This window comes from Vigna unguiculata, chromosome 5 (genome assembly GCF_037176805.1).
Source record: "Vigna unguiculata cultivar grain cowpea cultivar isolate G323 ecotype 2 chromosome 5, ASM3717680v1, whole genome shotgun sequence".
Lineage (NCBI taxonomy): Eukaryota > Viridiplantae > Streptophyta > Magnoliopsida > Fabales > Fabaceae > Vigna > Vigna unguiculata.
In genome coordinates this window covers 11,024,238-11,096,326 of record NC_140796.1, presented here as the reverse complement: position 1 = coordinate 11,096,326, position 72,089 = coordinate 11,024,238, and the positions used below count along the sequence as shown (strand labels likewise).

General features: G+C 30.0%; 8 protein-coding genes across 9 annotated transcripts; 1 reads left to right on the top strand and 7 right to left on the bottom strand.

Moving 5' to 3' along the window:
* Positions 1-1,624: 1,624 nt before the first annotated feature.
* LOC114185959 (3'-5' exonuclease-like) lies at positions 1,625-2,695 on the bottom strand. The gene has a single exon (XM_028073949.2). The coding sequence runs from the start codon at positions 2,603-2,605 to the stop codon at positions 1,916-1,918; it is 690 nt and encodes a 229-aa protein (XP_027929750.2). The 5' UTR covers positions 2,606-2,695; the 3' UTR covers positions 1,625-1,915.
* LOC146886067 (uncharacterized) lies at positions 2,618-7,498 on the top strand. Its single transcript, XM_085673286.1, has 7 exons — positions 2,618-2,661; positions 4,484-4,582; positions 4,863-5,121; positions 5,199-5,411; positions 5,492-5,584; positions 5,665-5,766; positions 7,055-7,498. The coding sequence occupies exons 1-7, from the start codon at positions 2,618-2,620 to the stop codon at positions 7,415-7,417; spliced, it is 1,173 nt and encodes a 390-aa protein (XP_085529412.1). The 3' UTR covers positions 7,418-7,498.
* A 5,568-nt stretch (positions 7,499-13,066) lies between these two features.
* LOC114186070 (uncharacterized) lies at positions 13,067-15,094 on the bottom strand. Of its 2 annotated transcripts, XM_028074084.2 has the most exons (4): positions 14,859-15,094; positions 14,337-14,399; positions 13,505-14,257; positions 13,067-13,434 (listed from the first exon to the last, which is right to left on the bottom strand). In XM_028074084.2, the coding sequence occupies exons 1-4, from the start codon at positions 14,979-14,981 to the stop codon at positions 13,285-13,287; spliced, it is 1,089 nt and encodes a 362-aa protein (XP_027929885.2). In that variant the 5' UTR covers positions 14,982-15,094; the 3' UTR covers positions 13,067-13,284. The 2 variants fall into 2 exon arrangements, with proteins under 2 accessions (XP_027929885.2, XP_027929884.2); XM_028074083.2 differs by having other exon boundaries at positions 14,337-15,084.
* A 3,841-nt stretch (positions 15,095-18,935) lies between these two features.
* LOC114185880 (uncharacterized) lies at positions 18,936-20,920 on the bottom strand. Its single transcript, XM_028073820.2, has 3 exons — positions 20,164-20,920; positions 19,329-20,084; positions 18,936-19,258 (listed from the first exon to the last, which is right to left on the bottom strand). Exons 1-3 carry the CDS (start codon positions 20,806-20,808, stop codon positions 19,166-19,168), a joined length of 1,494 nt encoding a protein of 497 aa, XP_027929621.2. The 5' UTR covers positions 20,809-20,920; the 3' UTR covers positions 18,936-19,165.
* A 4,632-nt stretch (positions 20,921-25,552) lies between these two features.
* Positions 25,553-26,522, bottom strand: LOC114184347 (3'-5' exonuclease-like). Its single transcript, XM_028071657.2, has one exon. It carries the CDS (start codon positions 26,450-26,452, stop codon positions 25,757-25,759), a length of 696 nt encoding a protein of 231 aa, XP_027927458.2. The 5' UTR covers positions 26,453-26,522; the 3' UTR covers positions 25,553-25,756.
* Positions 26,523-34,818: 8,296 nt separating this feature from the next.
* On the bottom strand, positions 34,819-35,501 carry LOC114184346 (3'-5' exonuclease-like). Its single transcript, XM_028071656.2, has one exon. The coding sequence runs from the start codon at positions 35,499-35,501 to the stop codon at positions 34,875-34,877; it is 627 nt and encodes a 208-aa protein (XP_027927457.2). The 3' UTR covers positions 34,819-34,874.
* Positions 35,502-41,892: 6,391 nt separating this feature from the next.
* Positions 41,893-55,991, bottom strand: LOC114182929 (cuscuta receptor 1-like). The gene is made up of 12 exons (XM_085673530.1): positions 55,632-55,991; positions 55,385-55,531; positions 55,064-55,225; positions 54,848-54,997; positions 54,376-54,531; positions 51,981-52,136; positions 50,412-50,567; positions 50,121-50,276; positions 45,006-45,080; positions 44,611-44,763; positions 44,215-44,364; positions 41,893-44,063 (listed from the first exon to the last, which is right to left on the bottom strand). The coding sequence occupies exons 1-12, from the start codon at positions 55,969-55,971 to the stop codon at positions 41,986-41,988; spliced, it is 3,879 nt and encodes a 1,292-aa protein (XP_085529656.1). The 5' UTR covers positions 55,972-55,991; the 3' UTR covers positions 41,893-41,985.
* Positions 55,992-62,441: 6,450 nt separating this feature from the next.
* Positions 62,442-69,760, bottom strand: LOC146886066 (cuscuta receptor 1-like). Its single transcript, XM_085673108.1, has 8 exons — positions 69,387-69,760; positions 69,136-69,279; positions 68,836-68,988; positions 68,526-68,681; positions 65,380-65,454; positions 65,119-65,271; positions 64,883-65,032; positions 62,442-64,734 (listed from the first exon to the last, which is right to left on the bottom strand). The coding sequence occupies exons 1-8, from the start codon at positions 69,730-69,732 to the stop codon at positions 62,579-62,581; spliced, it is 3,333 nt and encodes a 1,110-aa protein (XP_085529234.1). The 5' UTR covers positions 69,733-69,760; the 3' UTR covers positions 62,442-62,578.
* Between the last annotated feature and the right edge of the window lie 2,329 nt (positions 69,761-72,089).

Below are 72,089 nucleotides of genomic sequence, written 5' to 3'. Positions count from 1 at the left end.
ATTCAACAACAAAATACATTAAAAAATTACCTTGTTATGAATTGTAAGGAAACTCGAACACGTTGGGGACAACGATTTTTGTTTAAGTTATTATTGCATTTTTCAACAAAAATGATTATAAAAAAATACATATTAAAATGTATAACGGTATAATACTTTGTTTTGTTTTTAATATTTGTTTTTAAATATTACAACACACTTTCAATACAACACATAGTGCATATACTTAATTATTCTCTTTCTATTCTATCTATATAATAAAAAAAAAAGTCACGTACAATACAAAATAATAAATAATTATCTTTTCACTTTCTATAGTGTAACATTATATTAAATAAGGATATTACAATAAAGACTAACGCCCGCTTTGGCTAGGTAAATTGTAATAGATATTAAATCTGTTAAATATTTCCCATCAACTAACTGAGCTGAACTAAATGGAATATTTACAGCAATAAGTAATTAGAAGTTAAAAACCAGTCACTAACTGTATTAGTCATTAATGGTGCAACAAATTTAGAGCACACACAGCTTGACAAAAACATGTGGTTTTGTAAGAGGGAGAATGTTTCATCTCCATTACTTAATTATAACACATAAATCTCTTAAAATAAAAAGTAACGTTTTATATTAGTATTCGGTAAAGGAAAAGAAAATAACAATAATTCATAAAGAAAACTATTATTTGACAACCACCTTTTTGCCAAAATATCATAATTCTATTTAAATTTTATGTTGAATTCTGATATACAAAACAAAACATCTTTACTTGAATTCTTTAAAAGTTATATACGATTATGATTGCTTGTTAGTAAGACTTTTACATAAAAAATAGATTTCTTTAACTTTAATCAATCCAATTACTTTAATAAAATTTAAAATTTCAATTTAAAATTATTTTATCTAAGTAACATATTTTATTATAAAATATTTTAAATTCTCTAAAAAGGAATAATGCAATGTCAAAATTTAAGATGCAAACAAACTATTAATACAAATATAATTGCTTTTCAAATCAAATATTAAATCTCGTATACCAAACATCTTTACTTTGAATTCTATAACAACTATAAACGATTGCTTTACTTTGAATTCTATAACAACTATAAACGATTGCGTTGTTAGTAAAATTTTTAGATATAGAATTTAAAACTTATTAATTGTAATAAATTTTGATCAATCCAATCATTTGGATAAAACTTTAATTTTTTTAAACTTTTCATCTAAACGACAAATTTATCATAAAATATTTTAAATACTCTACAAAAATTAATTGTAAAAATTTAAGATGCAAACAAACTACTAAAACAAATATAACTGCTTTCGAGTTAAAATACTAACTCTCATATACCAAACATATTTACTTTGAATTCCATAACACCCATAACAGAAATAGCGTTGTTATTAAATTCATTGTAATGATTTTGGATTCGTTTACACGGGTACAAAAACTAAAATTTTATTAATCCATAGTTTTGTGGTTAAAAAACGAATAATCATAAAAAAAATTAACATCTGCATAAATTTTCCATGAACACAATTAAACCCAGGGTCAACAACATTAATGACACTAAAATCGTAGGTAATATAACCAACAACCGCATGCAAATCAACAATAGTAAACTGACAAAAGCGTAATAAATCCATGATCATAGCAAACAGCAGAATTACAGATATCTGTAATTGCAGGTCTCAATTCAGAAACATAAAAACAGGCGTTCGGAAAGCTAACGTAACACGCAAAGAAACAGTAAGAAATGACAGAAACTGCAGAGGCTAATTACTAAGCAAACGTAACAGTGAGAAATGACAGCAACGGCAGAAGTAGCAAAGATAATAGTGAGAAATGACAGAAACAGCATAAGCTACTACTCACCTAGCGAAGGTAGCAGCGAGAAACTATAGGAGAAGAGAACTACCAAATCTCGCTTTCAATCAACCGGCGTCCAATCTCATAGGAGAGAAAGGCATCAATGGCAGCATACTTGACCTGTTCGGCGGTGAGGCAGCGATTATCCCATAAACTCCTGCTGATACTCTGCGGCTTCTCAACCTCCGCTCCGAGAACATGGAGGCACAGTGTCTTCAGCCCAGCCTGCCTCAGATGAGGGTAACGCCAAAGCTTAACCTCAGCCAGAGAGCGAAGGTCACACACGTTCGCCACGTGGAGGCCATAGTCTCGAAGAAGCTTCTCGGCGTCAGCGCGTATCCCAACGCCCAAGAAAGTGACGTTAAGATCTTGGAGGAAGGAACCGAGAGAGTGGGAGAAATAAGGAGCGTGAATAATCTGGAAGACGAGGCAGGCGTTACCCACGCAGAGTTGGAGGGTGGCTACAGGATTTTGCGTGTTGGGTTGAGTTATGGGCCTCCACTCAATGTCCAGGCCCACCATGAGGCCCTGGCGACGGCCGGCGTTGTTGGAGAGCCACCTATCGACTTCGGAGGGGTGGTGGGTGACGAGGGTATGGATGTTGTGGGATTCGAAAGTGACGTCGTATAGGTTGTAGGTGTTGTTGCGGATGTTGTAGTCCACCACGGTTGTAGTCGCCACCACGGGGTTGGACTGGTTGCGCATCCAAATCGGCACGCCGTTTTCGTCTACCATCTCTGTACTAAAATGCAGAGAATCACAGAGGGAGAGAGGGTTTTGATTTTGGAGTGGTATGTTATGCGTGACAAAGGAGAAGAGGAACCATCTTTCTATTTCTATGAGGCCACATCTGAACTTTAACAGTACGGTTTTATACAGTTTTTTGTTTTTTGTTTTACGGTTGTATAACTTTTCCTTCTCGTTTTTTCAACATTGGGACGTTAAAAACACACTTTTCGTAAATTACAGTGGTAATTTTCATATTTTATTAATATTCTTTTAGAAAACAAGTCTTTTAAGAATTTGTTTGTATAAATATGGACGGATAAAAAACTAAAATTTAGACAGAGATATCCAATAAATAAGGAGAATTGTATTATTTGAATTGATCGTTTAATATAACTTATTTTTAATTGTTGATATCTATTATATGAAACATATTAAATATTATAAATATGATATATAATTAGTTATTTAATTTTCTTAACTAAATAATGGTTATATATATAATATTTAATTATTCTATTAGTATGATAAAAAGATATATATTATTTCAGACGCTGAAATTTTTAAAATTAAGAAAATATGAGTTATTATTAAATATTATGAAAATATATTTTAATTTATTTTTTACATGTATTTTAAATTTTGAAATATTAAGATCGTAACTAAATATTAATATTATGCGTGCACGTAAACAAATGATAATATAATAATTATAGTTGATTAATAATTAAATGAAGACAACACACATATTATATAAATAAATTTTAGCTTATAGTTGATTAATAATTAAATGAAGACAACACATATGATATAAATAAATTTTAGCTCATTAATTAGGCTAATCTAGCACATAGCTCTTTCTTCGGTGACCTTTCTTTTTCTACTACTCAACTTGTCAAGGTCTACTAAAATAAGAGATTAAGGAATAATAAAAATAATCTCGATATCAATGTAATAAAAAAAAAAGCAAAGACTTAAGAACATGAATATGATGAAAGATTTTAAAAATTTTAAGAAAATTGAAATATGACATTTCAATTACCACTACAAAAAATCATGTATATAATGATGATTTTAATATGACGGTTAATTAAAACTGTCGCTTTTCGCAGTATAATACGTCAGTTTGGTAACAGCCGTAATGTAAATGTATAATATGGCGTTTCTAACCACCATCTTTTACATTGTCATATTATTATTTCAAATTGTGTCATTTTGAAATGTTACTTTATATAAAATATTATTTTTATAATTTTATGAAATTATTTTCTATCTCACTTTTTTCTCGATGCCTCCTTTTTTTTTGGTAAAATTTTGTTCCCTCTCTTTTTTATTTCATTTTCCCACTCAACAAATATTTTCTTTTTTTTTTTGGGTAAAATTTTGTTCTCTCGCTGACACCCAACAAATCACTTCACTCTCACTCTCTCTGCGTTCATCACTAAGCTCTCGTCTCTCTGCGTCAAACCAAACTCGCATCCTTCTCTGCGTCTCATTCGCATCTCTCCTTTCTCCTTTCTCCTTCAGGTCGCCCTAAATCACTCACCTCTCCGTCACTCACCTCTCCGTCACTCACCTCTCCATCACTCACCTCTCCATTTCGCCTCTTTCTCCATTTCGCTTGTTTCTCCTTTCTCCTTTCTCCTTCATTTCACCTCTTCGTTTCAGCTCGTTCTCTTTTCTCCTTCCTTCTCGATCAGTCCACGATTGCCTCCGTTCTTATTTGCTCATTGGGTTCTTCAACCTCGTTCTGAAGGAGAAAGGTTTGATTGCTCGCATTTGCGCCTCAGTCCACTCATTTTCTGTTTCTGGTATGATATTCATCAAATTTGTGTTGCCTTTTTGAATTGAATCTTGCCAATTTTTGATTTGAGTGGCCAATTGTAGGATTAGGGTTCGCGCGGTGGACAACGGCAGTTCGACATCGAAGGGCGAGGAACTCGCACTTGTTGTCTCCACCACACTGAAGCTCGAATTTCAGTTCCGGTTTGGCCTCTGAATTTCACTTCCAGTATTGTTTTTCTTTTTTTTTTTGGGTGCTGGTTTTCTGCTTGATTTATGGTATTGCAGCTAACGTTTTGTGCTTGGTTTTTTGGGAATAACTTAATATGCTATTGCAGCTATACTGATACTCGTTTGTTTGATTTTGTCTTCAATCAATGTTGACACATGGCTTACCAAATGTTCCATTTCTAAATTTAATCATTGCATGAAAGGGTTTATCTGCAATGTTAATTGGTGGCATTCTGTAATTATCATCAATCAGTTTTGACTTGTGTGGCTTCTATTACTATATTATTCCTTTTATCTTTAAGGTCAAGGTTAAGGATGCTCACAACTTGCCAAATGGATTACGTGTGGTTGTGAATTATGATGATAAATATCAACCAATTGGAGAAGCATCTGGTCTTCTTGCTGGAGTGTGTGGGCAGCTAGCAACAAATTGTATATTGTTCCCTATAAGTTTTGAAAGGTGGTCATCTGTGCCAGATACTTACAAGGACAAAGTGTGGGAAAGTCTAAAGGTAATTAAACTCTCTATTGTTATTTCTTCTATTAAATATAAATTATAAATATTGACTAACATTTGAATTCTTTGAAGCCTCGATTTTGTTTCAAGATAAATGAGGACTTGGCAAAAAGAGATGTTATGTCTAGAATTGGAAAACTATGGAGGGAGTACAGATGGAAGCTGTGGAATGAGTTTTATGACCCCCTTCTTAGTAGAAATGATCTCATCAAGAATGTTCCCGATGAGATTACCATGGATCAATGGGCTCTTTTTGTTGATTATCGTCTCAAGCCTTCAACAATGGTAAACAAATTGTAATTACTATATTTACATACATTTTCAATTTAAATTTCCACAAAACTGATTTCCTTTTCATTTGGTAGGAAATGGGTAATAGAAATAGAGATATCAGGAAAAGACAAACTATTCCTCACACGGGTGGTGCTATGTCTTTGTCAAGAAGAAGGGAAAATTTGGTATTTTTTTTTTTTGATATTTTGTTCTCAATTTAGTAATATTCTGATGTTTGACTTAAATTATTTCCTTTGAATATTAGAAATTGGAGCTTGGTAAGAATATTGGGAGAGCTGAAATGTGGAAGGTGACTCATAAGAGAAAAAATGGCACCTATGTGAATGACGAGGCTATGGAGATTGGGGTAACTTTACTCATATCATTAAGTTGTTAAAATATGGATTATTAGATGACTGAATTTGGATGCTTTTCTGTTAATTAAGTTATGACAGCATGCTTTTCTTGAATCCATGAATTGATTTTGGGTTGTGCTGGATACATCTGAAATATTTCTGATTTTGGGTTGTGCTGTGGATACATCTGAAATATTCTACAGATGTTCAAGATTTGATTTTGTGTTGTGCTGGATTAATCCATGTATTGATTTCATAATGGCACATCTGCAGCATTCAGGACCATCTTTGCATTGTGATTTTTCTGTTGTAAAACTCTGCATTTTTCTGCTGTAAAACTCTGCATCAGTTTTTGTCTGTAGTAACCGCATCTGCCTGAGTTCTTTCAACATATTCTTTTCCTATCCTCATTGCATGATGCATTTACATTACATCTGAAATATCTCTGCTTTGGTGGGAAGAGGAATGAACTGAAATTCAAAGAGATGAACAAATAAAAGCAAAAACTAAGTCTAGACCAAGCAAAAACGAATTTTCAAGTTTCCTCAGGCCATCTTTTGGATCTGCAAAAGGAAAATCAGTACATAAATATGTTAAAAGTCATGAATTGAATTATGTTTGATGTTACTGAATTGCATTGTTTTTCTACTATCACAGATTGGTTTTATTGGCACCATTTAGGTTTCATGCAAGTTCTGCTTTTAAACTCATTTTGCATTTAGTTTTAGCATGCTCATTACTGTCTCTTGGACAACTCATTAGAGAAGTTCAAAGGCACAATGTCTCTTAGGACATTTGCCCCATCACATTTTGAGAATGGGTTATGGAAACAGGGTGGGAACTGCGTTAGAACTAGGCCATTTAGGAGCAATGAGACACAATTAGAGGGTCTTGATTTGGAGTGTTATATGATTCAGTTGTAGTTTAGCATGCTCATGGTCTCTAATATTCATATTGCATTGAGAATATTAATTAGTGTAGATTGATACTCTAATTGAGAAGTAAGCAACGTGTCTGATTTGGTACTGTAAACCCACTACAAAGCATACTTAATTAAAGACATTATTCCTTTAATAAATTTGTTACACACTTTTATCTTTTTCTTAATCAAACATCAAACATCTCGACAAATTAAGTATTTATATCTCACTTCATCATTTTCTTCAATCTTCATGAAATACTAGGATCTGTAGTTCATGTTTTATCCCATTTTGAGTTAATGTTGTGTTGGAGATAGAATAAATTGGAAACTGAAAATTGATGAATTAAAGTTGAATTATTATTCCTATTTTTATGCAGGAAAAAATTGATGAATTGATGTTGAAAAATCTGGAAACTGCATCTGAAATATCTCCAAATGATCCTATTGGTGTCATATTTGGAAAGGAGCATCCAGGTCGGGTTAGAGGACTTTCGTATGGCGCGTGTCCTACTCTTACTTTTCAGCAATCATCTACAAGAATAAGAGGAATCAACTTTGCTTCACCTGATGCAGCTTCACCACATGACAAAGATAAGTTTGTGAAGATTGAAAATGAACTTGCAACTGTCAAGAACCAAGTGCAAGCACTGCTTGCCTATATTGCTTCTAAAGAAGATGTTCCAGAACATGTTGCTGCAATGGTTGCTGGTTTGGTATGTCCATCTATTAATGAGTTATAATTTACATTAGTAAATTACTTAAACTTATTGTGTGGATCTCATAATTTATTTCAGTTTCCCTTACTCATATATACTATATTATTTCTTCATTGCATGCATCAGATATTGAAAGTGGTGTGCCATCTCCGCATGAAATACTAGGATCAAGTGGTGGAAGCAAAACACCTTAGACTTAGGACTTTTAATGTAGTCTTTTTTTCTTAGATGCTTGAATATTTTGGTACTCTTAATGTTGTCTTTTTATTTTTCCAAATGCTTGAATTGGTACTTTGATGTAGTTATGTTATATTGACAATGAATCAATTTAGTTTATCAATTTCTAATTGATAGTGTTATAATTTTTTATATATTTTAAATTATCATGAAAAAATAATTTTATCGAATTCTGAAAGTATAAGAAATATTAAAAAAGAATAAATAATTAAATATTAAAATTACGTCATTTGATACATTTGATAATGACGTAATTAATCTCAGAATAAATTGTAATTAATTAAACTGGTGACATTTAAAAATGTCATAATATAATGATAATAGTGTCAGTTTAAAGCGTCGTTTTTCACATTATATTTGTCATCCAGTAAAAATATTACGTCAGCTTTAACTGACGCTTTTTGCGTCTTTAAACCGCCACTTAATACGTTATATAAAATGACGGTTGTTGCGGCGGTTCATCTATAACCGCCGTATTATACTTTGTGACGGCAAGAATTACGACATTTCAGCAAACCGTCACTCAAGTAAATAACGACAGTTAAAAATGACGTAAATTACCAAAATAAATGTCGGTATTTACATGTTTTTTTGTAGTGTACTTATAAATTGAATTTTTTTATTTTCTAAATAATTTATAAAGATGAATTTAATAAAATATTAGATTTTATTTATTTTTAGATAAGGTCGATTAATTTCTCTCTTAAGGTAAATTTTTATTTAAAAATATTGCAATGACTCGATTTTGGCCTTTTGTATAAATTGACTTAAAACAATCTTCTTTCTTGAACAACTTGTCTTCAATTTGTCTCGACCTTTAAAATGAATCATCTTAATTTTTGGCATGTATCGACTTGTTCCTAGTTCTTAAATTGAAGTTGCTTATTTTGTGATATCTTTGTTAGACATTTTGTTTCAAGTTATGAATTTTTTGATTTGGTTAAAATATTTTTTTGGTCCCAATTTTCGTGAAGTTTTTTCAAATAAGTCCTAATTTTGGTTTTGTGTTCAAATAGGTCCCAATTTTCGTCAATTGTGTTCAATGGGGTCCTTTTTTGCTAACACCGTTTAAATCATTAACGGCCATGAACAATAACTGTCACGTGTCATTTCGTGGTTTTTTTAAATTTTTTATTTTTATTTTTAAATTTATTTTTAAATTTTTTTAAATTTTTGTTTAAATGTACACGTGTCAACCCAAGAGTGTGCCACGTGTCACTTTGTGGTTTTTTTGAATTCTTTTTTTATTTTTTTGAATTCTTTTTAAATTTTTTTGAATTATTTTTTAAATGTCCACGTGTCAATCTAGTAGTGTGCCACGTGTCAAAGTCAATATTCTATATTCAATTTGGTCCCTATATTTGTTATTTTTGTTCAATTAGGTCCTAATTTTTGTTAAGATTAACCAATTTGGTCCCTATAGAAGATGTGACCAAATTTAATTTTTATATCAAAGTTATAATGATGTGAATTTTAATATATTATATAAAGATATTTAATAAAAAATATGAATTTTAATATAAAAATTAAATTTGGTTTTAATTTGGAGAGGGACCAAATTGGTTAATGTTAACAAAAATTGGGACCTAATTGAACAAAAATAACAAATATAAGGACCAAATTGAATTTAGAATATTCACTTTGACACGTGGCACGATATTGGGTTGATACGTGGACGTTTTAAAAAAATTAATATAAAAATTAATTTTTTTTTTAAAAATTCAAAAAAAATTCAAAAAAACCACGAATTGACATACTGCTAGGTTGACACGTGTACATTTTAAAAAAATTAAAAAAAATTAAAAAAAATAAAAATTAAAAAAAAAAACCACGAAGTGACACGTGGCAGTCACTGTTCATGGCTGTAACATCCCTGGCGTACCACGCCCAGAGCATGGCGCACCCCTCCTCGGGCCCCAGAGGCTGTCAGATTACTACAGCCCAATGCACCCCAACCCCTCACCCTTCTCCGTGGTCACGGGTAGGTGAGCCAGTAGATGTTACAAAAAAGTGCACTTTTTTGTAACATCCCTGGCGCACCCCTCCTCGGGCCCCAGAGGCTGTCAGATTACTACAGCCCAATGCACCCCAACCCCTCACCCTTCTCCGTCCATTCATACTGGGTGGGTTGTTGCCAGTGGGAATCGAACCCCCAACCTGACCTTTAACACCTCTGGCACACCAGCAGATGCTACCAGTTGTGCTAGGGGTGCGCCAGGGATGTTACAATGGCCGTTGATGATTTAAACGGTGTTAGCAAAAAAGACCCAATTGAACAAAATTGACGAAAATGAGGACCTATTTGAACACAAAATCAAAATTAAAACTTATTTAAAAAAACTTGACAAAAATTGGGAGAAAAAAGTATTTTAACCTTTTGATTTCTAGAGTTGCATATATTGTCATGTCAGGTTGTTATAGTTACTTTTGGAGGCTTCGTAGCTACTTTTTGGATGATTGTGATGATCTACTCTAGTTCTTGAATATTAATTATGTAAGGCTTTGTTTCAATAATAATATTATATTAAAATAAGATGTTACAATAATATATATATATATATATATATATATATATATATATATATATATATATATATAATTATGTATAAATGTTCACATTTTTAAAATTAAGAAAATATGTTATTATTAAATGTTATAAAATTTATTTTTTATATTTAGATATATTATGATTGGATTTATAATGAGAAGTACAAAAGGTAAAGAAAAATTGTAATGTAATAATTCTTTTAAAATTGATAAAGTGATACATCTATAAAATAGTTAAATTACTTTTTATTATTATAAATTAAAATTGATTAAATGTTAAATTTTAATTTTACTAATATTTTATCATTAATTTTGATATTATTATTATTATTAATGAATTAAATATATTTCCAGTTCTTATACTTAAACATGAAATTAAGATTCGATATTATTTCAAACTTTAATATTTTACTTTTTAAATTCTAAAAATAAATAGATAAATAAATGAACATAATTCCGGCAAATATATTTTTTGTCATTATTTTACTTATTTTATGACCACTGATTCAAATTTTATAACCTGCCAAAAAAATATCAGATTTTATAAAATGATAGGTGCAAATAGCCTTATATTTAAGAAACACTTGTAAATTTAAGGTATTTAAGGTTTAATTATTCGGATGATACATGTTCCTGTAGAGAATAAATAAGATGAGTTAAGCACAAGTGTCGCCTTACCATGTAGTCCGCTATTTTCTCAGTTGGTCTCTCCCTAGTTGATACATGTCAGCTTGAACCCAGAAGGGGTTACCTGCAGAAGAGTCTCTGAAGCTCAAGTAAGTCAAAGCTCTCAGAAAGTCAAATCAGTTATTAATGAATGCGTACCTTTAATTACTAGGGTCCATGCGTATTTATAGAGCATTAATGATGTTTGGTTATCCAATGGGTCGGACCTTGGCTTGGGCCCTAGCCTGGGCTATGAGTGGGTCTGGGTCCTAATCTAAGCCCTTAAGGCCTATTGAACGCGGGGGCTTCCATTTTACCAAGTCTTCAAGAGCGGTCTAATTCGTTTACTTCTTGACTTGTCAGATGTCATCCTTGGCCGCATACTATCCGTGTTGGCCACTTTGTTGTTACTTTAGCCTTTATTCAGTTAAGTTCGAGACCATGGCGGCCCAGGTCGTGTACTTGGGTTGTCTCTGGCATGTTTGTGAGGGTTATTTATTTATATGGTTAAATTGACCAGGTCCGGTACAAGTTAGACTGACTCGGCCTAGGTTGAATACTTGGCTACCTTGATGCATTGTTTACTTATTTGATTGAGTTTGGTTAGGTGTGATACAATACATATCTTAATAAAGGTGTGTTAATCTCGTATCCACTTTTATAAAAGTGTCAATTATATCACAATTTTTGAATAAGTATTTCAATTAGGTCTCTTCCAGGCAAAATTTACAATGCTATTAAAGACATACCACATGTCAATATATGGTTTTTCTAATTTATTTTTACAAAAAAATAAATAAAAAATGCAACGTGTTAGGTTCTAGTGTGACATGTGACATGATCAGTGACACGTGACAGTATTAATGTCACCATCAAATGTCATTGTTTTGATTTCAATTTAGTTTTCATATATGTCTCAATGATTCAATTTAGTATCTACTTATGTGTCTTTGGTTCATTTTTTACCCAATTTTTTTACTAATTAAAATTATTTTAATCCATTTTTTATAAGATTAAAAATAATTAAGTATAAATAATTTTACAAAAATTAAATATTGATATTTATATTAAAATTTAGTGGTAAAATTCATTTTATTAAGTCATTTTTAATAAAAACAATTAGTACAACATTCATACAAATAAAAAATTTGGTTTAAAATTAGTGAGAGACAATATTGTTCTATTTTGAAAAAGAAAAGTAATAATTAACAAAACATGAGTTAATAATATACAATAATGTAATAGGTTAAAAATTCATTTTCAATAAAAAATATTAGTGTAACATTTGTACAAATAATAAATTTGGTACGATATTGAAGAGAAACAATATAAATATCAATACTTAATTTTTTTAAAATATTTATACTTAATTAGTTTTAATATTTATAAAAAAATGGATTAAAAAATATTTTAATTGTTAAAAAAAGTTAGGACAAAATTAAATTAGAGATACATAGCTAGGGACTAAGTTGAATCAAGACTACATATATGAGAACTAACTTGAAATCAACCCAATGACATTTGATAGTGACACTAATACATGACATTGCATCATTGCCATGTGACACTGACAATGTCACGTGTCACACCATGGACCTGACACATGACACTTTTTTTGCAAAAAAAACACAAATTGACATGTGGCACGTCATTAACAACGTTAGTATTCTTCTATTTGGAAATGACCTAATTGAAACACTTTTTCAAAAGTTGAGATACAATTGACACGTTTTTAAGAGCAAATACTAGATTGACACACCTTTACCAAAGTGTGTATCATTTGAGTAATTAATTCTATATTAAATTGCTATTTTAAATTTTTCATAAAATATGTAGAAGTAAATAAGGGTTATATTTGTCTTATGATATAAGATGATAAAATGTTAACTTTCAAATTCTGTGATATAACAAATAATCTATAATCTAAGACTGACACTTTAATTTGTGTTACGTATTTATATTTGGCACATGTCCGTATCTTATATTTTAAGATACTTTATCAATAATTATTAATGAAATATTTAATATATAAATTAATAATACCTTCATGATTACAATAAATTATAAATTTTTATGTTGAAAATGTTTAATACATTTTATGTTATTTTGGATTGACACAATAACATTAACACGTATCAAATGCGTATTGCCAATTGTATCCGATACATGTATGATCTATCTTATCTCCATTATAGTTTAAAACTCAATGAAACTTTTGTTACTCAGACAAATATACCTTGCTGCCACAAGGAAAAATGATAAATGTAAAGTGATTTTATGATGTTGGATATTCCATCAGAAAATGTACATCGCAAGTTGTATCAAGGAAAATGAAGCCAAAGGTGAGCGGTAAATTCGTGGTAATGTTCGTTTACACAACAAACAGAACTTTTGGCTGCACCACAGAGTGCCACCAATGTAATATAGGCTTCAAAATAACATCATAACTGGTAACTACATATTTTGTAGCACCTACAAGATGGAAATAATTTGTCAAATCTCCACCTTAATGATTTTATTTTAGTGAATTGTTGGAGACCTTGTGTCAAAGCAGATGTCGAGGTCAAGGAAGCTTTTAGTATGGCCAATCCCTGCACCATGAAATCAACAGACATGAATATACTATTGTTATTTCATTCAGTACGAGAGAACGTGTCTTACCTCCTTCACACCAACGCTAATCACCCTTTCCTCCAAGTCAGAGAGAGGAATTTTTAACCTATTTAAATAAGAAATAGTAGAAATGGATGACATTGGAGTCACAACTAAGTCATCTGTCACCATAAACGTTGATGGTCCTTTCACAAATCCTTTACAACTGCGTGAATCTCCAATACAGGACTTTGGATTCATGATCTCCAATCGAGCATTCTCGTCATACCCATAAGAACGAGGCCTGGCTGAAGTACTAAGAGAAAAACGATACTCTCTGCCATCAAAGAAAGTATTGCAATAATAAACAGGCAAGGATACCTCGCCAATTGGTAATATCTGATCACTGACGCTGAATAGAGAGGCACATTTAGGATTAGCTAGTTCCACTTTCACTCTATGTGACCTTAAATATCTATCAGGACTTAGTTCAGAAATGCTCTTGGATAATTTATCTATGCTGCTCAAAGAAGAACTTCCTTCCAACATATGCAACACTCTACCCAAAGGTAAAGTCAGAAAACTAAAAAGAAAATCTGCAAAATCTTCCTCACCATCAACAAGCACAATCTTTGCATTTGATTTTCTTACCAATGCCCTCACAACTATCTTTCTACCTTTACTTTCATCAGATGATTCATCTCCTCTGTCAAGCCAGGATTGATTTATTGGGTTAAAATCGTCAACACGTGGTTCCTTCTTGAAGACAAAATCTGTCAAAGGGTTCTTTGATATAAACGACAACTTGAGAAGATCAACAACCTATACAAAACACAAAGAACGAATCAGAGAGAGAAAGTAGTAAAACTAACAACAATAAACGAATAGCAATATAGCATACCTCTCTCTTGCTGATATCCAAAGTTTGTTCCTCAATAGCATCCATGTCTCTGATTCCAAGCTTCTGAAGTAGATTCACATTTGTTACAAGAACATTAGGCAATACAGAAAGATCGTCACAAATTATAAAAGAAGCAGTTTCCTTAACAAAACCATTTTCTAGAGTAATATTTTCTGGGGACACTATTCTGTTCATTAGTTTTCCACAACTGCATCTTTGATTGCTGAAAATGCTTAAAAGGCTCCCATTTGTCTTCCTACTACACCCCAAGTCCTCACACAGGAAATACTCTGTGGGGTGAGTGTCGTCGATGTTGAGTTTCAGGGGTTGGCAATAAGATTCCATAGAGGTCCTTGGGTGCAGAAGCATTTCTTTGCATTTCTGTGTCCATAGATGCTCTTCTTCAAGATGGGACACACCCTCATACAATGAACTCAAGCTACCAATTTTCAGTGGTGGAATATTTGACTCTTTACCAACGAGTCGTGTAATAGTACCTAAAGGCAATGCTAAGAAACTCACCAGAACATCCACGAAATCCTTTTTTGCCTCAGCAAACAGAACTTTGTTTTCATTTCTGTCCACCAAAACTTTGAGGGGAACTTTGTAAACCTCCTCATTTGATGGAGCTTCTGTTGCAGCCATGGTTGCAATTGTAGAACAACACCTAAGCCAAAATGCACGTTTTTTGTTTCTCTTCCTTGCGTTTTCAGCTCTGCCAGTTTGTTTATTTTCAAAGTGAATCTGAATATTTTTTAAATGTTTTTTAGGGTTATGAGATTATTTTCCTTTAAAATGCTCAGGTTAACTACGTAATTTCAAATTTTCTGAGGAACCGTCCTCAAGTTATACTAGTGAATATTTTGTTTAACATTATGTCGAATTAAGATTATTTAATTCTTTCTATAATTGAAACTATTTCAAATGTGATTAAAAGACTTCAAAGGCACTCATAATTAAAAAAAGAAAAAAAAAAGAGATGGAGTAAATGCATTTACTAAGCTCTAATAACCAAAGAAAGGTGAGCTACCGTGACACGAGGACAATTCTATTCTAGAAGTATTCTTTGGGCAAAGAATAACAATTTCATTTTACCTTTTATTAATTAATTATAAATGATATAAACTAATATACCAAGTAATAAAGAAATAGTTATATACTGGCAATCTTAACAAATAATTTCACAACATTAAAATATTATTCTTAAAATTTATATATTTAATTATTCTTATAATACAATAAATTATTAATACAATAAAATACATAGTTTAATATTAAGTTTTTTTTAAATGATAGTTTTAAAATTGTATTTAATATAAGACCTTATTTAAATGATTTATTCTAATTTTATCTTTTTGACTCATTGAATATTTCAATATTTGAGAATGTTTTTCTAGTTCCCTTTCTAAAGAATTAATATGAAATCGCACCTACTATCCTTTCAATCTTAATAAGGAACTCATTTAATTGAACAATTGGATCATTAGTATAAATATATATGCTTCAAAATAGATGAAAAAGTTGAATTTGTGTTATTTTTATTTTCACGTTCAGCTTCCCTTTTATCACTTTAAAAAAAATTATTTTTCTATTCTTCATCAATATATCTATTTAAACAAAGTTCAAAATTTAAAAAATAAACTATTAGGGCTAAAAACGGGTTATGAAAAAATACACAATAATTACTTCGTATGTTCATATAAAAATTTACTATACAAAAGGCGCTTGAAATAAGAAAGAAATAGTGTACTATGAAAGTCATATTTCATTATCAAGTAGTACAAAGAGAGATTTATCTTTTTCTATAAGAATGGAACAAAACAAGTGAGAAATGATAGTAGAATAATGAGTTTACGTATAACTTTCTTTTTCTTCTTCAAACAAAAGAGAACATATGATAGAGTGGGAGACAAACACACATGGTAAGTAGCTCATAAAACAAGAGAAGAGAAAATAAAAAAATCTTAATAATTTTAATAGGATCTACACAAGGAAAAGCACTTGTCATTCATTGATTATTGGGGGCATCCCAAAAAGTGTCTGGGTCAAAATATGGCTTTTAAATTAAGTTTTGAATTAGTGGATGCTGCCAAAGGTAATGACGATATCATACGCAAAAAGGAAGAGACTCGTAGAATGGTAGAGGCAAATTTAGCTTTTGCACATTTTCGATAGTCCATGAACATGATCTATATGGACATGTAGACCCATGAATCCATACATCTCAATCGAAAAAGAACCAAAATTGATGAATATATCTCTCAAAACTAACAAAAAGGAAACGAAAAACAAAACATAAAAACCTCACATAGTATAACAACATTATTACTTAGTGATCAATATGCACATTCTCAAATTAAAAGTCCTACTAATGAAGATAAGACGTAATTCAATGCTCATATAGGATGAAACACCCCATGTAACATGCATGTTTTAGACATTGATCTTTCGATTTGAGAACAAATGATAATATGAGAAAGAGATTTTTGTCAAGTACTTCGAGTTAATAAAAGAAGTACAAAGATACAAATGATTTATGCTTGTATCATTAAATTGTTAACAATTTGGTTCATATATATATATATATATATATATATATATATATATATATATATATATGTATGTATAATTAAATGTGTTAGGATCATTATATTTTATTAGTCAATTTAATAAATTGATCTAGTTAATTATATATATGGCCAAGATTGTATCATTACATCATGAAAAATATTAACTATGTAGATACCCATAATATTCTAGTTTGATGACGGAGACAAATTAGGAATATTGCTTTTAGAAAAGTAACCGTCAAAGGTTAGATAAAGGGGTTATGGTCCCTATCTGAGAGCACGTGATTATCATTCCGTTCTTCTCTCTTTCTCCCCATCAGAAGAGAAAATCAAGAGGAAACTAAGGGTGCTCTACAAGTGAAAGACCATAAACCTAAATTTATCTACTGTTTCCAGGTACGCTTTCGCTTTCAATCTTTTGGGATATCAGGAACTATATTTTATTTGTGGGTTCATTGTATTTATGTTTTCATAAACTAACATAAATCTCCTTTAAGGATTAACACTAACATCCTATGTTAACATGACACCATTATAAGATCGTAATTTTGCATAATCTCTCATTAGCATTGAAAATATTGAAACTAAAAATGTTGATTAATTATATGGTGAAAATGTTCCATGAGCATACAATACTTGAAAAAGAGAAAGTTCAATACAAAAACTTTTTGAATTATAATTCTATACATGTTCAAAATGTTCAAAAATTTAATGTCATGTTTATCAATAATTTCTGAAGGACAACAATATAATTTATTAACATTGATGAAGCTTAAAGAGACATAAATAACTTATATCAATATCATTGCATCAATTTATTGGCCTCTACAATATGTTGAATGTTGACATCTTGATAAACTACCATGCAAGAAAAATATCTTCCTTACCTAGAATTAAATATAAGACAACATAAAGTGTATGTCTTCCATTAATGCTTCTTAGAATTTTCTGATAAACTTGATTTTAGAATTTAATGAATAAATATTAAGGATAAACTATTTCTAGTGTTGAAATTTGTCTTCCTGATATATTTTTAGTCATGATTATGTTACTTTGTCAAAAGATTGTTCTCTCAATTCAAAAAAAATTCTTATTTAGACATCTTGAAGGAGAAGATGAAATTATCAAAAAAATATTGTTTATAAAGAAATTTTGATTTCTCAACAAGTGACACTATCCTAATTTATTTGTGTGTCATGTCAGGGGCGGCTCAAGAGTTTTGAAAGCCTAAAATAAATTTAAAAGAGTAAGGTCTTTTATTTAAAATTTATTTTTTGAACTTTTTTTGATAGAAAATTATTTATTAAATTATCATAATTAATTTTATTCAACATTTCTTTTTCAATATATGATAGGGCTAATTCGTCTAATCTTTCTTGGGACATTGTTGATCTTAAATAAGTTTTTATCATCTTTAGCTTTGAAAAACTTCTTTCGATCGAAGCAACTGACACTAGAATTATTAATATTATCCTAATCACTAACTACTTCTCTTACTCTATTGTTGATTTCACTAATATCTATATTATTATTATCTTGTTCATTCAAAAAGCAATCACTTGTATTTTGTAATTCATTTTTTCTTATCTATATTTATAAATTTATTCATAACTATTTTTTGTGATACAATTAATGTCTCAATTCTTCTATTTTTTCGGATTTCTGAATAGTCTGATTCAAATTTTCTAGTTGATTTATATATATATATATATATATATATATATATATATATATATATATATATATATATATATTATTTATATATATATTTATATAAAATAAAAAATTATAATATATAAAATATCATTAAAAAATTAATGATACTTTCATGATTACACTAAATTATAAAATTTTATATTGAAAATGTTTAATACATTTTATGTTAATTTGGATTCAAATAACATTAACACGTATTTAATAGATATGGAATCCGATACATGTATCTTTTCTTCAATATAGTTTAAAGCTCAATGAAACTTTTGTTACTCAGACAAATATACCTTGCTGCCACAAGGAAAAATGATAAATGTAAAGTGATTTTATCATGTTAGATATTCCATCAGAAAATGTACATCGCAAGTTTATTAAGGAAAATGAAGCCAAAGGTGAGCGGTAAATTCGTGGTAATATTCGTTTATACAACAAACAGAACTTTTGGCTGCACCAGAGAGTGCCACCAATTTTAAAATGTAGGCTTCAAAATAACATCATAACTGGTAACTACATATTTTGTAGCACCTACAAGATGGAAATAATTGGTCAAATCTCCAGCTTAATAATTTTAGTGAATTGTTGGAGACCTTGTGTCAAAGCAGATGTTGAGGTCAAGGAAGCTTTTAGTATGGCCAATCCCTGCACCATGAAATCAACAGACATGAATATACTATTGTTATTTCATTCAGTACGAGAGAACGTGTCTTACCTCCTTCACACCAACGCTAATCACCCTTTCCTCCAAGTCAGAGAGAGGAACTAGTGACCTATTTAGATAAGAAACAGCAGAAATGGATGACATTGGAGTCACAACCAAGTCATCTGTCACCATAAACATTGATGGTCCTTTCACAAATCCTTTACCACTGCGTGAATCTCCAATACAGCACTTTGGATTCATAATCTCCAATGGAGCATTCTCGTCATACCCATAATAACCATAATAACGAGGCCTGGCTGAAATACTAAGAGAAAAACGATACTCTCTGCCATCAAAGAAAGTATTGCAATAATAAACAGGCAAGGATACCTCGCCAATTGGTAATATCTGGTCACTGATGGTGAATAGAGGGGCACATTTAGGATTAGCTAGTTCCCCTTTCACTCTCTGTGACCTTAAATATCTATCAGGACCCAGTTCAGAAATGCTCTTGTATAATTTATCTATGCAGCTCAAACAAGAATTTCCTTCCAACATATGCAACACTCCACCCAAAGGTAAAGTCAGAAAACTAAAAAGAAAATCTGCAAAATCTTCCTCTGCATCAACAAGCATAATCTTTTCATTTGATTTTCTTACCAATGCCCTCACAACTATCTTTCTACCTTCATCAGATGATTCATCTCCTCTCTCAAGCCAGGATTGGTTCATTGGGTTAAAATCGTCAACACGTGGTTCCTTCTTGAAGACAAAATCTGTCAAAGGGTTCTTTGATATAAACGACAACTTGAGAAGATCAACAACCTATACAAAACACAAAGAACGAATCAGAGAGAGAAAGTAGTAAAACTAACAACAATAAACGAATAGCAATATAGCATACCTCCCTCTTGCTGATAGCCAAAGTTTGTTCCTCAATAGCATCCATGTCTCTGATTCCAAGCCTCTGGAGTAGATTCACACTTGTTACAACAACATTAGGCAACACAGAGAGATCGTCACAAATTATAAAAGAAGCAGTTTCCTTAACAAAACCATTTTCTAGAGTAATATTTTCTGGGGACACTATTCTGTTCATTAGTTTTCCACAACTGCATCTTTGATTGCTGAAAATGCTTAAAAGGCTCCCATTTGTCTTCCTACTACACCCCAAGTCCTCACACAGGAAATACTCTGTGGGGTGAGTGTCGTCGATGTTGAGTTTCAGGGGTTGGCAATAAGATTCCATAGAGGTCCTTGGGTGCAGAAGCATTTCTTTGCATTTCTGTGTCCATAGATGCTCTTCTTCAAGATGGGACACACCCTCATACAATGAACTCAAGCTACCAATTTTCAGTGGTGGAATATTTGACTCTTTACCAACGAGTCGTGTAATAGTACCTAAAGGCAATGCTAAGAAACTCACCAGAACATCCACGAAATCCTTTCTTGCCTCGGCAAACAGAACTTTGTTTTCATTTCTGTCCACCAAAACTTTGAGGGGAACTTTGTAAACCTCCTCATTTGATGGAGCTTCTGTTGCAGCCATGGTTGCAATTGCAGAACAACACCTAAGCTAAAATGCACGCTTTTTGTTTCTCTTCCTTGCGTTTTCAGCTCTGCCAGTTTGTTTATTTTCGAAGTGTATCTGAATATTGCATTTTAAATGTTTTTTAGGGTTATAAAGTTATTTTCCTTTTAAAATGCTCAGGTTAACTACGTAATTTCAAATTTTCTGAGGAACCGTCCTCAAGTTAATATTTTGTTTAACATTAAATCGAGTTCAGATTATTTAATTCTTTCTATAATTGAAACTATTTCAAATGTGATTAAGAGACTTCAAAGGCACTCAGAATTAAAAAAAGAAGAAAAAAAAAAAAAAGAGATGGAGTAAGAATAACAATGTAGACCCAAGAAATGTGAGCTGCCGTGACACGAGGACAATTCTATTCAAGAAGCATTCTTTGGACAAAGAATAACAATTTCATTTTACCCTTTTATTAATTACTTATAAAAGATATAAACTAATATACCAGGTAATAAAGAAATACTTATATAGTGCAGCAATGTCAATAAATAATTTCACAAATGATCAAAATATTATACTTAAAATTTATATATTTAATTATTCTTATTAATACAATAAAATATATAATTTAATATTAAAATAATTTAATATTTTTTTAAAAAAAATATAGTTTTGAAGTTATGCTTGATATAAACCTTATTTTAATGAATTCTTCTAATTTCATCTTTTTAATTCATTAAATATTTCAATATTTAGAAATATTTTTCTGGATCACTTTCTAAAAAATTAATATGAAATTGTCACCTGCTATCCTTTCAATCTTAATAAGAAACTCTTATAATTGAACAATTAAATCATTAGTATAAATATATGTTTTAAAATAGATGAAAAGGTTGAATTTGTATTGTATTTATTTTCATGTTCAGCTTTTCTTTTATCACTTTTAAAAAATAAATTTATTTTTCTATTTTTCATCAATATATTTATTTAAACAAAGTTCAAGATTTAAAAAATAAAATTGGGTTATGAAAAAATTCACAATAATTACTTTCTGTGTTCATAAAAAATTTACTATACAAAAGACGCTTGAAATAAGAAAGAAATAATGTACTATGAAAGTCATATTTCACTATTGAGTAGTACAAGAGAGATTTACCTTTTTCTATAAGAATGGAACAATACAAGTGAGAAATGGTAGTAAAATAATGAGTTTGCGAATAACTTTCCTTTTCTTCTTCAAACAAAAGAGAACATATGATAGAGTGGGAGATGAATACAAATGGTAAGTAACTCATAAAACAAGGGAAGAGAAAATAAAAAAATCTCAACAATTTTTATAGGATCTGCATAAGGAAAAACACTTACCATTCGTTGGTTATTGGGGCATCCCAAAAACTACCTGGGTCAAAATATGACTTTCAAATTAAGTTTTGAATTAGTGGATGCTGCCAAAGGTAGTGATGATGTCATATGCAAAAAGAAAGAGACTCATAGAATGGCAAAGGCAAATTTAGCTTTTACACATTTTCGATAATCCATGAACAGGATCTATATAGACACATGAATCCATACATCTCAATCGAAGAAAAACAAAAAATGGTGAATATATCTCTCAAAACAAACAAAAAGGAAATGAGAAACAAAACATAAAAACCTCACCTAGTATAACAACATTATTACTTAGTGATCAATATGCACATTCTCAAATTAAAACTCCTACTAATGCAGAGGTTGTATCCTTATAATTAAATAAGTAAACAATCTTATTTCTCAAAGTTATGAAGATAAGACGAAATCCAATGATCATATAGGATGAAACATCCGATGTAATATGCATGTTTTAGAGATTGATCCTTAAAGGACATTCCCATGACGATGTTCGATTTGAGAACAAATCATAATATGAAAAAGAGATTTTTTTCAAGTACTTCGAGTTGATAAAAGAAGTACAAAGATACAAATGATTTATGCATGTATCATTAAATCATCTTTAAGGAGTAACACTAACATATCCTATGTTAACATGACATCATTACAAGATCGTAATTTTGCATAATCTCTCATTAGCATCAAAAATATTGAAACTAAAAATGTTGATTAATTATATGGTAAAAATGTTCCATGAGCATACAATACTTGAAAAAGAGAAAGTTCAATACAAAAGCTTTTTGAATTATAATTCGATACATGTTCAAAAAGTTCAAAAATTTAATGCAATTTTTATCAATAATTTCTGAATGACAACATTATAATTTATTAACATTGATGAAGCTTAAAGAGACATAAATAACTTATATCAATATCATTGCACCAATTGATTGGCCTCTACAATATGTTGAATGTTGACATCTTGATAAACTACCATGCAAGAAAAATATCTTCCTTACCTAGAATTAAATATAAGACAACATAAAGTGTATGTCTTCCATTAATGCTTCTTAGAAAACAATTTTCTGCTAAACTTGGTTTTAGAATTATGATAAATAAATCACAAGGATAAACTATTTCTAGTGTTGAAATTTGTCTTCATGATATATTTTTAGTCATGATTATGTTACTTTGTCAAAAGTCTCAATTCAAAAAAAAAATTGTTATTTAGATATTTTGAAGGCGAAGATGAAATTTTCACAAAAGTATTGTTCATAAAGACATTTTGATTTCTCAACGAGTGACACTATCCTGTTTTACTTGTTTGTCACGTACTTAGTATATAAAAGTATTTTGCTTAATTATACATGCATTATCCTAAAAGGTAACGTAAAAAACCAAGGACGTCCTATAGTTGAATGAAGATCCAAAAATAAAACATTCAGTTATACAAATTATAATTCACTATATATCTATAATATATTATGTTTTTTTTTACAGTTTTAATGTTTGATTTCTCTTTTAGGAAACTAAATTTAAAAAATCATGAAAGACTTGGAAGGATGAATAATCACGTCAACTAGATCAATTGACAAAATAAGTAATAAAAGTAAATAAAGTTTACAATGTGAAACTACATATATACTTTATATAGTGTTGATGACAAAACTGTTTATCTAGATCACGTTTTTCATTGTAGATTCATCATCTGAAAATTTATTACATTGGATGCAGTTCCATCTTGAAAACAAATAAATCATGTCATACATCTTCGAGAAAGAATTAAGAAAAGTCTATTATATTGTCTAAAATTTACTAATTGCAGTTATAAATAAATAGATTAACAAAAATTTACCAATAAAAAAACACGAAAAGTAAAAATAAAAAATAAAAACAACTATATTTTTACCTAATTTATAACTATAATGTAATACTATATTAAATTAATAAGATACTAACTCAGCTGAATTAACTGGAATAGTTATAGAAGTTAAAAATCAGCTACTAACTTTATTAGTTATTGAAACTGATAACAAAATTAGGAATTATAATTATAAATAAATTTGATTATCACAAATCTTGAAAAAAAAAATACAGGTGAATGTAGATAAAGATAAGAATTTGAAAATAAACTCCTCCTCCTGACACATTTTCCTACCTTGTCTGAAGGCAAAGCAGTGAATATAAAATAAGACACACACCTACATGTGAAAGGAGAAGAAGAAAATAGAAATCACAATTCAACTGGTTCACTCAATTATATATATGGTTATTGGGATTCTAGAGTATGTTTTGTTTTGTTTTTTAAGTTATTTACAAAAATTATCATAAATAAGTTCGTAAATATGTTATCTACAAAGAATTTTGTTAGTATGTTATTTATGAAGAATTTGGTAAGTATGTTATCTAATCTTTGTAAGTAAAATACTTACAAAATTTTTCATAATTAATTCAAATATTTTTTCCAATCTTTTTTGGTATATAATTTCTGACGTCATGATTTTGTAAATAAAGTTCGTAAATAAAGTCTGACAATTCACTTATAAAATATAATTTGTAAATAATATAAGTTATTTACGAAAATTATTCATTAATTTCAAATTATTAACAAAAATAATAATCATATTTCTTAATATGATACACTTTTATTTGATAAATATTTTAATAACTTCATCTTTAAGCAAAATAGTCTCTTGTTCCTCAAATCCTCGAACTGTTGGTAATTAATGTCCAACATAAAATAACGATGGAGTGAATGTCAAATGACTTTTCATTACTCGAAGTTTCATCTCCATAATTTATTTATATAACATAATCCTCACAAAAATAATGTTTTATACTAGTATTCGGTACACAAAAGTATAGAAAATAGCAATAATTCATAATTCCATTTCAATCTTGTGTTGAAACTTCAAATTATAAAACAAATATAATTGCTTTCAAATCAAATATTAACTCTCATGCCAAACGTATTTACTTGTGTGTTTCCATATGTGCGGGGTGAAAAGGAAAAGAATGGTGAAAAATATATTGAAAGTATGATTCTATAGAGTGCGAAGTGAAAAATTTATAAATAAAAAACATTTATATCGTTATATAAAAGAGATTCTATAAAAATATTCGTCATTTAATTTTAATAAAAAAAATTAAAATTAAAATACATTAATATCTTTATACAAAAGAGATTTTGGGTGTGTTTCTTTGATTTTGAGAGAAAATGTAAAAATAAATTTATATAGATTTGAATAAACAGATACATGTGGTTAAAAAACAAATAAACCATAACCGTGCATATCAACAAGAGTAAACTGATAAAAGGGTAATAAATCCGTGGAATCAAACAGCAGAATTACGGTAATTGCAGGTCCTCAGTTCAGAAATATACTCAAGTGTTGAAAACATAAAATCAAGTGTTCGGAATGCTAACATAATACGCAAAATAACAGTGAGAAATGACAGAAACCGCAGCTGGCAAAAGCAACAATGAGAAATGACAGCGCATATGCTACTCACCTAGCAGATGTAGCCGTGAGAGATGGCAGAAACTTGCAGAAATCACTGACCTAGCAAAGTAGCATTGAGAAACGAGAGCAGACAAGAACTACCAAATCACGGGTTCGTTCAACCGGCGTCCAATCTCATAGGAGAGAAAGGCATCAATGGCAGCGTACTGAACCTGTTCACCGGTGAGCCAACGATTATCCCAGAAACTCCTGGATATCCTCTGCGGCTTCTCAACATCCACGCCTAGAACATGGACGCACAAGGTCTTCAGCCCAGCCTGCCTCAGATGAGGGCAACGCCAAATCTTATCCGCCGCCAGAGAACGAAGGTCACACACGTTCGCCACGTGGAGGTCATAGTCTCGAAGAAGTTTCTCGGCGTCATCGCGTATCCCAACGCCGAAGAAGGTAACATTAGGGTTTTGGAGCAAGGAAGCCAGGGAGCGGGGAATGTAAGGAGAGTGGATAATCTGGAAGACGAGGCAGGCGTGACCCACGCAGAGTTGGAGGGTGGCTACGGGGTTCTGCATGTTGGCCCGGGTGTTGGGCCGCCACTCAACGTCCAGGCCCACCATGAGGCCCTGGCGACGGCCGGCGTTTCTGGAGAGCCACCTCTCGACTTGGGAGGGGTGGTGGGTGACAAGGGTGTGGATGTTGTGGTTTTGGAAAGTGACGTCGTATAGGTTGTAGGTGTTGTTGCGGAGGTTGTGATCCACCACGTTTGTAGTCGCCACGGGGTTGGACCGGTTTCGCATCCAAATCGGCACGCCGTTTTCGTCTAACAACTCTATCATGGTTACTAAAATGCAGAGAATCAGAGAAGGAGAGAGGGTTTTGATTTTGGAGTGTATGCGTGACCAAGAAAGAAGATGAACAGTCTTTCTATTTCTTCCAGCAGACTTGAATACTACGGTTTTATACAGTTTCTTTCTTCTTCTTTTTTTAGGGTTGTATATATTTTTCGTTTCCGTTTTCAAGATTTGAACGTTACGTTTCAAAACATACTCTTCCTAAATTACGTAGAAGTTTTCATAATTTATTAATATTCTTTTTCCTTTAGAAAACAAGACTTATAAGAATTTGTTTTTAAATATATGGATTGATATGAGAAAGCAAAATTTAGATAGAGATATCTAATAAATGAGGAGAATTTTAATATATGAATTTAAAGAAATTAAATTCATATGAACATAATTAAGTATTATAAATATGATATATAATGAGTTATACAATTTCTTTAACTAAATAACGGTTATATATATAATTTAATTACACTTTATTTTAATAATATAAATAATATAAATAATATTTAATTATATTTAACGCTAATAATGTAAAGTCCATTTATTTCTCTGTCCTAATAATTAAGGGACTGCCCCAATCTGTTGGACCTAAGGCCAGTCCAGGAAGTGCCCAAAACACCTAAACCTAACCCTAACCCTCATTCTACTAACTTTCAGAGAAGATTGTTCCTCTACCCCTTGCAGCTGAACGTAGAGCTCTACTAGGGCATCCTCCAAGCAACCGTTGTTTCACTCTAAGGTCTCATTCGGGTAAGTTGAACTTAGACTTTACCCTTCTCTTTCCATTCCTGTGCCTTAGTCTCTGTTGGGTTGAATCTAAAACAGTAGGCTTAGTAATACAACTGTGTTCCAGTTTTACTGCACTGGTTTGAGTCGCCGTACTTTCCCCTCTTCTCAGTGAACTTCAGTGCTCCCATTCAAGGTAAGGGAAGCTAGCGTTTACTGTTCTTGTAGTACTTTGTTGCTTGCTTTATTGTTGTTTCATGAGTTGTATGTGTGTATACTGTTTGGGTTCGCATGGGAATGGATTGAATAATGTATTGGTTGGGTGTACTACCATGTATGCGTGAACAGGGGGCGAGAGCTGATATTTTCGTCCAAGTGAGCCCATCTCGCCTAGGCGAGAATATTAGAAGCTCGCCCAGACTTTTCTGCTCGAACCTTCGGCCAGGCGAGGGGCTGCATTTTGAGTGACAGACTGTCTCGCTCAGGCGAGACAGCCTCGCCTAAGCGAGAATCTGTGAGGTTGCCTAGAGCCACTGTTGTAGTCTCGCCTAAGCGATAGTCTGCAGCTTGAGCGAGAGCACCCCTCTCGCCTGAGCGAGGACTTCCAACTTGAGCGAGACCTAGCTTGGGTTTTTGCTATGCTTCGTTTCATGAGTATTATTGGTTGATTGATTGGCTGGTTCGTTGATTTATTTTATAAAGGGGATGGATATGCATGTACTATGTATGATATGGGTGGAAACTACTGAATTGGAAATGAGCTTGGCATGAGATATGATTAGTGGTTGGTCATGTATGATAAATGATATGTAAATGGTATGCATGGGAACTTCATGATTGGTTGATAATGTATGAGTAAGGTTTGTATAGGACGTAATCCCATGACCCATGTAGCGGGGCTTGTGGTGGTGCCTCATCATATGGACATAATTTCGTGGGCCCTTCTAGGGGGAGTTCACGGTGGTGCCTCAACTATTGGACCTAATTTCATGAACCTCGAGGTGAGAGTTCACGGTGGTGCCTCGAGATCAGAACGTAATTCCACGAGGGTAACGTGGTGGTGCCTCAAGGCCAGGACGTAATTCCACGAAGGCCACGTGGTGGTGCCTCTTGTAAGGGTGTAATTCCGCGAAGGCCTCGTGGTGACGCCTCACTACTAGGACGTAATTTCACTGTCTCGTGGTGGTGCCTCATTGAGCGTATCCGGATAGTCAAGTCTTGGTGTCTTATATGGTTTGGTGTCTCATATGTGGATGTCTGCCATTTATGCTTGAATATGAAATTGTATGTTGAGTGTATGATATGAGAACTTTTTCACTAGCTTACCCTTTGCTTGTTTGTATGATTGTGTGTGATTTCTTCCTTTGCGATGATCATCAACCTTGTTGATGTGAGCAGATGTGAGGACCTCTGGCAGTGGTAGTAATATAGATGTTGCGGTTTGATGATATCTTGGACGACTATCAGGCTCACTATGGGGGCCTCAGCGTTTGGAGTTTAGTAGTAGTAGTAGTAGTTTCTCTCGCTCTTGGCGAGTTTTTGTACCTCGTTTAGGCCTGTGGAGCCTCTTCCTTTTGTTATGGATATGTTGGGATACTGTGCACGTCATATTCCGTTTTTCCGCACTCTCTGAATATTTAATATATGTGGTGTTTATTTAAATTGATTTTATCTATTTAATTGGGACGTTACAAATAATATGAATTAAAGATAAACATTATTATGTATGGATGCTGAAATTTGTTAAACTTGTTGATATTAAATATTTTAAAATATATTTTATATGTATTTTATATTTTGAAATATTAAGATTGTGTTTAGATTGAAGAGTAGAAAACAAGGCGTGTAAAAGGAAAAGAAAAAAGTAAAAGAATGGAAAGTAAAGAAAAATAATAGAAAAATGGCGTGAAGAATTAAATTACTGTAGTATTTTTTAAAAATTATAACAATATTTATAAAATGGCTAAATTAATTTATATTGTTATAATATAATTTTGCTTAAATATTGAATTCTGATTTAATTATCAAACCGAGGCGTAAAAAGTAAAAAACTAAATGGAGCGATTTATAATAATGTTCATAGATTTATGAATAATCATTAAGTCATTCAAATTTAATCAAACATAAACATACAAAAATCATATAAACTACATATAGATTTATATAATAAAGGATATTCATGGAATATGCACCGATGCCTCCTAGAATTTATTAAGTATACACTATAAAAGACTAACATTCGATGTGAACAATCATGATTATGAGTTATTGTAGTTCATATTCTTACATATGTACATGTAACCGTGTGTAAGAACCTCCTTTAACACCTTCTCACTATTTGATGTATGAGTCTATGAGATTAAATATATTTTTGGTCTTTTAATTAATATTGAAAATGAAATTGGTCTTTCTTTAAAACTTTAGACTAATTTAGTCTTGTATCATTACAAATGCGTGGATTTAATTTTTTTAATTAAATTTTGTTAAGTTTATTTGATGTTTCAAATGTGTTTCATGATAATATTTGAGTTGTTCAAAATAACATTTGAGTTGTTTACTTTGACATATTTTTGCTTCAATGTTAAATGAGAAACATGTAAGACCCAATATTTCTGCCCTTATGTTTAAGGGCTGCCTCAGATCTAATTGGGCCTAGGGGCTGGCCCATAAGGAGCCAAAGACCCTAAACCAGCCTAACACTCTCACTCCCATCTCACTTTCAGAAAACATTTGTCCTCAAACCCCTTCGTTCTCAACGGAAGCTCTGTTAGGGTTTGATCCTTAGCCTTCGTCAAGGTTGCTCAAGCTCTTTCGACCCCACGTAAGTTACTCCTTAGCTCATACTAGATTTCTCCTGGTCTTATTTTCGTGTTTACCCTGAGGCTTATCTCAATACCCTTGTTCTGTTCCATTCTGCTATTTTTCCAGCTTCTAAGTTTGTTCTTTGAGTTGTGGTGCTCCGCTGTTGGTGTCGAGGCCTTGCACTAGCTCATTCCAGGTAAGGGAAGCTAGAACCTAATCTTGTATTCGTCCTTTTCACTGTTTGGCTGTTGTACTACGATTATGTGGTTGATATGATGTCCTGGATGCGTGAAATGCTTTAGTATGTTATTCTTGGCTTGGTATGAATGGTTGTCGCAGGAAAACAGTGACGAGACCTGATAATCTCGCCCAGGCGAGATGAGCAGAGGCTCACCCATACTTTTTACGCGAGGGGTTGCTCAGGCGACCAGCTCAGTTTTGAGCGAGCCAGTGTCTCGCTCAGGCGAGGGGAGTCTCGCCTAAGCGAGAATGCGCAGAGGCCGTTGTGTTGTGTGTGTCGAGCTCTCGCCTAGGCGGAGGGAGCCCGCTTGAGCGAGAGTCCTTCTCACTTAAGCGAGATCCTCCAGCTTGAGCGATGAGCTGGGCGAGAATGCGTCCTGAATTGGGTTCCCTCTTTGCTTGAATGTTTAGCTGGTACTTGTATAAGTTATTGTATGATGGCTTAATGGGAATGTTTATGCATGATTGGGAGAGGGTTTTATGTGTGAATCATAAGTTTGACATAATCTTTATATGAATTATACTCGAGAGGTTGAATATATGTATATATGTGGTCACGAGTTTGACATGAGCAACAATGGACATGATGGTTTGTAATCCAATGGCATGGCTTTGGTATGAGGAGAAACTCTTTACTCAAGGTTGAGAATGACGAGTTGTTATTGATTCAACGTATGATAAATAAGGATTGGTTACGAATGAGGGGATGAGGTTCCTATGTATGATATATGTATCTGTTACTTGGCTGTTGTGTATGTTTGTCGTGTGGTCAGTACGTAATTCCTTGAAGTCTCTAGGTGGAACTTCAGGGTCGTGCTTCAGTGGTCGGGACGTAATTTCATGGCCCCTGTTAATGGGTGTCCATGGTGGTGCCCCATCTATATAACTTGGTAAGGATTCAAGGTAAGGATCGCATTCTGACACTCTAAGGAGTTAGTTAGTCTCACTTAGAGCGGACTGACTCTTGTGGTGAGAGTAGCAGGAGGCCTGAAACTCATTAAGGGCTAACCTTGTGTGTGAGGGAAATTGATTCATTGTAACACTTGTAACACATAGCTCGGGGGTGAGCAGAGGTATCCACCACAAGCGCAAGCATCCGCTGAATCCGACCAGGTTATATGTATCCGGATGAGTCGAGTCTTAGTGTATTGTTTTGGAAGGTCATAACATGCTTGGGTGATGTATGTATAATTGACTGTGAAAGCATATCTGATTGCATGATAAAACCACTTTTGGCTCTAGCTTACCCTTTTATTTTGTTGTGTGTCCTGTTGTGTGGTACTCTCTTTTGCGATGATCATCAACTTGTTGATGTGAGTAGATGCGAGGAACACCTGTGGTCAACAGGGAGGTGATGGTTCCGCTGCTTAGCCTTTGGGTTGACTTCTGCCTTTGGGCTCTTCATTTAGGGCTAAGGCCCATGTATTGTTTTCTCCGGGAATTTGTTTAAGTCATTTCACTCTCTTACTTTACTTTGTACATGGCATCGTGGTGTATCTCTTTTATTCATCCTCTAAGCAATTGAGATATTTGTAAGAGTGATGTTATACTCTTTTATCCTCGCTTCTTATATTATATTGTGTGACATATCCTTTATTTAGCTTTATTAAATAAATGGGATGTTAGATTAATGGTATCAGAGTAGTTCGTCCTTAGGATGACCTGAGGTTGTGGGTTTGTCATGCCTCGCAAGCGTAAGTTGTCAAGTCTAGTCGGGTTTGTCAGTGAAACCAAAAGTTGTAAGAACAGAAAATGCCTTGATAGAGTAATGAGGGTGCACATTCATGACTAGATTAAAGGTTGTTTTCCTTTCGTAATTCTAATGGTTTGGGGAAAGGAGGGTGACAGACAAAAAGGGGTTCGTTGTCTGTAAGTGATAGATTGTTGCTTTGTATGATGTAGTTTGTCCTGCCGCGCCTCTGTGCTTTGTGTCTAGTGTCTACGGAGATAAGGGAATCCAAATTCGATGGTTATACCAATTTAGTCCTTCATCTTTACAAATGCGTGAATTTAGTTCTTCTTACCAAATTTTGTTAAGTTTATTTGACATTTTAAACATATTTTATGATAATATTTGAGTTAACATTGAAGCGAAAATGTATCAAACGGTGTAAACAATTCAAATACTATCATGAAATACGCTTAAAACGTTAGATAAATTTAACAAAATTTGGTTAAAAAGACTAAATTCATGCATTTTTAAATATGAATGACTAAATTGGTCAAAAGTTTTGAAGAGGACTAATTCCAAATTTCACTTAAACTTGAGGGACAAAAACATATTTAACTCAAAAAAAAGAAAAAAAAAAATAAATTTAGCATAAGTAAAATTTTAACATTTGAATGAAAATCTCATCAAATCATGGTTAAGTTAGTAGTGTTGTGACGATAAAAAAAATTCTAATTAATTATTTATTATTATTATTTTTAACAATATACTTATAAAATTTAAAGAAAAAGTTTTACAATAATATCTAATTATACTTAAAATATTCATATATATATATACAATAATGTATGCATCTTATATCCACACCGTTTAGTACATCCTATATTTCCAATACTACAAGAGGAAGAAATGTTATTTATTTACAGTTTCCCCTCATATACTGGTTTCCAAACAGGTGGAGGAAAAAGATTATGGATAAAATTGACTTGGACTGTTGGGTAAATAGAGGTAACTCCGATTTGTCCTTTGATGACAATTGGCACATTTGGAACAGAGAGAAAAGTAATAGTAGAGTTTCTCGTTCCCTTAAATGTTACAGAATTATTCACTGCATTGGTTTGCCATGCATTCCCCATGAAAACAACCACAATGTCAACGAAGAAGGGATCAGACATGTTTGGAGCGACCATCTATGATAAGGTTATAAAATTTTATTTTTCACACACAATCATAAAATAGGGAAGTGAGACAAATATCACATAAAAAAATATACAACATATCATAATAAGATAAAATGAAATGAAAATTCTCCCAAATCCATAAAACTGGATTTTATCATACTTTATAAAGATATTGATTAATTTTGGATAAATGAGCTCATGGCCAACAAAATTACTCAAGAACATCTCATCTTGAGTAATACTAATTTGTTTAAATCTCCAAGATTATATCTCCAAGTACAATAATCAAATTTTTATTTATCATAAATTTTATTTCAATATTAAACCATATAATTATATAAATAAATAGATAGGATAAATGAATAATTAAAATAAATATAAATAAATAAAAAGGACCAATATGTAATTGAAGATAAATATAAATAAGTAAATGAGAATAAATATAAATTGAATAAATAGAACTCGTGCATAACTAGAGATGAATATAAATAAATAAGATGAATATAAATAAATAAGTAGAAAGGAGAACTAAATATAAATTAGAATGAGATTAGGGACACCTCACTTAAAGGTAAATATAAAAATAATTATGAGGAGATAAAGAAAACTAAAAGTCAAAAGATAGAATGATAAATGTCTCATTTCCTCACTTTAGATTCAAAAAGGTTTGAATAAATGCACGATTCAACTCTGATTTCTACGATTCAACTCTGATTTCTACTTTGAGTCTCACTATTACGTTTCCCTTTTTCTAATGTGCTTCTCTAATCGTTGTTTTTCCTCATATGGCTTTTAGTGCACTATCCTCTTTATATAGAGGCTTTGAAGATTCAACCATTAAATTCATCCAATTCTATCTTAGATTTGCTACAGAGGAATAAGAATCTTATTAATTGAAATTCTATCTGTTATTGAAGGTTGTCCTGCATCATCTAGAGATAAACTTGTATTATATATCTAGATATATTTTTAAACGTAACATAATCTATTACATAATGTTTATAACGTGATATATATATATATATATATATATATATATATATATATATATATATATATATATATATATATATATAAATGCATAATAAAGACAACAAAAAGGTGAATAAAAAATTGAGGTCCCAAAAATTGAATAGAAAGATTGATTTTTCTTATATGACTTCTTCATCCGCATCCTCTATTTTTCCACTTTATGATATTCATCGAGTTTATGATCATTGGCCTTGAAAATCATTGGTAACTTTATCTTTACAAATTTGTAATAACAAAAGGTCCATCCACCAAAAACAACGTTTACCAGCTATGGGGCTTAGGTAAGAGTTAAACAAAAACACATGTTAGTAAACTTTGAATTCTTTCCTCAAGATCATATTTTCATTAAAACACTTGACTGGATTTTGATTCATAATGAACTTGCGAATCATTTCATCAATATAAAATCAACACAAATATAAATCATTCTAAACATAATGTAGCTTTACTTTTAAGTTTAGAAATCTGTGATATAATACAAGTGAATTCACTGGTAGGAGGAGCGTATTGGAACTAAAAAGAGGCGATCCCTGACCATGGTGCTTTTTCAAATAACGTGACGTTTCTGTAATAGTAGCGTTTGGCTGAACAGGAAGATAAACGGAGAATTAATTACTTACTACATTTTGGCTTTAATTTGCAAATTCAAAAACGAAATTATTTGACCGTCCTGGAGTTTAATACATGGAAATTTATAAGTTGTCGTAATTCAAACTTTGTTCAAATATAATTCAAAGCAAAATACCTAGAACAAGAAAAAACCCTAGGAACTCAAACGTCGTCCAATCTCAAAGGAGACAAAAGCATCAATAGCAGCATACTGAACCTGTTCATCACTGAGCCACCCATTGTCCCACGTACTCTTAGTGATCTTCTTGGGCTTATCAACCTCCAGGACCAACACCCTCAGGCCCAGCTTCTTGAGTCCAACTCTGTTCAACTCAGGGTCACCGAGCTTCTCGACAGCGAGGGAGCGAAGTTCGATGACGTTGGGTACGCGGAGAGAGCGGTCTTCTCGAAGCTTCTGAACGTCGTCTTGGATCCCAACACCCACAAAGGTGCGGTTGGCGTCTTCGAGGAAGGAAACGAGGGAAAGAGGAATGAAGGGAGCGTGAAGTATTTGAAAGACAAGGCAGCGACGGCCCACGCAGAGTTGGAGGGTGGCCACTGGGTTGTTCATGTCTCGGCGGAAGTTGGGGCGCCACTCGATGTCCAGGCCGACAAGGAGAGTACTTCGGCGGCGGTGGCGGCGGAGGATATCAGAGATCCAGGAGTGGACTTCGGAGGGGCTGGAAGTGAGGAGGGTGAGGATGGTGTCGGAGTGGAAGGTGACGTTGTAGAGGTTGTGGTGTGAGATATTCAACGGAGGTGTGCGGTTTCGGTTTCCCATGCTTCTTGGCTAGTTCTATTGCACCACTGTTGTGGTGACCAAGAAGAGATGTTATATATAGAGAGAAAAGGAGTGAGTGACTTTTCATTTTCAAGTGAAGGGGGGAAGAGGGATGCTGATAAGCATGCGTGAATGCATGATGAAGACGATCAGCGCTCCTTTCCAATAGAGTTTACTTTAAGGATAAGAAATAGATCATATTTTTACCTTTTTAATCTATTATTTTATTCTAAAATATTATTAATATTTTACTGTTAAAAGACTTGTTAGACGGTTGTTTTAAAAATATTAGGCTTAAATGGTCTTTTGGTCCTAGTTTAGGACGACTTTTTTCACTTTGGTCCTACTTTTGAAAATGTTTTCAATTTGGTCCTACTTTTCGTAATTTTGTTTCAATGAACTCCTTTTCGTTAACTCCGTCTAAATAGTTAACGGAACAGTGCCAGCGTGGTGATTATGTGTGACGTGGATACTGTTCAGTGACGTGTCCGTTTGCACTATGCTGACCATTTCATTGAAAATGTGGATTTGTTTAGGGTTAATCTCTGATTAAATTGGGTTTAGGTTTAGGGATTTCGTCGTCACACTTTGAAATTGTGGATTTGGGGGTCCAATTAGGGATTTCGTCATCCCTCTTTGAACTTGTGGATTTGGGGCTCGCATTAGGGATTCTGGCATCCAATTTCGTCGCTCATCTTTGCTCAATCGCTGCGGAGGGAAAAGCGATCTCATCGTGAAGGTATGTCGTGCTTTAGGTTATTACTGATTGTCAGAATTGATTGGGTTTAGTGTTAATGATTAGGGTTTTGTATAATCGGTGCTGCATTGTTTATTGTTTTCGCTGGTGACCCACCATTTTTAATTGCTTCTGTTGTCGCTATTTGTGGTGGGTGGGTTTCATGGTTACTTGTCGGTTTGTCGGTTTGTCGGTTATAGAAAGCGTATTTGTTCCCCCCATTTAAACATTGTTTACCATTTGCAGGTTTTTTTGTGTGTTTTTTTGTGTTTCCAATGTCTGATGAAAGGTTTGAGGTTGTGGTCCACCACCGTGGTGAATTTGCTAAAAATGAGTGGTGTAAGTATGTTGGTGGAGAAACTACTCATTGGTCATGCGATCCTGACCACTGGAGTTATTTCGAAATATTGGGGTCTCTTAAGGAAATGGGGTATCATAGCGTAAAGGGATTATGTTATTGTGTGGAGATGTTGTTGCACCCTTTGAATGATGACAGGGGTGCACTTAATATGCTTCATATCGCAAGACATTACGATGAAGTGCATATGTTTGTTGTGCATGGAGTTGATGAGGCCCAGGTAGATGATAATATAGTGGAACCTGAAGGAGATGATGGGAGACCTGTAGAGAGTGGAGAAAACAGTCATGTTGTTAGTGAATTTGAGGTACTAGGAACTGAGATTGTAGTCTGGTCTGCTCCACCTGAAGATGTAACTTCTGCTCCAGTTGATGATGCTAGGAACGAAGACACTGAAATTGGATCAGATGAAGGTGAAGTGGTTGACAGTTTAAGGAGGTGTGGTGAAGAAGAAGTGGGAGTTAAGAATGTGGGCACAGGTGAAGAAGAAGTTGGAGGTGAGAATGTGGGCACAGGTGAAGAAGAAGTTGGAGGTAAGAATGTGGGCACAGGTGAAGAAGAAGTTGGAGGTGAGAATCTGGGTACAGATGAAGCAGAAGTTGGAGGTGAGAATCTGGGTACAGGTGAAGCAGAAGTTGGAGTTGAGAATGTGGGTACAGGTGAAGCAGAAGTTGGAGTTGAGAATTTGGGTACAGTTGAAGCAGAAGTTGGAGTTGATAAAGGGCTGGATAATGAAAGGGATTGTGATGATGAAAGGGTTGAGGTTGATAGTTGGATTGATTCTGATGCAGACTGTATAGGAGATAGTGATGGAGACGAATGGGGTTGTGGTAATGGAGGTACTGAAGGCGTAGTTGATGTAGAAATAGATGTTGATTATGGTCAAGGCGAAGTTGGTCCTAGTTCACAAAACCATGATAGTGAAGATAGTGCAAGTGAATCAGAAAATGATGGTAGGAGTAGAGATAGAGGACTGTCTGATAATAGTTGGGAGTCAGAAGAGTTATGTAGCATTGAAGGCAGTGGTAGTGAGACAGAACATGATGGGATGAGTGGTTATTTTGGTACATTTAAGAAGCCTAAGTCCATGGCTGATTACAAATGGGAGGTGGGGACAACCTTTGTGGACAAGGAACAATTTGTTGATGGGGTACGAACGTATGCTGTTCATGCTGGTAGGAACTTGAAGTTTGACAAAAATGACAAGGAAAGAGTGCGGGTGAGATGTTTAGGGGCGCAAGGAAAGTGCGACTGGTCCCTTTATTGTGGATTTCTGGTTTCTTGTCAAACATGGCAGCTTAGGAAAGTTCAAAACCGTCATAAGTGTAGCAGAGAATTTAGTATAAATTTGATGAATTCAAAATGGTTGAGTAAAACCTTAGACAAGACATTAATAGAGAATCCTAATTTGAAGCCGGTTGATATACGTAATAAAGCTGCAAGGAAATGGAATACAAAGGTGTCAGTTTCAATGGCTCATAGGGCAAAGCAACTAGCAGCGAATTTCGTCTTGGAATTTATTTTATTAAAGCTTTAAATGTGAAGGTTGGTTGTGTTGTATTCTTCCCAATTTGAATTTGAATTTCGTTATATTATCACCAAAGAATCACTATGATTTCGTAAGTTGATTTAATCTAAAAGAACATTAATCTTAATAAAAAAAGTTAATGGCCAAATTATACGATACAAAAATCTCAAACAAACCAATATTTATTTGAATTTAATTAGATGAACTCTAATATTAGTAATTAAGCAAATTAATCATAAATAATAATACATAATATTCTGTTATTAAAACAAATTAAAATCACTCTCTTATATAACTGTAAATAGTTATAACAATTAAATACATCAAATTAAGAAAAAAGAGTATATTTTTATTGTTTATAATGGGATGACAACGGAATTTCAAAAAAAACATTAACAAAATTGATTAATGAAACTTACGAGATTATATTGCACAATATATCTACGTTTAAATTTAGTAATAGTATACAAATATATATTTCATTTTAATATATTATATAAGTATAAGATTTAATCATAAATGTTATAATATAATCATTTTATTTTATTATGCATCAGTAATAATAAACGTTAATGTAATAAGATTTTATTATTTATCCTCATCTGAAATATAAAAAAATACTTAACATTACAAAATAAGCATTTAAGGTAACAATGAAGCTACTTGCCATAAATTATCTTACAAAACGTACTTAAAAAATGTCCAAATTATAATATTTAAATACATAGATTATGGAACTTAAATATTTAAATATAAACTATAGCAAAATATTTAAACGAAATAAAGAATTTGCACGTTTAAATATTGATTAATCTAATAATCAATAGTCAATAGATAATGGAAGATTTGATGACATGGAATAAATGAAATCAATAAAATTGATGCTAAAATGGTGTAATTGAAATAAAAATTTTGTACGTTTAAATATTGGTCGTGACCATGCATTCAAAATAATTTAATGATTCATATTTAATGTAAAAATATTTGTTCAAACTACATTGAAGGTAATGCTTTTATATTTAACATAATAAGAACTATTTACAGTTTTGCAAGATTTATATTTGGACCAAAATCATTTAATGTAAAGTTTATCATTGTTCAAAAATCCAAGATTTAATAAATATGAAAGATCGCACCACATTGAAAATCTAAAGTTATCACTACTCAATAAACTGCACGACTTCTAATGAAAAGATTTTGAAACGTATTTGCATAACATCTATATAATGAATACGAGATTTGAATAAATGTGTGTATAAATTTTTGTAATTATTATTTGCACTACTCCAAAGAATTATCATTGCACCACTTGTCTAGATAATTGAACTGCTCCATTAATTTGAACTGTTCGGAATCAACGTGTTCTGATGATTCAACTTATTGAGATTTAAATATTAAAATAATCCATTAATCTCTTTTGATATCCGAATATGGTGCACCTTTGTATAAATATTTTTTCAATATTATTTTCACTGTTCAAGATAATTATCATTGCACCAATCCAGATAATCATCATTGCACTGGTCTAGATATTTCAACTACTCCATTTATTGTTTCATCTCCAACATGCTTTCATGATTCAACTTATTCAGATTAAAATATTCAAAAGATACATTTATTTCTCTTAACATTTCACACTTCATTTACGTATTTATGTCTCTCTTCTCGGTTTGATCATCATTGCACTACTTCAGATATTGTTCAATCTCTCTCTCACGCTTTCATCATTTAACATTTTCGGATTCCAACACTTAAAAAAGAACCTGAAAATGATATTCAAAAAATACATTTTAAGAAAGACTTGAAAACTTCATTTTTATATTTAATTTACCAAACCAAGTCTTTGTCATCATCTATTTCCAAATTTGGTTGATTAATAATTATTTTTGTTATTTATTTCTAAATATTATTTAGTATTTATATTCAATAAAAACATATTCCAAATAAAATAATTTTATAAATCAAGTAATTAATATATTATTACAAATTTAGTAAATGGTTTCGTATTCCAAGATTAAAACCGTTTACATTTACCAATTCATTAATAAATATTTATTAAATGGTTTACATAAATAACTCATAAATAGTTTCATATTCCAAGATTATAATTGTTTCGATTTCATTGCAAATAAACGTAATCCAAGATAATGTGCAAGTTATGACTGCTCATGAAACAATGCAACTATCTTTGTACAACTAAATTACTAAATGTGAGCGTATTCCAAGACACAATGTGTATGTACTCAATGTACATTTAAAAAAAAAATAAAATAAAATGTGTATGCCCATTAAGAATTGTTTATTATAAATTTAATGTCTATATCGATAACAATACCTGCATTTTTTTTTGTTTAAAATGTTAACATCAATCTTACATTATGTTTGTAATTTTGTTTAAGTTGATTATTCATGTGTGGACATTACTTTTGCACGAGACCAAAGTTCTCAATATTCCTATATTTTATTTTAACAACAATTTGTACATATGCATTTCATTTTAATATAATATATAACTCAATGCATTTCACAATATGTTTGCATTTTTCCATTTTTCTTTAAATTGATTATTCATATGTAGACAATACTTTTGTACGAGACAAAAGTTCACAATATACCAATATTTTATTTTAATAACGATATGTAATATGTACGAAACAAAAGTTCACAAGACACCTGATTACTATACCTTGCCGCCAAAATCACACCCTTCAGATTTATTCTCAAATGTAGTCATTTCAATATTTCAATATAAATTAAGTATAACTATAAACTATGTATTTTGTAACTGTGGATTATATCAATATATAATGAACATAATCAATGATCTTGAATAATTAGACAATAAAGTAGATTGTCATAATTAGCCAAAATCTAAATGATATATTTATAAATCTACATAAATTATATCAATAATAACAAAACTTTAATTTTTAACTAATATAATATATAATATTTAAACAAAATACCTATAACAACAATAACACAAAAACAAAAAAATACCCGTGCGTATGCTAATTTGTTAATATAAGATGTATAATTTTTAATTATTATTTAAGGGATAACATTAGAAAAATAATCAATCAAAAAATAACTCAAATTGATAAGAATTTAGGTAAAAATAAGACAAAACTAGGGACTACTTGTACCATGAATCAAATTCTTTTATTGTGAATAAAAGATTTTAAAAATAAAACAAATATGATTTGAAATTGTGTGAAAATGTTTCTTTATCCCAGAAAACTTATAATAATCATCCTTTGCCACCATTTGAACTTTAAAAAAAAAATAGGATTTTTTTTTCAAATTACGTTGAACAAATGTTACACTAACACCGAGGGATGACATAATATTTCATCTGGTTTGTCCACTTAATGATTCAATCAATACTAAAAAAAGAAAAAGAAAAAAGATTGAAAAGAAAAAACGATTTGGTTATGATAAGAAAACAACAAAAAGAGAGAAGCAAAAGTTGAAGAAAAAGAATAAAAAGTAAAAATAGAAAAAGAAAATGAAAAGGCGAATAGTCAAATTGATGCTATATTATTGAAAGAACCTTGTTCCAAATAAATTTGATCCGAAACTTTTTCACCTCAATCAAGTTAACTCTGTTTTATAAAAGTTCTAAAAATAAATTAAACCTTAATATTAATTCATTTGATATAAAAAGATATTATCTTGATTCTCTCTCATGATAATATAATGAAGAACTTAAAAGACTAAAAAAATATATTGATTTCTAACAACACTGAAATTAATATAAAAATTTAGATTTCGTCTTATTTTGTTATATTAAGCCACACATACAAGACTTTCTTTATTGAATCACTCTTTTAAACATCCAACTCTAAGATACAATATAATGTCACATATTTCTAGTATTACATAACCTATAAAAATTGTCCACAATAAAATAGTAACAATTTAAAGTGACCAATTCCATGTAGTAAAACCAGGTTTGTCTCCAATAGGGATTGATGTATAAAGCAATTGCAGTTGCTAATAATGCTAATGTGTATGACACAATAAAACTCACACAAAAGATATACATGTCCATCAACCTATCATTGTCTCTGTTAGTGTTTAGGTTATTTTGAATGATTGTAGGAGTTGGATGGCAACTCTTTGGCAATGGAGGTCCACAAAGAAACGGATTACCTTCATAGCTACTCTCATCAAATGTGGCAAACTGGTTTGTTCCTTCAGGTATTGAGCCTGATAAGTTGTTGTGCGCCACACTTAATACTTCAAGCAAGGTTAGGATATTGAGCTTAGGAGGAATTTGACCACTCAACTTGTTAAAAGAAAGGTCTAAACTCTCAATTTGCTTCAAATTCGAGAATGAATATGGAATTTGTCCAATCAAATCATTATGAGACAAGTTCAATACTTTGATTCCTTTTAAGATCCCAAGTTCATATGGGATATTCCCTTTCAATTTATTCTGTGATAAGTCAATTGCAGACATATAAGTAAGGATGCGTCCCGTGTAATTATCAAATCTTTTCTTTGAAGTGAAACTTGCATGTTCTTGTTTGAATGATGACGAATTTCCTCCAGATAAGGTTCCAGCAAACTCTTTTAGTGATGGATCAAGGTTCTTACTATCAAAAGCCATTTTTCCCAAACAACGGGGAATTCCTCCAGAAAATTTGTTGTCTGAAAGGTCTAACATGGTTAAATTTATCAACCAACATAACTCCTTAGGTATATCTCCAGTCATGTGATTACCTTTTAACAAGAGAAAATTCAACTTTGTATAACTAAGGTCTTCTATCATTTCTTGAATATTGCTAGATATTTCGTTGTAGCTAAGGTCTAGCATCACTACATAAGAGTTTCCATTGAACATATTCTTTGATAATCTTGTTAAATGATTATTGTTCAAATGGATAAAGTGAACATAAGAATTTAGAAATGATGGTACAAGACCAACCAAATTATTCTGGGAGAGATCTAAATAATATAGATCTCCATGTTGACCCAATTCTAATGGAATGGATCCTTCAAAATGGTTATTGGACATACGAAGTTCCGATAATGCTGAATTTTTTTTCAAAAGACTTGGAATCTTTCCTACCAAATGATTATTGCTTACATCCAACGAAATGATTGATATGTTAAAAATGTTGCTTGGAAGTTTGCCACTAAACTTATTATCATTCAATGATAAGAACCTCAAATTGGTGGGCATTTCTTTTGATATCTCTCCAGATAGTTGGTTGCTTGAAAGATCTAACTCATCTAATAACTTCATTCGGCCTAACTCACGAGGAATTGAACCTTGAATGTGGTTTCCAGAAATATTTAGATATCGCAAATTTGGAAAAATTGAACTGAAATTCTTACTTGGGATTTCACCAATTATGATATTATCAGAGACGTCAATTCTCTGTAAATTAGGAAGGGGATGCAATGGTAGTTGTATAGCACCATTGAAAGAACAATTTTTAACATGAAGCTCAATCAATTTTGTGTTGTTTTCAAGCAACCATTGAGGAAACAATCCTTCAAATCTACAACCAGTGAAATCTAAGCTGATCAAATTGTTTTGATGTAGAAGAAACTTGGGGAGTGGAAGAGAATCATTTTCGGTTGTTGAAGGCAAACTAAGCACTTGCAATTGAAATTTAGGAATCCAAGTTTGTAGACTAGGTTGTATGTCTAATATGACTTTGTTGCCTTCACCATATATGAACTTGAGGTTTGAATGATTGGCAAATGGTGCAAAAGAAATAGGAACTTCAAATTGATTTTCGGTAAAATCAAAATATTCAAGTGATGCAAGACTGGCAATGTTAGAATCAAATTGTCCACTAAATTTATTTCTGTAAAGTTCCAACCTCCAAAGAGATGTCATGTTTAAGAAAGATGAGGGAAGTGATCCCACAAATAGATTCTCCTCTAGATTTAATTCTTCAAGACTTTTCAACTTAAACCAATCTGAAATATGAAGTTATGGAAAAGAAAATAGTAATCATCTTGTAAGGATTATAACAAAAAAAAAATATTAAGATTTTTGTAAAACTATAAAATATTTTTGTGCAACTATGTTATGAATAACTTAAAAAAGGCAAGTTAATAATATAATTACCGGCTTGAGGAAGGGTGCCACCTATGTCACAATTTGAAAGAGTCAGAACTTTTAAGGACGTCAAATTTCCAATACTTTTGAAAAATTCATTCTCCATGTTACTATTTCCGTCCAATCTCAAATCTTCTAAGTTACTTAAATCATGAAAATCTGTGCCAAAGAAAAAAAATCTTAATGTAAATTAATTTATCTGGATAATGATATTTTAACTCACTTTTTTGACTCACTTTTAACTCACAATTCCAATCATCCTTAGATTATCACATCACATTACTAAAAAAAATTAAAATAGATAATTGAATGGTGATTAGAATAATGGGTTAAAAATTGGTTAAAAAAAGTTGATAAAAATATCATTATCCGAATTTACCTTGTGAACATAATAAATATTACTACCTTGAGCTAAAATTGTTCCGTTGAAGTTATTGGAAGACATAGAAAGCTTCCTAATAGATGTTGATAAAGCTCGTAATGACTCCCTAAGCTTGTTTCCATCTATCGTATTTCCATCCAAATTAAGGACATGTAGTCTATTTAGACTTTTTGAGCCTGAAAATAAGTAACTTAAATTAACTAAAAATGAAAAAATAAATTTTAATTTAACTAAATGGGACAGAGAAAATAAATGTTTATAAGAAGACAATTATATTTTGTATAAATGTAAATATATGATCTTAGACTAAATAATGGGATTAACAACGTGTTAGTATCATGAATTTTTCTAATTAATAAATATAACGTTCATTCCTGAACAACAAATGCAACTTTTTTAATTTAATTTCCTTAAATACCTTGATGAGATGCTAAAATATGGATATTATTATAGCTTAGATCAAGGTACGCCAAGCTGGTCAAAGTTGACAATCCTGTAAGAGATAAATAAAGAATCAATGAAAAATGAGATATGAAATATCCTTCAAGTTAATATTTTTCTCAACACGTAAAATATAGAAGCATTACAAAACTAGTAAAGTAGAAGCATTATAAAACTAATTTACTTTCAAATAACCAAAAGTATTTCTTTTTTCCAAAAATTAATTAATATTCAACCTCTAAAAGTTGACTTTGTTTAATGGAAGAAATTACTATAAATTCAACTCTGTAACTAACTTACATCATTTTTGTAGAATAAAAAGTGAAAATTATAATTAGAAATAATTTCCAATATGAACGATATCACACAATAGAGTTTCAATGGTTTTACTAAGTATTTAATAAAGAAATTAAGATTTGAAAAATAACCACTAAAAAACGACATTCATCAATGTCACAAATTTCAAATGCAAAGAAACTACGAGTAAATTCATATTATGGATAAATTTTCGACGGCAATGATCAATAGTTTGCCATAGGTAATTTTTAGATGAATTTTTATCCGTCAATATATCTGGGTAATTCTGCCTCCGATTAGTCTCGCATTCGTATGTAATACTTATCGTGTCTCATATGTAGGTAAATTTACTTTGTTTTATAATACAAACGGAAGTGTGTTCTATAATTTATGGACTTTTGAAATATTAATTATCTTAAAAATCAAATTAACTATTATATTTTATTATTAAATATACTTTCTTACATTAGCATTCTACGATGTTAAACTCATGTCAAAGTTGGTTTGAGTCAATTAAAATCAAAGGTTGCTCTGCATCGATCTTGGTCGAAGGTTCGTCTGAGTCAAGATTGGTCATGTCAATTGAGGCTAAAGGTTAACTAAGTCAACCCTAGTAAAAGATTAACTGAAGTTGGTCTCAACCAAAAGTTAGATCAAGTGATTTTTGAACAAAGATCGGGCTAAGTTGGTCTTGATCGAAAGTAGGCATGTATTTGCCCCAGTCAAAAGTTGACCCGAGTTAACGTAGATCAACTCCCTCAAAGATGAAAGTCAACCAAGTTTACCCTGATAAAAAATAACCTTGAGTCGTCCATAATTGAAGGTTGACTTGAGTCGTGCCCGTTCAAAGGTTTGAACAAGTCGTTCCTGACCGCACGTCGATCAAGATGATCTAATCAAAGGATGACTAAGTTAGCCCGGTCGAAAGTCAGCCAAGCTAGGCCCTGCTAGCCCGGCCAAAGATAATTAATATATATTATATTAGTTCTCTCTATAATGTATGTGTAAAGTAAACTACTATAATATAATTGTATGTAGTACAAATTACATGACTCTAAGTATACTAGGAAAATGAGAGAGTAAGTTTTTATTCTACTAGTATTTTGGTTTTTGGTATGTATATATCTTTGTACCTGTCTTGTTTTGGGAGCATCATGTTTCAATATATGTAGGGTTAAATATATTTTTGCTCCCTTAATTTTCAGTAAAAAAATTAATTACACAATCTTCGAAACTTTGGTTCAATTTAGTTCTCCAATTTTAGAAATGCGTGAATATTTAGTCCTTTTAACAAAATTTTGTAAAGTGTATTTGATGTTTTAAATGTGTTTCATGATAGTATTTGAGTGGTTTATACCATTAGAAACATTTTCGGTTTAGTCAAATAAACTTTAAAAAAATTGGCTAAAAGGACTAACTTTACGCATTTTTAAAGATAAGGAGCTAAATTGATTCAAAGTCTCGAAGATGAACTAATTTAAATTTTTACCGAAGACTAAAAATATATTTAACGCATATAAGTACATTGAATATATGTTTTGTATGTAAATATTATTCATGTAGTTTTATTTCTTCAATTAGTACGAAGTAAAAGATTTAGGAACATCTCAATTTTACACAATATTTTGATACATGGTATATTTATAATTTATAATATTATGAGATGAAAAGAGAATAAATAACTATGAAGAATAGGAGTTATAAGATTGGTTTATTGATAAAGTTAGTTAGGACGTGTGAGAGGGTTCAATTCCTCTCACTTATTGAAAGTTACCTTTGAAATATAAATTATCTTTAAAATAAAGTTAACCATGATTTATTACTTGATTGGTTAAATAGATTTACAATGCATTGTATAAATTTTAAACTCAATAAATAAGTAACTACTTTATATGTGAATTCTAAGATTTGTTTTAATGTTTAGTAGAAATGGTTTTAAAATAATAAATATTAAAGTTTTAATTATCTTAAAAATATAAACTTCTAAATTTCACTATCTCTCTAAATTTCAAATTAAAAAGTGGTCTTTTAAAAGATAATAGAAATTTAGATAATTTTATCCAATCAGATTTTGTTTAAAGTAAGTTTTTTTCCCTCAAATCATAATGCTCTCTTTCTTATGTTGTTTACATGAGGAGTGCTTTGATCTTGCATGTGAGATTTGAGCCTATTAGGTTAAGCTTTGATAGTTTAGGTTGATGATTATGTGCTTTGTTTGTGAATCAAGTTCTTTAAGAACAAATTAGGATCTGTCTAACTTAGTTAGGTTTTGCAATCTTCCCTTGAGAAGCTAAAATAGAGGCAAACGAGTTTAACTAATTCACTTTATTTTAAGTTGGAATGTAAGTGTAAGCTAAGAAGATGGGAATTAGTAAATACTGATGGTTTATTGAAGAAATTAAGACCATTTTGTTTTAATGATAAAGTTGCATTGGTCTATATGAACAAAATAAATTGGTTTGTGGCAGGCATACATTGATATTTAGAATTGAAATAAGATTATTTGGGTTATGAAGTTTGAAAAAGAAAATCAGTGACATAAGATTTTAAAGTCAGTTTTTACCTATGGTGGTTCTAACGAGTAATTGTTAGACTTGGGTGAAATATACTTAATGTAAGTTTGATTTCTTTTCAAATCATTAGATGTAGTTGGAGATTCTTGTACCTTAGATCGAAATAATTCAATAGCAAACTTTTGTTACTTCTCTAATATGAAAATTAATATGATTGTTATAGGATGAGAGTGTGTAAAAAGAATATATTTCTATTGATATATTGATATGGATATGGATGTTTATTATATTAGATTACCTTGGTATATATGTAATGTGAACTATTATGAACAGACTAGGTATGAAAATAGTGTTCTGAGGACTTTTGTTCTACTAGTATTTTAGTTTTTTATATGAATAAATGTGTACTAGACTCCTGACTTATAACAAAAATTATGAATACTATATTAATTCTGAAATATTAGAATAGAATATCTAAAATAAATTAATGTCTTAAAGTAATTCATAAAAATACTGACCACTTATATTACCTATTCTTATTTATTGTGGCTTAATCAAGAGATTGGAGACGTAAAAGACTACTAAGATATGAAAAAAAATTGTTGCTCAATCTATTATTTGATCTCAACCATAGCATTTGTAAATTGGTTGGCAGTTTAAATATGTTATAAAAACAAAGTTAACTTATCATACTCACTAAGAATAAGAAACATGCAAGTTGAAATGGAGTCACAGGAATTAAAATCAAAAGTTGTCAAATGTAACCTAGATTATATAAATTTGTATAAGAGAGAAAGAAAATAGAGAATAATTTACATAATGAATTCAAATTGGTATTAATTTAATTTTATGTGATAGAAAAGTATATTTTATCCTCTTTTACGTAGGATATATATATGACGTGCCACCTCATAAATAAATAATGGATTAAATATATTTTTGATCTTTCAATTTTTAGTGAAAATTAAAATTAATCCTTTTAAAAACTTTAAACCAATTTAGTCTCTTATCTTTAAAAGTGTGAGAATTTAGTTACTTAAACTATATTTTTTTAAATTTATTTGACATTTCAAATACGTTCTCAGCTAACATTGAAGCGAACATATGTCAAACGACGTAAATAAACTAAAATACTATAATGAAATGTGTTTGAAACGTCAAATAAACTTAATAAAATTTGGTTAAAAGAACTAAATCTACACATTTACAAAACAAAAATTTCAAGAGGGACTAATTCCAATTTTTACTAAAAGTTGAAAGACAAAAACATATTTAACCCATAAACAATTGATATATTCTTTTGATTAATTTTAAAACTTATATATTATGTTATGTTCATTCTTCTTTCTCAAATGTCTTATTTTTTTCAGATCCAGAAACAATTTTATTCAAGATATAAAGACATCTTAAATATGAATAATTTTTTTAATAGAGATCAAAGATTAATTAGTTGTCTAGGAAACACTAATCATATCCATTGAATATTTAATCTTATTTATTTATTGTTTATTATTTGATTAGAGGTTGCTTTGAAGAAAAAGATTATAAGAGAAATTATTTATGATTTTGATAGTATCTTGAGTTTTATATATGATTGTTTGTGTTTGTATATACTTTAAATGTTTGAATTGAAATGAGATTTGTATAGTTTTGAATGAACCATCCTTGTTGTTGTGTGTTTATAGTTTGTGTTAGAAAATTGCATTTAGGACAAGTGTGTTATAATTTTTTTGACGGATGTTAATGTTATATATAAAAATATTTTGTAGATAAAATAAAATATGTATGAAAAAAATATTTTTTCTAGATGATAAACGATTTTTTTTAGTGATTAAACATAAAAATAAAAAAGTAAAAATTTATCTTGAACCAATTTGAATTCGTACACTATTATGCCAATGTGCTGAATTATGTAAAGTTATTACACGGACAAAACTCATTGGATAAAATTTAATTAATTAAAAACCTAATTTGGTCTGCAATTCCTTGGGTCAAATTCAATTAATTGAGTATCTTAGAGCTTTGGTAAACAGGAAAACCACTCCTCATTTGAAAAATTGTTTTGTTAAAACTCTCAAAAATCTTCGTCGGACAAGTGGGTTTTTGGCTGAGGAAAAAGTTTTGTTTTTCTAGGCGAGCAAGTAACATGTACTGTTTTTTCCTAATTAAATCATGATTTTAAGAAATCTTTTAATATTATATTAATTGTAAATATTAGAACATAATATATCTGAAAATATTTTATTGAATTTTCTAATAAAGTAATGGATAAAAATACTGACCGCTTATATCCAGTGTGCCTTCTAATTGATTGTCTCTTAAATAAAGAAATTGGAGATGTGGAAGGTCACTGACAGATGAAAGAGATTTGTTGCTCAAACTGTTATACTCGAGATGTAGCTCTTGTAAATTGGTTGGCCATTTAAATGTTTCATTCCCTGATCAAAACAAATTTGTAAGAATCAAATAATCACTAATTACAAATCAATAAATATTTACTGGACTCCTGATTAAATCATTATTCATAACAAATCGTTGAATGTTTGAATAGAATAAATAATAAAAATACTCACCGCTCATATCTGACGCTCCTTCTAATTGATTGTTGCTTAAATCAAGATATTGGAGATGTGGAAGGTCACTCAAAAATGAAAGAGATTTGCCGGTCAATCTGTTATTGTAGAGGTATAGCTCTTGTAAATTGGTTGGCCATTTAAATGTTTCATTATCTGATAAAAACAAATTTGTAAGAATCAACTTATCTGTACTCACCATGAATAAGGAACTACATATGGAAATGGAGTCATAAAAATATAAAACGAAGCTAAAAATTAACTGAAATGGTATGTCACAATGTAACTTAGTATGAAAATGTTGTTTTAATGTTCAAATAAAATAAACAATAAAAATATTGACCGCATATATCTAACTCTTTTTCTAATTGATTGTCGAATTAATGTTAGGACTTGGGAAAAAAAGAGGGGGAAGGGTTTAATGTTTCTTGTAATCACTATTTTAACAAATAAAATACGTATACTTTTATTTATTTTTTCATTACTAAAACACAACAAAGTTTATCATTAATTCGTATTCTCTGTAAAAGTGTTTGTGTACATAAAAATATATACATCAATAATGTTATTATTATTTATTTAATATTTTATATCATTATATGCTTTTAATTTGTCATATGTAAATTATAATATTAAATTTTTATTTATAGTTTTTTTAAAATTCAAATTATAGACCATATATTTTAAAAAGAATTAAAGAAACTCTTAATTTTTGGTATTTTTGACACCAAAGAGTAAATGAATGAAAATTATTTTTCAATTTTTTTATTTTTTTTAAAACTATTTTCACTTTTATTATTTTTTCTTTAATTTTTGAAGAAACTTTTATTTCTCCTCTTTTATTACCATTTTTTTTTCAGAAATTTAACTAAATAGATTATGTTAATTTCTTGTTGCATACCAACTATTTGATAAAATACAAAAAGAATTTTTTAATGTTTTTGTGAACTTTGTGTTTAATTAAGTTGTAAATTGTGAAAGTTGTCATGTATTGCACAAGATCTTTGGGAGAGAACGATAAAATACTTATTACTTGTTATGTGTGACCGATACATTTGTCGTGTTGATTTTTCACTGACATATACTTATAGGTAATGAATATAAAAGTTGACAGAAATTGTTTTCGATATGTACAATGTTTTTAATTTAAAATTTGTGGAAAAGAATGTTTTATAAATTTATTTATTTTTATTTATTAATTTAAATTCATATTATATTGAGTTTCTTTTCTATAATTTTCATTAAGAGAATGAAAATAAGATTGATTGAATTGAAGAAAAAAGAGTTTAAAATAATAGAAAATAAACAAAAAATGTTGTCCATTTGATTAATTTAATAGATACATTTAGTTCTATATATTTAATAAATAGTTTATGAAATAATTTTAAAATAATTTGATATAAAATTAATCTTTAAAATATAAATCACGGATAAAATAAATTTTAAATTAAAATAAAGTTATTATAAAATATTATATTTCAAAATAATAATATATTAAAAATATCTGACCGCTTATATCTGAAAGTATTTTTTGAATGTTGTAAAAAAGTAATGGATAAAGATACTGACCATTTATATGGAGTGCTCCTTCTAATTGATTGTAGCTTAAATCAAGATATTGAAGATGTGGAAGGTCACTCAGAGATGAAAGAGATTTGTTGGTCAATCTGTTAAAGTCGAGGTGTAGCTCTTGTAAAGTGGTTGGCCATTTAAATGTCTCATTATCTGATTAAAGACAAATTTGTAATAATCAACTTATCTGTACTCACCATAAATAAGGAACTGCATATGGGAATGGAGTCATAAGAATATAAAATGAAGCTAAAAATTAACTGAAATGGTATGAAAATATTGTTTTAATGTTCAAATAAAATAAACAATAAAAATACTGACCACATATATCTAGCTCTCTTTCTAATTGATTGTCGCATTAATGGTATGACTTCGGAAGAAAAGAGGGGAAGGTTTTAATGTTTCTATTAATCACTATTTTATCGTATATATTTATTTATTTTTCATTATTAAAACATAACAAACTTCATTACTAATTCATATCGATACCGGTTGTAAGAGTGTTTATGTACATCAAAATATATCAAAATATATGCATCAATAATAATGTTATTACTATTTATTTAATATTTTATATCATTATATACTTTTAATGTGTTATATGTAAATTACAAATATTAAATCTTTATTTGTAGTTTTTTAAAACTCAATAAATTATGAATCATTTGTTACGTCTATTTAAATCCAATTGTTTCATTTTGATTTTGTTATTTGCACACACGTTGAATATAATTGAAATCATAGAATATCTATGGTAAATCATAGAAAAAATTATAATAATATTTAAAGTCAGGATATAGTAAAATAATTTGTGTTTATGCATGTTTTCAATAAATAACAAATATTTGGAAAAAAGAAATCGCAATGATGTGTTCAAATATAATGAAAATTGATAATATGAATATCATATCATATTCAAGTGAGAGGAAAAGGAATGAATATGAATTTCATATTCAATTAACAGATTTCAAGACAACACTAATAAGACATGATGCTAACTTAATACACATAATGAATTGACACCACCTGCAATCCAAAACTTTAAGGTAATGGATTTAGGGGTTTTCATGTGTTTAACTTTCTCATTTTTACTCAATGTAATAGTGGTAGTAAAATGAGTCAAGTCCAATCCGTCAAGCAAAAACAGGCTAATAATCATAACCTGCCGTACAAGACAGGCTAACGAGTCACGCTAGACTAGTCCGTCTCATTTGTTTTTTTTATTTTATTTTTTATTTTTTTTTCTAATTTTTTTATATATACATATAAATGAATTTTAAAAGTATATTTAGTCATATAAAATATTTTTTAAACTTTTAATCGATTAGTTAGTATTTTTAATTAGATAAATTAAAATAATTATTACATTTACATATGTTACTCTATTATAACTAATAATTGAAACTTAATTTATAAATATTAATGATTTAAAATAAAATACTATTATATATTTATACCTTTAAACAATATAATATAAAAAAATTAATCTTTTTTAATTATTTTTATTTTATTTTTAATTTATTTAAAAAAATGGATCCGAACGGACTAACGGGTTGAAATCTTCAATCCGACCCGTCCCTTTTAACATGGATTGACGGGTTGGCTCGTTGGGTCCAGTCCCATTTTATCACTACTAATTCAATGTAAAATTTAGATTCACATTTATATATTTAACACTAGCATGATTTAAACTTCTACCCTATTATAAAACTTATTAAACTAAAATCTTGAATATGATCATAAAAAATGAAGGGATTTAATTTCTATTTTATATTTTATTGAATGAATAAGAATTTAGAATTAATTGAATCCATAGTGTGTCTATGTAACCTTTGATATATATTTTTTCTTTATGTAATCATCGTACTTTAAATTATATTTTAAATGAGGAAATAGTGTAAAAATGTGTTTAATCTAATCGAATAAATTATTATAGATCACTTTAGTTTATGTATTTTTTGTTTGTTTGTGTTTAACTGAACAAAAGAATATAAGTTATATTAATTACTTTGACTTTTATAAGTGAAATATACTAAATCATAAAAAATAAAAACTACTTTAACATTATAAAAACAATTTAAAAATTATATTTTAGTTTTTTTTTCGGTTATTAAATTTACTAAATTACTAAAAACAAAAATTACTTATATTTAACATTATTAAAATAATTTAAGATTTATATTTTAGTTTACCATAGTTTTGTTATTAATTGTAATTGAGTTTTATTTAAAAAGAAAATTCAAAATAGCGATTACTCTTAAAAAAAGGTTAATTAACAATAAGAACTAAAATAAAAATATGAATTGTGTACACAGTGAAAAATTCTTTTTATATAAAATTATAAATATCAATTCTAAAATATTAGAATATAATGATCGATAAAATTACTCACAGCTTATATCCAGCGCTTCTTCTAATTGATTGTTGCTTAAATAAAGAAATCGGAGATGTGGAAGGCCTCTCATAGATGAAACAAATCTGTTGCTCAAACTATTTGAACGCAGGTCTAGCTCTTTTAAATTGGTTGGCCATTTAAATGTCTCATTCTCTGATAAGAAAAAAAAGAAAGGAAAGCATTTAAATGTCTATTTGCTAATTAAGAATAAGGAGCATGCATATATGTTAAAGTAGAGTAATATCTACTTTAAATAAAATACTATCAAATATTAATCACAACTAGCCTAAGATACTCCCAGTCCCAGACTCATTCAAGTTGTTCGAGCCTAAGTGAAGCTTTTCCAAAGAACTCAATTTTGAAATATCTAACAATACATATTTCGATTATAGATCGTTAGATATATTCTATAATAAAAAACAAACAAATGATGAAGATTTCTATAATATGAAAAGTATATGGGACGTACTATAAATTGATCTCCAAGTCAATTGAGTGTATCCTAAATATAAAGAGTTGAGAGATGAGAGTCCGGTAAGAGCAGAGCCAATATCAGTGTGGTTGAAGTTGTTGCCGGACAAGTCAAGAATCTCAAGATTCTTGAATGATGAGCATAAAGCTGCAAACAATATATCCTCCATTAATTAACAACTACTCAGCTATATTAATCAAATGGAAAAGTTACCTTGAAAGTTAAGATCTGAATCCATTTGAGTTTGAGCCAAATAAAGTTCTTTTAAAGATGTGAATCCCTCCAGGGATGCCAAGATGTCATTACTCAAATCGTTCCCACTTATGTCAAGAACCTCCAGATTACTACGCAGCTTTGGTGACACACTTTCAAAAACTTACATATATGCACATCATGTTTTCATTAAAACCAAAAGTTGTGAAAGAAGCCAACAATGTGAAAAAAAGTATAGTATAAGAAAATTAGAAGACCTTCATGCTAATAAGAAATATTATTGTTGTGATTTCTTAAAATAAATAAAATAGCTAATCTCACCGTGGGTTAATGAAGATGTATTGAAGCTGTTATATCTTAAAGAAAGAGACTTAAGAGATGGAAGGCCATCCAAACAGGATAGAATGCCGGCAGCAGTGTCCAGCTTGAGGTTATCACTGATGTCAAGTAACTCCAGATTTGGCAACTCTGGAAAATGAAGTTGAAATAATGAGTATTCCATAAAACATAATACACAGATTCGTAGTTTTGAGTAAGCAAAGAGCAATGAAGTTTTATTGAATAATACCTTCACCCTCCACACAGCCAACTATATAACTACCTGACAAGTGGAGTTCCTTCAAATCTTTGAAGACAGAAAAATCAGAGTAATTTATATATTGTTTGTCTAAAGGCCACCAGCTACCATAAAGATAGAGTTGCGCCACTCTCCCTGTGGAGGAGTTGCAGTGCACTCCTTCCCATTCACAGCAATCCGTATGGACATTCCAAATGGCATAGTCGAAATGGTAACGTAAGCCCAAAAGAGCTTCTCTTTCTTCCTTCCTACATCCTTCAGAGCACAGAGCTTCCAATAAAAGGAAAATGAGGAAACACAATCTCACACCACCCTTCATTTCTCTCTTCATTGCATCAACAACTTCCTCGTCATCCCTTAAATAGACATGTCTCAATAATTATCCTATAACTAAAAGAAAATACATCAATTTATCAAATTTGAAACATAGTTTATATGTTTAATAATTTTTAATTATCATAAATTTTAATTATAGTACAATTAATTTATTTTATTATGAGAAAATAACCAAGAGTAGTAGTGATCTTTAAAAAATACACTCGATTGTTTTATTAATAAAAGTCCCTCTAAATAGAGATTTATATTAATCAAGTTTTATTTTATAAGAATCACCATCTTTCTAAAACACTTTCCAAACATTTTTTCTCTTTCTCTTTATCTTTATGAGTTTTTTTTATTTGTTTGATGATCAAAGACCACCAATAAATTCATGGTGGTGAGGTCTATACTTCTGACCGATTAGAATCTCAAACAAAATAGTTTAGTATTTTTTAGACACACGTAATTTTAAGGCCCATGAATGTAACTTAAAATAGTTCAAAGTTGTTTAAAGTTTCATATCGAGTAGAGATAAAGTTAATTCACAATATATAAATGGGTACAATTCTTATCTTAGAAGTTGGTTTTGTGATATTGAATTAGGTTTAAAGCTCACTTTCTAACATTGTATAGAACTCTAAAGAGCAACTGTGAGTTAAAGGGTTGTTTAACCAAAGTAATGAGAGTTAGATATTTAAAAAGCTTTTGTTGAGACGATGAATGAGTCAATTGATGAATTTGCTGCGATCAATTTAATTTAACATGTAATGTGTTTTTTTTTATTGATGAGTATGATTCTTTGATATAGTAAATTTGTTGGTGAAGAGTTGAAGTGTATGGGTAAGGAAAGTTAAATATTTAAATTAATAGTGCCTTCGTATGAAATTGTAGTTCAATTGTGCTGAGTTAATTGGATTTGATGTATGGAATGAATTTGTTGGTTGAGAAAGTGAATCATATTGATAAAATGCTGTTTTGTGAAATTGTGAACCGAAGATGATTTTGTTTTAAGAATGAGTAAATTTGATTCAATTGATATCAAATGTGTTCTGCTCGTATAAAACCTAGTTTTTTGGGTTGTTGGTGAGAACTTCTCTACAAGACCTTTGATTGTTTAAATTAGTACTTCTTGAGTTAAGATATGATTATACTATAGTTTTCTAAAATTTATTAAGTGAAGAACAGTTCAATAATAGTTAATTTGCCCAACTAAAACTTAGAGAAGAAATTCAAGTTTTTGGTGCAACGTCATCTATTAGTAATTTTAATTATAAAAAGTAGTTACATACTAAGCAGCTTATTACTAATTATTAAAACAAATAAAGTCTAAAAAAATAAAAAAGAATGAGTTGACGTCAACTAATAGGCCAAAACCAGCACCAGGTGGAATCCAAAATAGACTTACTTCTTCTACGATTATGCTATAACTAAAAATAAATTCATATCAATATATTATTCGTTATAAATTTAAAATATAATTTATACATTTAAAAATATTATTTATTACAAAATTTTAAAGATAGTGTAATTAATAAATTCAATCGATATCTATTTAGTTTTAATTATATAAAATGTATACAATCATCGAGAAACAAAATGGATGCATAGAAATAATAGATTAATATAATATAAAAAAAATACTTTTGTAGTTTTCAGCAAGGAAAGAGCAATGAAGTTTTAGTGATTATGAAATGACAAGTCCACTCTTCGTGTGGAGGACTTGCAGTGCAGTCCTTCCTTCCCATTGACAACAATCTGTGTGAAAATTCTAAGAGAAAGTTTCCACGAAATCAGTGTGAAAATTCTAAGAGGGAGTTTCCACGAAACGAGTAAAGGAGTATGTAGGCCCAAAAGTGCTTCTCTCTCTTCCTTTCAACATCCTTCTCACACCACACGGTTTCCAATAAAAAGAAAATAATAAACACACTCTGCATTTTTTTCTCTTCATAGTTGATTTGGTCTTAAATCAAGATATTGAAGATCTGGAAGGTTCCTCAGAGATGAAACAAATTTGTTGTTCAAAAGGTTATGAGAAAACCTCAAGTGTTGTAAATTGGTTGGCCAATTAAATCTGTCATTCTCTAATAAAAACAAAATCAATACTTTTTTTTTTATCAAGGAATAAATAAATTATAGGAGGACACTTAAAGAGTGCTCTAACACTTTTTATAAAAGATATACAACTAGTACAAAAAGATAGAGAAGCATGACATCATAGTCATACAAAATAGGATAGCCACCAAAACAAACAAAAGTTATTGTAACAAACGACAAACCTCTTCTACAAGCCCACAAAACATTACTAGTTCATAGGCATAGTTATAAACTTTAGCAGAAGCGAGACAATGGCTATCCAAGTAAAAAAATGAAACACCTAACTAACTGAACCTTTCAGAAAGGTTGGTGTTTGTAACATCATTGCTTGCAGTTTTGGTGTCTCTTATGCCTATTAGCATTGAGTATCATAGATGTGGACCTCCTAAGATGACAATAGAATCACGAGTGTAAGACTCAAGAAATTTAATTAATTAAATTTTTAATTAATTAATAAATGTGAGTAGTAGGAGACTTTATGACAATTAATGCTAGTTTACATAACTTGGAAAAGTACTAGCTCATATGGTTGAGAGTATTTGATTGTGTCGAGAGGACTTGAGTTCAAGTCATGTGTATGTCATTTGAATTATTTTATAAAGTTCATGATTTGGATGCATATTGGGTTCTGATTTTGAGTTCCTTATAACATGAATGGTTCATATTAAACCAAGCATTGGTATGGTATAAATGCATGAATCCTTGTGTAAAAATATAAGTGTTTGATTCATATTAACCCACTATGTTTCAATGATTTATCAACATTCATTCATTATTCTTGGAAGTACACTAATGTAATCCTGGACCTATGTATGGATCATCATAACCTAAAGACATTTAAACTCAATGTGATATCTCATCCTTGATGAATGAACTCTTTTGCATTAATGATTAAGACTCTTTGCATCAATTGAGTCATATAGGTACATGTCTCACACATCCAATCTCAAATGGATCTATAAGATGAGTTAGCTTTTGCCTAAATCAAGTTATATATGCAACAGATGATTGATCAGTTCATCAGAATTGAAACACGAATTAAATCACTCACACATGAACAAATAATTGAATAAAACAATAAAAACATTGTATAACTCCATAAGAGCTACATCCAATCTGAATACTTGGAAGTTTAACAACTCATGATCATTCTAACACTTGATCCTCGGAGAAGATGTACCTTTCCCATGTCTCCTCTAACTTAAATATTACAATAGAAATGGAAAAGAGAGACTCTAGAGAGAGAAAGTAGAGAGATAAACTAGATGTGCAGTGGAATTCTATATATGATTTTGGATGAAATCTCGATGAAATACAAGAGGGGTCTGCCCCCATAATTTATAGAAAAATGTGGACTGATTGTAGCTTCAATCATGATGGTCAAACTTGTGAGCTTTCCATGGAGGACTTCTTTGAAGCTTGAGTGTTAGTTTTGACGTTTGATCACAAAGTTTTCTTCAGTAGTGGGTTTGTTCCATGGTTGAATTCTAAAACTTTGTGTTTGAGATTATCTTACAGTTAAGTTTTCTTCATGTGACTTAAGTATTATATCTTCTGCTTAAACTGCAGGGGCTAAATTTGAAGCTTCTGGAAACCGTTTTAAAGTTGCTCAAACCGTGATTTTGCAGCTCAAGCTATTTTGTTCTATTTCTTCATATACTACATAAATTCATAAAAATACATTAAATTGCCGCACACGATCAATTCTAAATGTTTTAAGTTAAATTTAGATGAAAAGGAGTAAAGTCCTTAAGATATTTAATGAAATTAAACTAAATAAGTGTTAAAATGCATGTATAAAATAGAAAAAAATAAGCACTTGTCACCCACTGATATCTCAGCAGCCTTTGCCTTGTCTTGCCTAATTTAACCGAACCAAAGAAAAAACATGTGAAGTACCACCATCATCAAAAAATCCCCAAGTAATTCCAATTAATAAATACCTATCAGGTGCTTCCAGATATTTTTCCTTCTTGATTTCAAAGAATATTTTCATGGAATATCTATTCTCGTTAACGTTAGTAAACCCATTTATGTACTTCTGAACTTCTTCCCCATCACCTCCCTGTACTTTTTCCTCTAATATTGAAGAAAAACCAAGATTTTTTCTCAATCCTGGACCAAAAACAAATATTTAAGAAAGAAATAATCAGAAAAAAAATACGAGGATACATTTAGCAAAGGAAGAGAGAGTTTTCGATTAATTTTTTGTCATCTACATTCCAATTTATGTGATAATCATCTCAGCCTTCTATACAAAAAAAAAACTCATAATTCTTACACGTTGGATTTCTTTTCACGGTTAGAAAATGATTTTTTAACAATTAAATTTTAACAAATTTGTTTTACGATCTAAGATTACTTCATTTATATAACTTCTCAATTTTTTTATTTTTCTGTATTACAAAATCAATTTAAAAAATGTCATCTCAAATTATAAATTATCAAAATTTAATAATTAAAATATCATTATCGTTTTTCGATTTTCGACTCCAGCATATATACCATCTATGCTAACTGCCAGAAGAAGTGCATATATTCGTCTCAACAAAAATTGCAGCTCAATGTCAACATTTTAGGGATCCCATCGGCGACATCGGCTGCATTTGTCCACAATTTTTCACAAAATCAAGGATTGCGATAAACAGGACAACAATTTAAATCCTCGGCTCAAAGGTAGTGCTAGCATCGTATTGAAACTCAGGGAAAAAAATAGAAAACAAATCCTAGATTATAAACACAAAAAAAGGAAAAGTAATGAAATGAAACAATATAACCGAATTTTCAAATAAATTAACCAAAACCAAAGAAAAACCCTAAATTACATCATGTAATATACTAACCTTTGATCAACATGCAAGAACCAGACCTTTGTTGAGACGAATACAACAACGCACTGTTTCAAAAAGCAATCCATTCTTGAGATTCAAATACGTAGAGTGAGAGATGGAGGTCTGCGACAGATATTAACAAAATTATAACTAGTTACTAAATAATTAGAGACTAATTTAAAAATTAAGTCATTTTAGTAGCCAAAATTTAAGTAGTTAATTTTTAGTAACCAATTCTTTTTATAACAAAAACCATAGTAGCTAATTTTAAAGATCAATTTAGTGATCAATTGTAAATTTTTATTCATAATAGTAACTATTTTAGTAACCAATAATTTTTAGTTTGCAAATTAGTATATAAATTGATTATTATAGTTACTAATCATTATCTGTCACTAAAATTGATCATTATTTAAAAGTTTTCTTGTAGTAATAATTGGATTAAAACATCAAAATAACAAAATTTGAAACTTTGTTAGTAATCAAATCCATGCTTTAACTTGTGTTAAGATGAACATCTGAGCGTAATTCATACGAGTTCATATACTGGGACCCACGTATATTTTCACATAATGTTACCTTTGTTACTTAATTGAGTAATCTAAATTGGTAAAAGTAATTCCTCGTAAGCTTGTGATGGGCTGTTTAAACTGTAGCTCATTCATCATCTTCCAAATATTCCAAATATTTTCGGTAATCATTCAAGTGATCAAAGTAAGATATATAGGAGAGATACTAAAAGTAAGTTAACCCTTTAAATTTTCACTTCATTGGTTGATGTAGTGATTTTAAATTTGTGCTCACAAGAATCCGAATTGGTTTAGCTTGTTTTTGAATAAGGAATTTTAAAATTTTCAAAAAAAATAAATACATTATATTTGAATTATTTATTGTTAAATTTACTTTATTTTCTAAAGAGTTTATTTTGATAAAGTAATTAAAATATCTTGAATTTTAATTTTTTTGTTTGGATAAAGCAAATTAATTTTCCTTTTAAGGAAAAATTTTATTTTAAAAATATTTGTCTTGATCTTTGGATCGAGTTGATTCAATTTGACCTTTGGCATGCACTGAATTGTATCAACCTCCGGCCCAACTCATCTAGACCCTTGGTTATGGTTGACACCACTCATCCTTCATCCTAGGCTAAATCGACTCAACCTTCAACACTGAAAATTTAGCTAAATTGTTCTAAGTCGAAGAGTCGAGTCAAATCAACTAGGGCAAAAGGTCGAGCCGAGTCGACTCGGATGGAAGATCTAACTGAGTTAGTCTTGAACAAAGGTTAGGACTAGTCACTCTTGACCAAAAGTCAAGACTAATCAATCGTAATCGAAGTTTGAGAAAAGTCGATCCATACCAAAAATTGAGACATAACTATTTTCGTTTCAGATTCTAAAACGGAAGATACTAATAATGATTTTACATATTTTAGATAATGTACATATTAATTTTATCCAGTTTATTAATATATTTTTCTAATTTTTTTGTAAACAAAACATTTTAATTCAATGAATTATGTTATCTTTTATTATTTCATAAGACTAAAAAATATTAGTTATTGAAAAACAATTTTCTGAATATATAAATTTAGATTTCATCCTATTACAACAAGCGACACATCACATTTTCTATTGAGTCGCTCTTGAAAGGAAACATCGAAACAAATATTACAGGGATACAAATATATACATGTTACATATTTGTAATATTACAAAACCTATAAAAGTTGTCCACAATAAAGTAATAACAATTTAATGTTACCAATTCCATGTAGTAAAACCAGACTTGTTTCCAGTAGGGATTGATGTATAAAGCTGCTGCAATTGTTAACAATGCTAATGTGTATGACACAACAAAGCTCACACAAAAGATATATATGTCCACCAACCTATCATTGTCTTTTTCAATGTCTGCGTTATCAGGAACAGTTGTAGGAGTGGGATGACAACTCTTTTGTAATGGAGGTCCACAAAGAAATGGATTATCCGTGTAGATGTTCTCATCAAATGTCGCAAATTGGTTTGTCCCTTTAGGTATTGGGCCCGATAAGTTATTGTGCGCCACACTTAACACTTCAAGTGAGGTTAGGATGTTAAGCTTAGGAGGAATTTGACCATGCAACTTGTTAAAAGAAAGATCTAAACTCTCTATTTGCATCAAATTCGAGAATGAATCTGGAATTTGTCCATTCAAATCATTATGAGACAAGTTCAATGCTTTGATTCTTGTCAAGTTTCCAAGCTCGTATGGGATATCTCCCTTCAATTTATTCTTTGATAAGTCAATTCCAGACATATAAGCAAGGATGCTTCCTAAGTAAGTATCAATTCTTTTCTTTGAAGTGAAACTTGCTTTCTCTTTCTTTTTCTCATTGAATGATGAATTTCGTATAAGTCCTTGATCAAATACTTTTAATGATGAATCAAGGTTCTCAATATCAAAAGGCATTTTGCCCAAGCAATGAGGAATTTCTCCAGAAAAATTATTGTCTGAAAGGTCTAACATGGTTAAATATATCAACTGACATAATTTCTTTGGTACATCCCCAACAATGTAATTGCCTTTTAAAAGGAGAAAATTCAATTTTGAATGACTTAAGTCTTGTATCATATCTTGAATATTGCTAGATATTTCATTGTAGCTGAGGTCTAGCATCACTAAAGGAGAGTTCTCCTTGAACATTTTTTTGGACAATCCTGTGAAATGATTATTACTCAAATGGATAAATTTAATAGAAGAAGAATTAAGAAATGATGGTACAAGACCAAATAAATTATTTTGGGAGAGATCTAAATAACTTAGATCTTTAAGTTGTGTCAATTCTAATGGAATGAATCCTTCAAAGTGGTTATTGGACATACGAAGTTCTGATAATGCTGAATTTTTTTTCAAAAGGCTTGGAATCTTTCCTACCAAATGGTTATTGCTTACATCCAATGAAATGATTGATGTGTTAAAAATGTTGCTCGAAAGTCTACCACTAAATTTATTATCATTCAATGATAAGAATTTCAAATTAGTGAGCGTTGAAAAAATGGGTCCCTCAAGCTTATTGTTTGAAATGTCTAAGGAATAAAGTTGGTGTCCATCTTCAAATATGTCCCTTGGTATTTCTCGAGACAGTTTGTTGTTTGAAAGATCCAACGTATTCAATAACTTCATTCGACCTAATTCAAAAGGTATTGAACCTTGGATGTGGTTTCTAGACATATTCAAATATTTCAAATTTGGATAAATTGAACTAATATTCTTGCTTGGAATTTCACCAATTATGTTATTGTCAGACATGTCAATATCCTGTAAGTAAAGAAGGGGATGCAATGGTAGTTGCATAGTACCAGTGAAAGAGCAGTTTCCAACATAAAGCTTGGTCAATTTTGTGTTGTTTTCAAGCAACCAATGAGGAAACACTCCTTCCAACCTACAACTACTGAAAGCTAACTCCGACAAATTCTTTTGATATAGAAGAAACCTAGGGAGTGGAAGAGAGACATTCTTAGTCATTGAAGGCAAACTTAGCACTTGTAATTGAAATTTAGGAATCCAAGTTTGTAGACTAGGTTGTAAGTCCAATATGAATTTGTTGCCTTCACCATATATGAACTTGAGGTTTGAATGATTGGCAAATGGTGTAAAAGAAATTGGAACTTCAAATTGGTTTTGTGTAAAACCAAAATATTCAAGTGATGTAAAGCTAGCAATGTTAGAATCAAATTGTCCGTTGAATTGATTTTGTGAAAGTTCCAACATCTGAAGGGATGTCATGTTTAAGAAGGATGTGGGAAGGGATCCCACAAATAAGTTATGACTTAGATATAACTCTTCAAGATTCTTCAGCCTAAACCAATCTGAAATATAAAATTTTGAAAAAAATAAAAATAAAAAACTTCCTATAAAGATTATAACACAAAAGATATAAAGATTTCAATAAAACTAAAAATATTTTGTATAACATACATGTTATGAATAACTTAAAAAGACAAATAATATAATTACCTGTTGGAGGAAGGATGTCATTTATGTAACAATCTGAAACAGACAAAATTTTTAAGGATGTCAAATTTCCAATATTTTTGAAAAATTCATTGTCCGTGATAGTATTTCCATCCAATCTCAAATCTTCTAAGTTACTTAAATCATGAAAATCTGCACAATAGAAAAAAAATGACATGAATATTGAATGTAACAACTACAAAATTGATTTACCTTGAAAAAACTATAAATATTATTACCTCCAGCTATAATTGTTCCGTTGAAGTAATTGTAAGACATAGAAATCTCTCTAATGGATGATGATAAAGCTCGTAATGACTCTCTTAGCTTGGTTCCATCTATCATATTCTCATCCAAATCAAGGACATCCAGTTTACTTAGACTTTTTGAATCTGAAAAATATGTAATTTGAATTAACTAAAACAATGTAAATAAATTTTAATTAGGCTAAATGAGACAAAGAACAAGTTACACTTTTTTAAAATGATTTTCTTAGATACCTTCATGGGCTACTAAATTTTGGATACCATTATGGCTTAGATCAAGATTCGTCAGGCTAGACAAAGTCAATAATGCTGCAAGAGATAAATAAAGAACCAATGAAAACTGAACTATCATTCAGGATAATATTTTTCTTCACGCTTAACATATGGAAGCATTACAAAGCAAGTAAAATAGAAGCTTTAGAAAACTAATCTACTTTCAAATAAATGAAAGTTTTTTTTTTCAAAAATAGTAAGTTGAACCTCTAAAATTTGATTTTGTTTAATGGAAGAAATTAATGTAAATTCAACTCTCACTGTATAAAAAAAATGAGTCAGAAATCATGTTCAGTATATACAAAAAAATGAATCGTATTTTAAGATTTTTTATGTTGAAATACATGGTTGGATTTACAATGATATGCAATGGTATGACATACATAGTGATGTCATTTGTATTTGATTTTTGTTTTTGGTCGGTTTCTCTTGACCTTTATTTTGGAAAAGCTTGCCATGATCATCAATTCAGGACGACTAGGTCAAATTTAGTGCAATTTGGTGAAACCCTCTCAGTCGAAATTCGGTATAAGTTGACCCTTTTCGACCTTCGATCTGAGAGAGTCTATCTCAAATCTTAGTTCAAAATGATCATCTCGACTTTTAGTCTTGATCAATCTGAAACATTTGGAATCGATATATATTTTTAAAAATTAATTAAAGTCCAATAATAGTGCTAAACTCATCGTAATCTTGACCTTAACCAACTTATATAAAGACTTTGGGGGTTGGAATTTTTCTTTTACCCCTTAATTGGGGACCCCAAGAGTTGCTAGAGCTAACCAATAAGCTATGAGTCAAGTTGCCAGTTCTAGATAAATATACCTTTTGTATGTAAAGATTATGCACGTATTTCTTCAATTAATACAAGTAAAAGATTTAGGAACAGTACAATTTTATATAATTTTCTGACTACAATTTTATATAATTTTCTGGTACATATTTATTATAATGAGAGAAAAAGAAAATAAATAACTAAGGATAATATTAATTAAATTTATTTTAAGAAAAATTGTTGCTTGTTTTCGTTTTTTTTTTTTTAAATTAAGGAGTATTTTAAATTTTAATTTAATTCAACACGTAGAAAATGTCATATTTTGTATCTACACTATATAAAATTCCCATATATACTATACTCATAATTATATCATTATTACTTCTAATAATATTTGTACGTAAAATTATGTTTTCGAGACCTATAATTAAGGGCACCTTCAAGGATAACACATGTAAAACATTCTTTTAGGCTTCGGAAATAAAAGTTCTACAAAAGTTTAATATTAATAATTCTCTATTAAATTAATTATAAAATTATGTTTAGAAAAAAGACTACAAATTTTTTTAGTACTAATAGACCTTTAATAAATTAATTATAAAATTATGTTTAAGATAAAAAAATGATATTTAATGAGTTAAAACCTTTTTCAATAAATTATAATTTTGTTTAAGAAAAAACGAATTATGAGTTATTTATGTTTTCTTATAATCAATTTTTATTTTATTTTCTATTTTTATCTCTACGTGACTTCACCTTGATTTTATTTCCTTTTTATATGTGTACATGACTTTAATTTTGATTCTATTTTCTTTTTTTATCTTTATTTGACTTCAACTATTTTTTTTTTCTTTCATATCTATATGGCTTCAATTTTGATTACATATTTCTTCTTTTATCTATATGACTTCAATTTTGATTTTATTTTATTCTTTATTCTTTTATCTTTATCTAACATTTCATCTACTTATTCCCCTCATGCTCTCTCCTTGCTTTCTTCTATTCTAGATTTTTTTTCTTTTTTCTTTGACATATTCAATTTATTGAATTTCATATTGTCTATGTGTACCAATCTTTTTATTCTCATTTCTCTAGTTGACTGTTTTTCTTTATTTGTGTTGATGTTATTTTAATTCTATATATTGAATTTGTATTATAATTAGAAATATGTTTCTTTTATCTGGTTTTGTTTAAGGATTGTGATTTACGGTTCTAGAAAAGAAGAACAATATTTTTTTTTTTATTGTTTTTATTTATGATTAATCTCAAAATACATGTAGATATTGCAAGTCTACGACCAAGTTTACTTTCTTGACAATCAGAACTAAATTTTATTATTTTAATTCATTCTTTTTATATACTTATTTTTAGTAGTGTTTTGTATATTATAATTCTTTATTTGATATAAAAATATATAGATATGTCAACTAGAAAATTTAAATAAAACTATTCAAAAAACTCCAAAAGTAAGAAAAAGTTTAAGTTTTAATTGCATGACAAAAAGGACCTATTAATTTCGATAATTTAATAAATAATTTTGTATAAAAAAAATTGAATAAAATACCTTCTTAAATTGTTTTAGGTCTCCCAAACATTTGAGTCGCCTCTACTATAACTAAACAAGTTTTATCTACACTTAAAAAAAATTATCTTTGTACGTTTACTTTTAAACCCTAAACCTTATATTATATATAATAAAGTTAAAAAATTCAAAATAATATATATTGGCACTAAAAATTATTAAAGTGATATTTGTAAGATTAAAATCTGTAACTTTTTAAGTATTGAAAATATAAGATAAAATTTGTACAATTTTGGAAACTAAGTGAATAATTAAACCTTAATTCTAAAGCATTAGAAGATAGTGATAAAAATACTGATCGTTTACATTAGTTTTACTTTTTTTTTCTATTTCTATTGTGTAAAATATTATTTAAATATATTCAAAGTGTATATATAATGAAACTATTTTAAAATAAATTGTTTTTTTAAAGTAAAGTATTAATTATTTAAAAAATAAATTAGACTGTTACTACATACAATATGAAATATAAGAACATAAATGTTTTTTAGACTCCTGATTAAATCATTGTTTCTAATAAATAGTTTAATATTATATCAATGAAGACTGGTAATTTGACAACATTTTTTCTCTTATTATTATTTAACACTGTTCCTCACTAGTATTATTATTTTTATAAAATATAAAAATTAATTTTTGTTAAAACTATTTTACTTTTACAAAAATTATAAAAATTGTAAAATGTTGAAAGAAATTTTTTCTATATTAATTCTAAAATATTAGGATATAATAATAGATAAAAATACCAACCGCTTATATCCAACGCTCCTTTTAATTGATTGTAGCTTAAATCAAGAAATTGGAGATGTGGAAGACCCCTCAGAGATGAAACAAATCTGTTGCTCAATCTGTTATTCCGGAGACTTAGGTATTGCAAATTGGTTGGCCATTTAAATGTCTCGTTCTCTGATAAAAACAAAGTTGAAAACATCATCTTATTAGTACTCATTAGTCAAGAACCTCAAGATTCTTAAATGATGAGCATAAACAAAGAATATATCCTCCATTAATTAACAATTACTCAGCTTTGCTAATGAAATGGAAAAGTTACACACTATACCTTCAATGTTAAGATCCGAGTCCAATTGATTATCAGTCAAATAGAATTGCTTTAAAGACGTGAATCCTTCCGATGACAAGGTAGTAAAATAGTTCCAACTTATGCCAAGGTCCTCCAGATTATTACGCAGTTTTTGTAATAAAGTCTCAAAAACTTACATATATGCACCAAAAGTTGTGAAAGAAGCCAACAAATGTGAAAAAAAATATAGTATAAGAAAATTAGAAGACTTTCATGCTAATCAGAAATATTATTGCTGTAATTTCTTGAAAGACCAGAAAAAGAAATAGCTAATCTCACCGTGTTTAAATGAAGATTTACCGAAGCTGTTGTATCTTAAATAAAGAGACTTAAGAGATGGAAGGCCCTCCAGACAAGATAGAATGCCGGCAGTAGTATCCAGATTGTTATAAATCATGTCAAGAATCTCCAGATTTGGCAACTCTGGAAAGTATGTAAAATAAAGTTGGAATAATAAGGAGTATTACATACAACACGGAGATTCGTAGTTTTGAGTAAGTAAAGAGCAATGAAGTTTTATTGAACAATACCTTGACCCTCCACACAACCAACTATATTACTATCCTCCAAGTGGAGTTCCTTCAAATCTTTGAAGACAGAAAAATGGGAGTAATTTATATATTGTTCTGTTGACTTCCACACGCCAGAAAGATAGAGTTGCGCCACTCTCCCTGTGGAGGAGTTGCACTCCACTCCTTCCCATTCACAGCAATCCGTTTCGACATTGGAAGGGAAATAAGGAGAGTGGAAACGGGAATATAGGTCCAAAAGTGTTTCTCTCTCTTCCTTCCAACATCCTTCACAACAGTACAGAACTTCCAATAAAAGGAAAATGAGGAAACACAGTCTCACAGCACTCTTCATTTTTCTCTTCATTGCATCAACTACTTCCTCTCCATCCCTTAAATACAACTTTATTTATAAACATAAAGAAATATGATGTGAATAAGTTTTCTTAAGTTGCTTATTATTTTTTGGAGCATACAAGTCGTTGAAGTCAAATTCTAACAGAAAAAAAAGGAAAAAAGACGGGCTTAAAACAACTAATAAAAAACATTCATTTTTTTTTATGAATTAGAATAGTTATTTGAACGAGAAAATTGTAAAGAGGGTTTATTCCAACAGATTTATTTTGATACTTTTTAATTTTATATTTTTTCAATTTATTATTTTTAAGTTTCTCTTCAAATCAAATTTCCATATAATTTTTACACTATATCAACATAAAATATTTATCATAAATTTAAAAATCTTACAAACTCAAAAATATTTTATTTAGTAAAACAATGTAATTATTAGTATGATTTTCACATTAAAAATATTTAACCCATATCAATTTCAATAACATAAGTAAATATTTGGAACTCAAAAATACTTTCTTTCTTCATTTTCCTTTTCAAAATAAACAATAAAAATACGATAAATTTGTCACTCCATATATTCTATTTTTCACATGCTATTACGTTCACACTTAATAATGTTTAACCTCTATCATAAAATAAATGTAAACAGCACAATGATTTAGATGTATTATATACACATATAAGAAGATAACAAATAATAGTACTACACATTTACAAACATTTTAATTACAAATTCATTCAATTGACTCAAATACACTAATGTTTCTCTAAATACACATGGTCTCATCACACAAATAGCTCATATATTAAGTTTCTAGGGGTATGTGCTTCATATCATACTAAAGAAGACTTTAAACTAGCTAGAACACAATCAATAAAAAGTCTATCACTTACAAACACTTCCAAACACTTACTAAACATTTTTGTTTAGATCAAATTATTTTATAAATAAGTCAAATGAGTTAGTAATTAACTTCTCTTACTAAACACACATCAATTAATGCATCACTTATATCTACTTCGATAAAAAAAAAATTCTTAATCACAAAAATTTATGAAATTCAAGTGTGCTACCTAATGGTAACGAACTACTTGTGAATCTTGTTGGAACCATTAAAATTTTTGAATTTCTTGGACTGAATGACATGTTATACTTTCATTCATTCTCTATCAATCTTATTTTTATAAGCAATGAGTTAGTGTTACTCTTTTTTCATTTTTCAAATTATTTTGTCAATAAGAAAAATTCAAAGACCGGATGATATTGTCAAGAGAGTGAAAATATATTATGACTTTTAATTGGATGATGTTGAGACTGACAATACACATAACAAAATGAACTTTTAATTGCATTTACTTTTTTAGATTTAGATTTAATTTCAACTTAATCCATTTACCCAAAAAATAACAAGTGGTACGATGGATAATTTAGAAAAAATATGATCCATATAATTTTACAATTTTATTGTATCACGATCATGGATATTTGAATTGAAAACAAAAGAATAATGAGGAGAACAATAACTCAACATTAAGTATTGGAAAAAATAGCAATAAATCGTAATTTATTAGAGTGGTGGTGATGAATCTAGATTGGAATATGGCTTGGATAATACTAATAAATGGTCCCACAAATCAAGTTGCGCAACAAGAGATTTCTAATGGAATCACCACTTCACCCCAACATTTAATTAAGAAATTTACTATGCTTTAAATTTTATCAACTAGGTATGTATAAACATGTAAGTATGTTTAAGTATTATTAAGTTAAGCAAAAAAGTTTAATGGGATGAATTAAAATTAATAATGTTAAATTATTTAATTATTAAAATTTAATTTACAGGCGTTTATTATTTAATTTTTTTAATAATAAATTTATATAATTTTTCCTGTCTCTAATTTTTTCTTAAGAATATATTTTACTCTCTTTTTTTTTCTTTCGATTACTAACAAAAATTACCATTTTACATTGATTTTTTTTAGACCCTTATAAAGAAAAAACATTTTCTAAAAAAGTTTAATATCAAAAGAAAATTGATAACTGATTTTAAGGATAGAAAATTAGCAAATATGTCCGAACCAACTTAACATGTTTTCTCCAAAGAACATAACTGATTTTTCTACGAACAGAATATAAAATGAAAACTATTTGAGGTGTTAAAAGTAAAAAATAAAAATAAAAATCGAAGAAAAAACATGACACGAATTTCGGAAATTATAATATGTTTAAAAGTTATTGTATTTGTTTATTTGTGAACAACATGACACCAAAATTTATGGCAGCCACCAAGAAAATCCGTAGCCAATCCATGTTAGATTTATTTCCTACTACACTTCCTCGGAGAAATTATATTCATATAATAATTCTTT

Coding starts and splice junctions, on each gene's coding strand:
- LOC114185880 (XM_028073820.2), bottom strand. CDS start 20,808: ATGGCTGCAACAGAAGCTCCATCAAATGAGGAGGTTTACAAAGTTCCC. Junction 20,085..20,163: donor TGGCTATCAGCAAGAGGGAG/GTATGCTATATT, acceptor TGTTTTGTATAG/GTTGTTGATCTTCTCAAGTT. Junction 19,259..19,328: donor TTAGCGTTGGTGTGAAGGAG/GTAAGACACGTT, acceptor TTCATGGTGCAG/GGATTGGCCATACTAAAAGC.
- LOC114184346 (XM_028071656.2), bottom strand. CDS start 35,501: ATGGGAAACCGAAACCGCACACCTCCGTTGAATATCTCACACCACAAC.
- LOC146886067 (XM_085673286.1), top strand. CDS start 2,618: ATGCAGAGAATCACAGAGGGAGAGAGGGTTTTGATTTTGGAGTG. Junction 5,122..5,198: donor AAGTGTGGGAAAGTCTAAAG/GTAATTAAACTC, acceptor AATTCTTTGAAG/CCTCGATTTTGTTTCAAGAT. Junction 5,412..5,491: donor GTCTCAAGCCTTCAACAATG/GTAAACAAATTG, acceptor TTCATTTGGTAG/GAAATGGGTAATAGAAATAG.
- LOC114186070 (XM_028074083.2), bottom strand. CDS start 14,981: ATGGCTGCAACAGAAGCTCCATCAAATGAGGAGGTTTACAAAGTTCCC. Junction 14,258..14,336: donor TGGATATCAGCAAGAGAGAG/GTATGCTATATT, acceptor TGTTTTGTATAG/GTTGTTGATCTTCTCAAGTT. Junction 13,435..13,504: donor TTAGCGTTGGTGTGAAGGAG/GTAAGACACGTT, acceptor TTCATGGTGCAG/GGATTGGCCATACTAAAAGC.
- LOC146886066 (XM_085673108.1), bottom strand. CDS start 69,732: ATGAAGAGAAAAATGAAGAGTGCTGTGAGACTGTGTTTCCTCATTTTC. Junction 69,280..69,386: donor TGGTTGTGTGGAGGGTCAAG/GTATTGTTCAAT, acceptor CATACTTTCCAG/AGTTGCCAAATCTGGAGATT. Junction 68,682..68,835: donor CTCGGATCTTAACATTGAAG/GTATAGTGTGTA, acceptor TGTTTTTATCAG/AGAACGAGACATTTAAATGG.
- LOC114185959 (XM_028073949.2), bottom strand. CDS start 2,605: ATGGTAGACGAAAACGGCGTGCCGATTTGGATGCGCAACCAGTCCAAC.
- LOC114182929 (XM_085673530.1), bottom strand. CDS start 55,971: ATGAAGAGAGAAATGAAGGGTGGTGTGAGATTGTGTTTCCTCATTTTC. Junction 45,081..50,120: donor AGGCACACTGGATATAAGCG/GTCAGTATTTTT, acceptor TATCTCTTACAG/GATTGTCAACTTTGACCAGC. Junction 44,064..44,214: donor TGGCACCCTTCCTCAAGCCG/GTAATTATATTA, acceptor TTCATATTTCAG/ATTGGTTTAAGTTGAAAAGT.
- LOC114184347 (XM_028071657.2), bottom strand. CDS start 26,452: ATGATAGAGTTGTTAGACGAAAACGGCGTGCCGATTTGGATGCGAAAC.